Here is a 72,089-nt window from a genome sequence, read left to right as displayed (position 1 = left end):
TACTTTTTAATCTACCTTATACTTATACAACTTCTTATATATTAACAAATATTACTTATGATATAATTTTTCTTGGTTAACATAATAATTTTTTTATTATATTTAAAAATATTTTTCTAAAAAAACGGCTGTTAAAAATTTTAACCTATTATTAATGCCATTATGTGTGAAAAAGAGAAATATTGTATTAAGCCTTTAGTTCGAAATAGAGACCAACATGATAGCTATGCGCTGTCTTGTAAGTGATAGCATTAAAAGCTCAGTTATCCATGCTTGACTTGACCTAGAGAGACTTGAGAACTGTCACATAAAAGATCCGTTTAATTAATTGCATGTATTTGATTACCGAACGCATGACTTGACTTGAAAGTCTGTTGAATTTAGAACTTACGTTGACATTTGAACTGCTCTCCCTCTCTCACTGCTTCTCTTTTCATTCTCATAATGACACTATTCCAGTGTTGCCTGAATGTTTTCGTTTAACATTAAATATGTTAAAAGTCTAATCTTTAATATTTATAAATTTTCAAATAAAGAAAAAATAAGATAATTCAGAGGAAAATACCTTTTTCACAACAATTATTTTTTAATGTGTTTAATAAAAAAATCTTTTATTTTATTTATAACAAATCAAATCAAATAGGTACGATATAAGGGTAATTTTTGCAACAGAAACATAACTATTGCGAATCTCTGCAGGAATTTGTGGATCTGCTCAGAAAAAAAAATATTTTGCGAATTTATGTAATGAAAAATTTATTGTAAATGTTCAAATACAATTTGAATAAATTATTTATTCACCTATCATTTATACGCTTGGCTGGCTCCAATTTATTACATCTTCTAACAATTCTAAATACCGAAAAACTGAACTACGCGTGCACGTTTCTTTTGTGCTATTCTGTTCAAAGCTATATTCATATATTTATTAAAGAGTTTTCTTTCAAACAGGAAATTTTCACGTGTTCACAGATTTCCTAATAGTGTGATTTTTTTGTATACTAGTTTTAAAATCTTCAATCTTGGTGATATTTTAATTTAAAAAAAACTTAATTTTAAAGCTAAATCTGCACATTTGACAACTCTACCCAGAAACTATAATAATAACAGCTGAAGTTGAAGTTGTGTGAAGTATAACTGTATCTAAGTTTTCTAAGCCAAATTTTTCGAAGCTGTGTCAAGTCAAGCATCGGTAACTGGAGCTTAACATGGGAATGATCCATGTTTGAAAATGCCCAGTCAATTTGTGTACCCGCAGGTGTAGTTGAATATTCTACATTAAGCAGGGAACTAAAGTTTTTTTGTTGAAGAAGATTTCTTATGAAGACTCCATGAAGACTTTAGACAAATGTTAAAATCCCCAACAATTATCACATTTTGATTGCACAACTCATTAGTAAGGACTTCTTGTAGTTCTGCATTTAAATATCTGAGAGGAAAAGCTGAGTTTCTGTAAAGAACCATACAATTATTTTTGAAACATTTAAACAAAACTGCTTCTAAAACTTTGCGATCTGTATACACTTTCCTCATAACTTTTTGCTCTATAGAGCTAGCAATACTATATTTTGCATAAATTATAAGGCCCCGTTTATTTCGATTGCTTGTCGAAGTGCTATCTATCCCCAGCTCGTTTATTAGACTAAATCCTGGTATTTCAAAATATTCGCCAGGATAACTCCAAGTTTCTACGAAACATAAAATACCTGAAGAGCCTGACTTTTATGAATAGTTATTCCCTCAGCCGGAACAACTGGAAATTGATTTCTTTCAATTGCAATTTTTCGTTTCTTTTATATTGAAAAGATCTCATAACTTTTTCAATTGGTGTCCAGGAACTTTCAACAGGATGAGTCCTTTCTGATTGGGCTATCAAACCAACAGAAGGTTCCAAGAATTTAACCCAAATAATTGCTGGAAAATTACAATGGAAATCAATTTGCATAAGTTACCCAGTTGCTCCATTAACCAACCCATCACTTGTATTAATATTCACTGTTATCATATATTTAGCAGTGATTTTTAATGTCAATTCGTATGGCAGTCCCTGTGTTTCAGAAGTTTTGAAAATGTTTCCGTTATACACCACCTTCCTCGCACTTACCGTCTGATTGTATATTTCAAATTAAGGTCGAACACACGCTTATGTTTTTTCAATAATAATAACTCTAACAATTATTATATTATATTAATGTTCATACAAATTTTGAATTAAAAAAAAAATACAAAAGGTAAATTCAATTTCGAACGGGATGACTGCCAAAAACGTGAAAATTCGCCTAAGGGATTCGTGCGTCTCGGACCGATATCGTAGCGCAAGAGGCTGTCCGATCATGTCGTCTGTCCTTTTGTTCTTTTGGGTTGGCGTATAGTTTGCGCATTGGTGTGTGCTGCTCTCTTGAGTGGGTGGTATCATTGTGTGGGTGTTAGAACGTGGTGTAAAATGTGGTGTGGTGATGATGTCAGTGTTGTGTGTTAGATTAAAAAATGTGGTGTGATGGTGTGTCTGGTGTGTTGGCTGAGACTCATTTGGACATCCCGGCCCCCCTAGGCGAGTAATTAGCCTAGTAGTCGTTGCAACTGCTGTAAAGTGGCCACCACATTGCTGAGCCCAGTGGACCGGCGAGACGGCGACCTGTGTGGACGGCGGCGCGTGAATGGGCTATAGTGTGGGCGTCGACTGCGAGAATGCTGAGGTTGCCTACGTGCAACATGGTTCGTCTGCGAGCGTCGGTTTGTACCACGGTCATGGGGGGCAGGTTGTTGTCCGCCATCTCGATGTAGGAGGGTGTGATGCATCCGCATGCATATTTGGCACCCATAGCTGGAAGTACACTCCGGCGTGGAGTGGGTAGTCGCCAAGCAATTCAGGCAGTGGCCATGTGCCTGGGCGACCTGTTGTCGTAGCAGCGGTAGCATCTTCTTGAATATGCTGCAGTGTGGCAACCGATGTGGGCGCCGACAAAGGGGGCATCGGGTGCGCTGCGGACCTGCTGGTACCGGCGTCGGGTTCGTGCGTGATGCACGGGCAGCGGTTGGTGGCGCTATGGTCGCAGGGTTGCGAGGGGCTGGAGTGGGCCCCGGGCGTGTTACTTGGATTGTTGACCGCACGGCTGGCGTTGGTGTAGTGGGCATATCGCTATCCATATTTACCTGTCAAAATGGTATTTATATTATATGCATGTTGTAAATATTGATACGTTAGTTGGTGCTACGTTATGTAGTATGCGTTGGCCGTCATGTGGATCGACCATTTATAATTCGTTTTATAGTTTCATTAATTAATTAGGATTTATTATACGGGTTTTTCGGTTTATCGGTTTATTGTTTTCGTTTTAGGTTATTATTTTATCGGCTGTCGGCAAAAAGCATAGTTTAACGAGTGGCCTAGTTAGTGTTCCGTTTTGCGTACGGAGATCGACTACGCGAATATGACCGTCGGAGCCGTGATAAAGCTTCTCTATGCGGCCAAGGCGCCATTCGGTGGGGGGGAGACAATCGTCATTGATCAAAACGCAATCTCCAAGCTGAGGCGCTTTTTCTGGTGTTTTCCACCGGTACCTTCTGTGGAGGTCCTTTAAGTAATCTTCTTTCCATCGAAGACTGAATTCATGATGGAGAATTTTAATTCTTTCCCATCTGTTTAATAAGGAGAGCGACGCCACGTCTGGCTCAGGTGTGGCCAGTATGGGCGCTCCTTTAAGAAAATGCCCTGGTGTAAGGGCTGTAAAGTCTGATGGATCTTGCGAGAGGGTAGCGAGAGGCCGTGAGTTGAGGACGGCTTCAATTCTTGTTAACAATGTCGTAAACTCTTCATAATTAAATTTGTAAATGCCAGCTAGCTTCTTGAAATGAAATTTGAAGCTTTTTACGGCTGCTTCCCATAAACCACCCATGTGTGGAGCGCTTGGGGGGATAAACTGCCAATTGATGCCTTGGGGAGCATATTTTTGTACAATGTCAGGTGAGACTTGTTTTATGAAGTCCACAAACTGTTTTTCTGTGGCTCTTTGAGCTCCTATAAAAGTTTTGCCATTATCGCTCATGATTTTAGATGGAAAGCCACGTCGTCCGACGAAGCGAGCAAAAGCCGCGAGAAAAGCCTCCGTCGTCAGATTAGTACAGAGCTCAAGATGTACTGCCTTTGTCGTGAAACAGACAAAGACAGCCACGTAGCCTTTCATGAGGGTGGGAGACCTTAGCATGGACGCCTTTATTTGAAAAGGCCCAGCAAAATCGACACCTGTGGTGGTGAAAGGCAGAGCGAAATTACAGCGTTCAGGCGGAAGTGCTGCCATAATCTGCGTTCGCATTTTCTGCTTGTGCATGGTGCAGATTTTGCACATGAAAATGCACTTTTTTATTTGGGGCTTAAGACGAGGTATATAATACTCTTGGCGAACCATCTGTTGCATGAGGCGATGTTCGGCGTGTAGCATTAGGTGGTGGATGTAATTAATAAATAATGTGGCAAATGGGGACTTCTCAGGTATTATTATAGGATATCGTTCGTTATATGTTAAGCTTGAATTAGCAAGCCGACCATTCGCACGAAGCAGACCGTTCGTGTCTAGAAATGGATTTAGAACTAAGAGTGAACTCCTTTTATCAATAGGTTTCGATTCTCTTAATAATGATAGGTCGCGGCTGAAGTAGCGCGTTTGAGTCGATGCGATAAGAGCGACCTTTGCCTTTTGTAAGTGTGGGTGCGTCAATGTATCGCATTGGAGGCAAGTTGCTCCTTTAACATGAAGTTTGAGTCGTTCTATGAATTTGAGCATGTAGGCGACTACTCTGAGGGCTCGGGGGAACGATGAAAATCGTTCAAGGATGTCGGTATCATCCAGTGCTGTATGAAAGGTGACCATTTTCCGACATTCTGGGGCAACTATGTTACGCATGGGTGACTGTGGCCACGAATCGGAGGATTCGGTTAACCATCCGGGGCCGTTCCACCAAAGGGTGGTGGTGGCGAGGTGCAAAGGTTTGCACCCTCTTGTACCTAGGTCGGCGGGATTGTCTGCGCTAGCAACGTGTCGCCAAGTTGCTGATCCTACTAGGTCAAGTATTTGAGAAGTTCGATTAGAAATATAGGTTTTCCACGCGTGTGGTGGTTTTTCTAACCAGGCTAGAACTATTTCAGAATCGGACCAAAGATATAATTTACATTTTGCCATATTTAAGTGGGTCCGCACCATGGAAACTAGTTTTGCTAGTAGTAGTGCGCCACAGAGTTCAAGTCGTGGTAGACTTAACGTTTTAAGAGGTGCAACCTTTGCCTTTGCTACTAGTAGCTGGCTTGTAGTTGCCGTGTCGCTTTGCGCGCGCACATAGATAGTGGCACAATATGCCTTTTCAGAGGCGTCGCAGAAGCCGTGAAGTTCGACTTGGTATTCGGGGGAATAGTTTACCCACCGTGGTATTTGGATATGCGAAATATCATTCAAATTTGTAGCGAATTGGGACCATTTTTCTAAGCGAAGAGGTTTCACTTGTTCGTCCCAGTCGGTTCCGTCTAGCCATAATTCTTGAATCAGGATTTTCGCTTGTATCATAATTGGCGAAAGCCATCCTGCGGGGTCGAAAAGTTTTGCCACAGAGGATAAAATTTGTCTCTTCGTAATGGCAGATAATGCGGAGATTGACTCTGTAGTATATGAAAACTGGTCAGATATCGCATTCCATTGGATGCCTAGAGTTTTTGTTGTACTTTCCTTTTCGAATATAAGGAAATTAGTATCCAACAAATTGCTTTTTGGTATATTTTTTAAGATATTTGGGTGATTGGCTGTAATCTTTTTTAAGGGGAACCCTGCGGTGCTGAGCGCACTTATTACTTGTGATAAGGACTCGTATGCCTGTGGAAGGCCGTATGTACCCGTTTCCTATTATGTGTATATATATCTAAGTTTTTTTTTTTTTTTATGTATTTTTTATTTTACGGACTTATTGGTATGTCCTCGTGCGTACGTGATGGGATGGGTTAATACCCTTTGTACATAAATGTGTATGTGCTTATGTTCATGTACTTCTGCTTTCGTGTTATTTGCACTTCTCTTATTTTTGTTTTGCAAAGAGAGAGGGATTTTTTTTTTTTTTTTTTTTTTTGTGTGTATGTATGTCTACAAATTTTATTATTTATTATTTTGGCGGTACAAATAATCCGAAGAAGAGAGAAATTGCAGTGTGCAGGTAATTGATGTCTGCTCTATAAGTATATGTATATATATAATTGTAGTTATGTGTGTTAATGTATGTTAACAGTGATATTTATGTTATTGTATGTAATATGTATGTCTATATTTTCTCTGTTTCCTTCTTTCTCTAGAATTATGTATAGATATTTATTATGCGTCTATAGCTTACGGATTTTAAGCAATCCTGCTTACTGCTTTAAGTAGCAGAAGGTCTATTGCCGGAAATTTTACAGGTACATAAATACTAAATAACCTTTTTTTTTTTTTTTTTTTTTTTTAATTTCCTCAAACGAAGTTTTTACTGGTTTAATATGCAACCGTGGTTATATAAGCATACATACATATTTACATAAAAAATTATAACCAAAAATTGAAACGATACAACTCACTTTGATTTTCTTCAAGGATTTTTAGTTATACTATTCTGATGTGAGTGTGAGTTTGAGCGTGTGATTGTTATCCAATCTTGGATGCCAGCTGTTTATTCCACCTTGTATTATTTGGTTTTTTTTTTTTTTTTTTTTTTTTTTTTTTTTTTTACTTATTGATTGTTGTTAGAAATCGCGCCCGTATAATTTGTTGTAAATGTGTTTTTTTTTTGTTTTTGTTATTTTATTTGAATTCGCGCCCGTTTGGTTTATATATATATATTATTTCTTTTTTTTTTTTTTTTTGTTTTGTATTTATGAGGTGAGATATATTCTCTCTTTTGTGATTTTTGTATAACAAACACTATGTAATCTGCAGACACTTTTTACTTTCTCACTTATTGCTTTTGTTGTTTTGTGTATATGTATATATTTATTTTCTTGCACTTGTGCATACTTTTTCGTACATATGAGTATTTAAATATGTCAAGATGTAAAGTCACGGCCCACAGCACTGAACGTATTTTATTGGTTGGTATTTTAAATATTAATTTTTGTATTTTCACAACACTTTAATTATTATTCAATTATGTTTTAGTCACTGTTTCGAATATGTTTTTCGTTTTTTGTAAGTTAATTTCCGATAGTGCCTTTCTGTGAGGCTCGAAGGACCATGTTTCCGTTATACACCACCTTCCTCGCACTTACCGTCTGATTGTATATTTCAAATTAAGGTCGAACACACGCTTATGTTTTTTCAATAATAATAACTCTAACAATTATTATATTATATTAATGTTCATACAAATTTTGAATTAAAAAAAAAATACAAAAGGTAAATTCAATTTCGAACGGGATGACTGCCAAAAACGTGAAAATTCGCCTAAGGGATTCGTGCGTCTCGGACCGATATCGTAGCGCAAGAGGCTGTCCGATCATGTCGTCTGTCCTTTTGTTCTTTTGGGTTGGCGTATAGTTTGCGCATTGGTGTGTGCTGCTCTCTTGAGTGGGTGGTATCATTGTGTGGGTGTTAGAACGTGGTGTAAAATGTGGTGTGGTGATGATGTCAGTGTTGTGTGTTAGATTAAAAAATGTGGTGTGATGGTGTGTCTGGTGTGTTGGCTGAGACTCATTTGGACAGAAAAGTTTAACTCTTTCCAAAATATTCTCATTCTCACTTATACCAATTCCTTTAACTGAGTCTTTAGCAGTCTTTTAAGCACTGAGCTTAAGTGCATTGAAATTATTTGTCTCTTCGTTGGACCAAAATAGATTTTTTTTTTTTTTCAATATTTGTTTATTTATTGAATCTGCTCTTTGGAGCCTAACAATAAGTTATTAAATCTTAATTCTAATTAAAACTATACAAGCTCAACCAAGTGATTGAGTTGTTTTGGTGAAACGTTGCTCATCAGTGTGCTGGCATATCTCTTCTTTTTAGACGTGAGTGATTGCAAGAATGTACTAAAGCGTTAGCCAATGGGTTTGGGTGATCTCGGAGTTTGGATAAATATTTGTGTCTGCTGTTCTCCACTTCTTTCTTTACCATGAGAATACCAAGATCTTTATGGATATTTTCATTACGCATGTACCATGGTGAGCACGTGATTGTTCTAAGCATTTTTGATTGAAATCTCTGAATTATATCGATATTGGTTGCACAGGTCGTACCCCACAGTTGAATGCCGTACATCCAAATCGGTTTTATTATCGCGTTATATAACAGAACTTTGTTGTCTAGGCTAAGTTTTGATTTTTTGTTTAGAAGCCAATTTAAATTTGCAGCTCTTATCTTCATGCAGGTTATTTTGCTCGATATGTGTTTTCTCCACGTGAGCCTTCTATCTAAGTGAATACCAAGATATGTTACTTCAGTCGCTTGGGGCACTAAAATATTGTTCATTTTAACTGCCGGGCACGTTTTTGGTCTTAGGGAAAATGTAACATGCTTGCACTTTTGTTCGTTTACATTTATACGCCAGTTGGTTAGCCATTCTTCGACAAAAATCAAATGATCTTCTAGTACTCTTGATGCTATAATTGGGCATTTGTTTCGGCTCACTAAAGCTGTGTCATCCGCAAAAGTTGATGTCAAAACATTACTAGCTGTTGGAAGGTCAGCTGTATATATTATGTATAGAGTTGGCCCTAAAACACTGCCCTGAGGTACACCAGCTCTTATTGGTCGTTCTTCAGATATGAAGTCTCCTACTTTGACAGTAAACTTTCTATTTTTTAAATAAGACTCCAAGGTTTTATGCATTTCGAGAGGTAAGCTTTTTTTAATCTTATATAAAAGCCCGTCATGCCACACTTTATCGAACGCCTGAGCCACATCTAGAAATATAGCAGAACAGTACTCTCTATACTCGAACGCCCTTCTGATTTCGTTAGTAATTCTATGTACTTGTTCTACAGTGCTATGTTTTGCACGAAAACCGAATTGGTGCGTTGGTATTACATTATTTTCATGGAGGAAAGGAGACATCTTTGATAGTAACACTTTTTCAAATATTTTAGAAAGACAGGGACAGGGTCAGTCTTCTATGATTGGTCTGTATGAAGACGGCTGTGTCAAGTCTTTACCTGGTTTCTCTATCATGATTATCTGCGACTTTTTCCATGAAATTGGATAGTACCCGAAACTGAAAATAGCGTTAAAGAGCAAGGAGAGCACTGTTAAAGCAATATTTGGTAACTCAATTAGCATTTTTGGAGTAATTTTATCGTGTCCTGCCGACTTTTTTGGATTCAGCTCTTTTATGATTTTAATAATTTCAGAAGATGACGTTTCAATAGACCCAAGCGACTTGTTAGCGCTATTGGAGATGATTGGCAGCTTAAAGCTGTTCTTTGGGCAATTTGGTTGAAATACCTTTTCTAGGTGATTTGCAAAACAATTTGCCTTATCCTCGTCGCTTCGTGCCCAGTTTCCACCCAAGCCTCTTATAGGCAAATTGGAGTCGACTGGAGGCTTCATTGACTTTTGGGCTTTCCAAAGACAATTTCGTTTGTTTGAGTTTGGACACAGTTTATTTATATAATTGTGAGTGTGGTATTCTTCCTCACGTTTAAGCGCTGTTTTTAATTTTCGTACAGCATATTTTAGTTGAAGCTGAGTAGAAGGGGAGCGATTTAACTGCCATTCACGTCTAGCTCGCCTTTTTTCATTTACAAGCTTTTCTATTTCATTATTAGTGATTTTTCTTCGGCTAATTGGTTTATTATTTCTGTTTGGTGTTGCTATGACAGCTGCATTTGATATTACATCATTAAATTCTCGTATGCTTTCATCGATATCTCTTTCTGTATCTATTTTTAAATCAATATTAATGTGGCTACTCACATATTTTTTATATTTTAACCAGTTCGTTTTGTGAGATGTCAGACCCACTTTTGGCTCAACGAATATGGGTTGTTCACACAACTTTATTAGTACAGGTGAATGGTCAGAAGATAAGTCTGTACATGTATCAACTGTCACAAGCGATCTATCTATATTTTTGGTTACAGCGAAATCAATTAAATCTGGTAGTTTGTTGAGATCACTGGGCCAGTATGTGGGCTTGCCAGGAGATATTATATCAATGTTATTGTGGTTCATAATGGTTTGGTACAGCTGGCGTCCTTTCGGATTAATAAGACGTGAACCCCAGTACATGTGTTTTGCATTATAATCTCCACCTGCTAGAAATCTATGACCTAGCGTTCCAAAAAAGTCTTTAAATTCGCTATCTGTAATTTTAAAACGAGGTGGGCAGTATATAGCCGTTAGATTTAAATCAGAATTCCTATTTTTTAAGGATATTGTTGTAGCTTGTAACTGGGCTGTAGCATGAGATTCCCGAGCATAGTGGTTTAACCTATTTCTAACCAACACTGCCGTTCCACCGTGTGCTTTTCCATCCGGGTGATTTGTAACATACAGTCTAAATCCCGGTATTTTAAAATTGTTTTTGTTTGTCAGATGAGTCTCTGATATTTGCATTACATCTATATTTTTTTCAGACAGAAATTAAATAATCTCTAATTTATGTTGGTTAACACCGTTAGCATTCCATATACAGATATTTAGTACGCTCATTTTTTACTTAATAAAGTTTGCAGCATTTGGTTTTGTGATTTTATTAAATCTTGTATCATATTTTGCATAGTAGACATAAATTGTGTCATACATTGCGTTAGATTTATAATCATGGTTTCAATACCACCATTTGGTGGATTTTGTGGTAGTTGCATTTGTACAGTGTTGCCTTTTACAACATTGGCATAGCTCCCTTGTACATCAATTTTTTTAAGTATACCGGGTTTAGGAATATGGTCTGTGATATCTATGATTTCATTATGGGGAGTATGTAGCATTTGGTTACGTCGTGCTTGAATTCCCTGTGATAACTTCGATTTCAAATCTTTATAAACAGGACAACCCCTGTAATTGGCAGTGTGACTTCCTCCACAATTGCTGCATTTTTTGTTTAAATCCTCTTTCTTAAGGATACATTTTGAAGTGGGATGTAAATCACCACATACCACACAAACACTGCGTAGAGTGCAATATGATTTGGTATGCCCATACTCTTGGCAGTTGGTGCATTGCACCGGACCGTTTCTTTTATGTGGTTCTTCTACGGTTACTCTACGGTGCAGCAAATATTTTAAATTATATATTGGATGCACTTCGTTCTTTTTAAGCTGGTTAGAATTCGGCATCAATTCAATTCTAAACATGGGTTGCGGTACTTTATTTCTATTAAAGATGTTTACGACAGTTTTAACTTCAAAGCCACATTCTTCAATAGCTTCTTTGATTTCACTAGAGTCTACTGAAGACTCTATACATTTAATTACTACAGCTAGGCCCTTTGAGCTCTTCAGCTGATAGGAATAATAATTTTTATTTTTATCTGACAAAAACTTAACAACATCCATAAAACTTTTCTCAGTGTAAGTCTGTATTTTCGTTTCATCTATGTTGCCTTTTTTTAAAGGCACTATGTGAAAGTTTTTTGTACCTACAATTTCGCTTAATTTAGCAACAAGAGTATTTGAGCTACGCTCGCGCAAATATATTGGGGGCGGTTTGGCATAAGCGACTGTGGTGGTACCCTTCGCATTATCATCAGAATCATTGCTTAGTAAGGCAAATCTGTTGCCATTTAAAATTTCAGGCTTATTCTTGATTGGCGTGCCGCCTTGAAACTTTTTAGGATTGACCGCTGACCTCACAGGACTTAATTTCCTTTTAATATTGACGTAGCGGTCAATGCCAATCTGTACAGATGGACTCTTTTTGATTTGTACATTCTCACCTTGCGTTATGCTTTTCTTCACTGTTTGCTCGCTTGCAGGTACCTGCTTCGGTGCGTTCATGTTTATTGCTGGCCGTTGGTGACTGTCATTCTCTGCTACTTTTGTTGTTTCTAAGCTCTGCTTCGGGTGCTGCTCAGTTGATCGCTGTGATGACTCATCATTCTCGCCTTTGCCTTGTTTGTTGGTAGGAGCTGGTTTAGCAGGCTCGACAAAGCTAAAGTAGGCATTTAGAGAATGCCTACGGCCTTGTTGGTGAGGCTGCGCAGCGCTCATGTTATTGTTTATTTTGCTCACTTATAGTTTGTTATTTATTATTTGTTTATTGTTTGCACACTTTTATTTTTGTGTTTTTTTTTTGTTTTGCTTGACACTTTCAGCGTTATTGGCTAAAGCTTAGCTTAATGCACTTTATAAATTGTTTTGTATATTGTGTATTTTCTTTTTGCTTTAGATAATTATCACGGAGCGCATCAAAAACACGTCCGCATAGGTTGAAAATAGATGAACCGCATCATCGGGAACTTCTTCGGAAACAACTATTCGAGTTTCAGTTAGGGATATATCATCATTTGTCATACTACCGGATGCCATACGGTTTAATGCTATAGCAAAAGCCTGATCTTTTCTCTGTCTCATTATTTCGGATAATTCAAAATATTTGAATAACTCCCACAAAGGTTAACCAACTAAAGCGCTGTATGTATCATTGCTTTAAATCACCAAAAACTATAATCGGTATCCCACCGAAGGGACTCTCTGCTTTGAATATTTGTTTTAATCTGGCATCAACAGAGCTAAACATACGAGCGCCTACCATCGATATTTCATCAATTATAATTAATTTTAAATCGATGAGCCTGGAATACAGTGAATTAACTACGTCATTGCTAAGTGGCCTCAACTCTCTATTCAACTGATTAGGTAAAGAAAATATTGAGTGAAGCGTCAGTCCACGTATTCCGAAGGCTGCTTTACCTGTAGGTGCGCAAAGAAAAACTTTCAATGAGCTTGGATTGGATCTAGGTGTAGAATTAAAACGATGATTAAGTGCTTGATATATCGCAGATATCAAACGACTCTTTCCTATACCTGCTCCGCCCCAATGAACTCATAAAATGGTCGACTTGTTATAAGCTGGTGCATCAAATGAGTCAAGTATGTTTTTTGCTTAATGTTAAGACTCTGAACTAAAGAAAATAATTCCTCAACCGGAATTAAAGGGCATAGTTTAATAAGACTAATATTTTAATCAGATTCAGTACCATTGTTAGTTGAATCTGCAACAGGCAAATCTAGCAAATTGATATTAGGGTTTATTTCTGGAAGTGCTAACACGGGAAACTCATTTTTCACAACAGGTAGTTCATTTTGCACAGCTTCTTCTTAACTTTCTAGACTTTCTAAGACACTTTCCAGTTCTCTTTGTTCAAAAACATCATATTTTTTCGATTTTCCTCTATTAAAATACGATGTGTTATGCATGTTCGCTCATTATCATTTTCAGTAAGGTCTTGCAGTTCATTCCGCCATGGATAAAAGAGCATTACCAATTCGCGGAAATACTCAACTATGGCCACATCAGGACTAAATCTTCTGTACCGAATTATACACGGTTTGTTACGTTTTTTAACAAAACCGCTATGGTCTTTAAGGGGAATTGGTACTCCAGTATCTGGTAAGTTATCGTCTTCCCTCTCTTCTTCTTCATTATCACTGCCTCGAACTCCTCTACTGGATTTAACAAATTTATACGGTGATGCAAAATCTGCTAAGCAAACAGTTTCTAATTGATCGGGCCTCTGCACATAGCGGTCTAAAATACCAGCTACAAATATTTCAGTAGAATCTGAAGGAAGGTTCTGAAGTTCCGCTCTAGGTTTTACCATTCGAACACGTTTCTCCGGCCGTGAGGTATTGATAAATATTTCTGCATTACTAGCTTCCGAAAGATGGAGCCAAATGCAGCAATATACTGCTTTTGTGCAGATATTTCCGTTCTTGATATAAATTTATGACCTATATGTTGAAAATTTTGAAATATTCAAAATCATTTAAATTCGAAATGTCTTCTGTAGTCAGAGTTGAATTTCAAACATTTTGAATTCTAGAAAAGTTTTGCTTATGTCTTTCCAAGTCTTGGGTTGTGTCTGAAAAAAGAAGCAATATTTGTGTGGAAGGCATTGGTGGATATGGTATACCAAAACGACAAAATTGTTGTCCTCTTATTTCTTTCTAGTACACGAGCTACTGTGATTATGTTTTTGATAATCTAAATAATTTTCTAAATGGCTTACTGAACCATCTGTAGAAACATAATTGTCAATGAAATCAATGACTTCGGGGAATGTCTCAGGATTTTGAAAGTTGATCCTGGGAGCATTATTAAGCCAATATATGTCATGTGAATCTTTTGAATCAACAGTTTTCGAGAGAAGAACCAAGAGCTCAATCCACTGAGATTCAGCAGCCGATAGAGTTCTGAAGAAAGAGCCCAAATTGGCGAATCATTGCAATTGCTTTTTTTCTCTGCTTCCCAGTGAGCAGGTGAGGATCTGACACCTTTCAAAACTTTGTAACCGTCATCATGTTGAATTAAGTTTTCATTTAATACATTTTGAGCTGTAACACGGTTGCGACCAGAAAACTTCCGAAGGCAAATGGATGTACTATTCTTAATTTGCAGTAGTTCTAACTGTGTCACATGAGCATGATCAAATGACCGCGGTAGAGATGTCACAATACAGAAATGGGTATGTTTACAATGGCACCTTTAAGCGAACTTTGTACTTAATATCCCAGAGGACGGTGTACTTGACGTACTTGGTGTGAAAACCATAAACCCCCACAGCAAATGCATATTTCGGTAGGGCCTTTCCTTATATTAAGAAAATAAATGGTTCGAAAATCTGTCAAATTGGCACTATTTTCGGAACCATCAGTTTCTATAGCATTATTTGCTCTCGTTATTCTCATTCATTCAAACTGACTTTGGTTTTCAATTTGCCTATTGTCAATATTTTCTCTATGAAGGCAAATTTGTCTTTGACGATGACGTCTACGATTCAAAATTTCAACTCTTGCACCCCTCCTAATAAATTGTCGACGTTGTGTTTCTCTAAAACGTTCCTCCCTTCTATATTCAGAATTTCTTGCACAAAGTTCGCGGTGCATTACGGTATTATGAAACTGCTCAACCAATCGAATAGTAAGGTTTTGACGTCGAAGTGCTGGCTCCCTAGTATTTCTATTCTGCTCTTATGACCTAATTTCTTGATTGTCTCACCTAGTTCTATGCAAAATAGCATCTGTGATTCGTTCGGCGGACCGTACCTCAGGATTTTCACGACGGGTCCTACGTTCCCGAGTATTCCTACTTTGCCCTTCTGAGCGAATTTGAGGAACTTCTCGCCTGGTTCTGTGCTGAATAGCATCTGTGATTCGTTCGGCGGACCGTACCCCGGGATTTTCACGACGGGACCTACGTTCCCGAGTGTTCTTACTTTGCTCTTCGGAGCGAATTTGAGGAATATCTCGCCTGGTTCTGTGCTGAATAGCATCTGTAATTCGTTCGGCAGACCGTACCTCGGGATTTTCACGACGGGACCTACGTTCACGAGTGTTCCTATTTGCTCTTCAGACCGAATTTGAGGATTTTCCCGACGGGACCTACGCTCCGGATATTCCTATTTTGCTCTTCAGAGCGATTTTGAATATTTTGTCTCCTGATTCTATGTTGTACCATTTGTATTGCCATTTTGTTCGGAAAGACGTATTACGGGATCTAATCTGCGAATAGCATGGCTTTCCGTATTATGTGATTCAGTTGTTCGATAAAATCATTTTCTCTCATAATTTGCATGCGTCTTCTATTTTGAAGTCGGCTTAATATAATAGATCTTTTACTTCATCTAGGCATTACGAATTAATAATAAGCGGCTTACTAAAATATAATATGTAGTTAAAATAATTTTTTTATGACTTATAGTTTTATGAGCCCGTCCGTCCGAGAAATGTAAAATCCTAAGTTCCGATATACTTTCAGGGATATTGAATTGTTATGGTCCTGTCCTATTTACAGCTTCCTTGGATGTTTAAGCCAGTGTTTACATATATATATATTTGGCGTAGAAACCGCTTAAGCGATTATAGCCGAATCCACCAGAGCGCGCCACTCGTTCCTCCTTTTTGTTTTTTGGCGCCAACTGGAAACACCAAGTGAAGCCAGGTCACTTTGCACTTGGTCTTTCCACCGGAGCGGAGGTCGTCCTCTTCCGCGGCTTCCTCCAGCGTGTACTGCATCGAACACTTTCTGAGCTGGAGCGTTTTCGTCCATTCGGACAACATGACCTAGCCAGCGTAGCCGCAGTCTTTTTATTCGCTGAACTATGTCAATGTCGTCGTATAAAGCGTATAGCTCATCGTTTACTCGTCTGCGGTATTCGCCGTTGCCAATGTTCTGAGGTTTATAAATCTTGCGCAAAATTTTCCTCTCGAAAACTCCTAGTGTCGTCTCATCTGATGTTGACATCGTCCAAGCTTCTGCACCATAAAGCAGGACGGGAATGATAAGCGACTTGTAGAGTTTGATTTTGGTTCGTCGAGAGAGGACTTTACTGTTCAATTGCCTACTCAGTCCAAAGTAGCACCTGTTGGCAAGAGTGATTCTGCGCTGGATTTCGAGGCTGACATTGTTGGTGTTGTTGATACTGGTTCCCAGGTATACGAAATTATCTACAACTTTAAAGTTATGACTGTCAACACAATCAATCTTCTACAAGAGTGCACCTTCTCTATTTAGCTCTGCAGCTCATATTATTTTTTACAACATCAAGTTTTGGTGTTGCTCAACGTCAACTTACACAGCCGTGTTAGTTTTGCGGGAATACCAAATTCAGACATCGCGGCATAAAGGCAGCTCCTTTTCGTGCTATCGTAGGCAGCTTTAAAATCGACAAAAAGATGGTGAGTATCGATTCTTCTCTCTCGGGCCTTTTCCAAGATTTGGCGCATGGTGAATATCTGGTCCATTGTCGATTTTCCAGGTCTAAATCACCACTGATAAGGTCCAATCAGTTCGTTGACGGTGGGCTTTAGTCTTTCACATAATACGCTCGACAAAACCTTATATGCGATATTGAGGAGACTTATACCACGGTAGTTGGCGCAGATTGTGGGGTCTCCCTTCTTATGGATTGGGCAGAGCACACTAAGATTCCAATCGTCAGGCATGCTTTCTTCCGACCATATTCTACAAAGAAGCTGATGCATGCACCTTATCAGTTCTTCGCCGCCGTATTTGAATAGCTCGGCCGGTAATCCATCGGCCCCCGCCGCTTTGTTGTTCTTCAATCGGGTAATTGCTATTCGAATTTCTTCATGGTCGGGTAATGGAACATCTATTCCATCGTCATCGATTGGGGAATCGGGTTCGCCATCTCCTGGTGTTGTACTTTCACTGCCATTGAGCAGGTCGGAGAAGTGTTCCCTCCATAATCCCAGTGTGCTCTGGACATCCGTTACCAGATTACCTCCTCGGTCCCTACCTGATAATGCTCCGGTCTTGAAACCTTCTGTTAATCGCCTCATCTTTTCATAAAATTTTCGAGCATTACCCATGTCGGCCAGCTTTTCAAGCTTTTCATACTCACGCATTTCGGCCTCTTTCTTTTTACGTCTGCAAATGCGTCTCGCTTCCCTCTTCAGTTCTCGATATCTATCCCACCCCGAACGTGTTGTGGTCGATCGCAACGTTGCGAGGTAGGCAGTCTGTTTTCTCTCCACTGCGGAACGACAATTCTTATCGTACCAACTGGTTTTTTGGCGTTGCCGGAGACCAATTGTTTGGGCTGCTGCGGTATGCAATGAGTTTGAGATGCCGTTCCACAGCTCCCTTATATCGAGATGCTGATGACTGCTCTCAGAGAGCAGGAGTGCAAGTCGAGTAGAAAATCGCTCGGCTGTCGGTTGTGATTGCAGCTTTTCGACGTCGAACCTTCCTTGTGTTTGTTGACGGGCGTTCTTTGCTGCACAGAGGCGAGAGCGTATCTTTGCTGCTACTAGATAATGGTCCGAGTCAATATTAGGTCTTCGGAGCGTACGCACGTCTAAAACACAGGAGACATGTCTTCCGTCTATCACAACGTGATCGATTTGATTGCGCGTGTTTCGATCAGGGGATAGCCATGTTGCTTGATGAATTTTCTTATGCTGGAATCTGGTACTACAGACAACCATATTTTGGGCCCCAGCGAAGTCGATCAGCCTCCGTTTGGCAATGTTTCGTCATGGAGGCTGAATTTTCCGACTGTTGTGCCAAAGACACCTTATTTACCCACGCTGGCGTTAAAATCGCCAAGCATAATTTTGACATCGTGGCGGGGGCAGCGCTCATAGGTACGTTCTAGGTGCTCATAGAAAGCATCTTTGGTCACATCGTCTTTCTCTTCCGTTGGGGCGTGGGCGCAAATCCGCGACATGTTGAATAACCTCGCTTTGATGCGGATTGTGGCAAGACGTTTATCCACCGGGGTGCCAGGACTCGTCGACGGAGTCTCTCTCCCACCACAAATCCAACACCAAATTTGTGCTCCTTTATATGGCCGCTGCAGTAGATGTTACAAAGACCCACCTTCGTCCGTCCTTGTTCCATCCATCGTACTTCTTGGATTGCGGTGATGTCAGCTTTTAGTCCAGGTGCATGCCCTCAAATCGTGATCCTTAGAACGTTAGCAGGGGTCGTCATCAAAAGTGGGGTTTCTCTTCCTAGGCTCTGATTGTTTTTTCAGTGGGGAGGTTTTTTTATGTGGTGGGTCCCAAACCCCACGCACAACCGCAGAAGCGAGCTTCGCCTTCTCACTTTAGCTCGCCTTCAAACGGATGTCTGTTGGCTACCCAGGGGATACTTGGTCTAAAACCGGAAGTCGTGAGCTGCTTGAGTCATATGTAAAAGAATCGTTCCTGGCCACTCCCAAGTAAATGGCAATCAGAAACTTTCCTCACTTGCGTGAACTTCTACATATGACCCCATCCCCCAATACACATCAATTTTATACACAATATTACAGGAACTATTATATATATAGTTTTCAAATAAAACATAAATTCACAAGTTATTACTGCACTGCTGAAGTTATCTGATGTAACTCGTTGTAACATACACAGCTTGCTTATACTTGTGGTATACATTCGTATATACAAAACTATATATATTATTAAAATAGTATTTAGAATCTAAATTATATGTTTCTTAGTAGTTTGTAAATAATAAACATTTAAAGTGTTTTGAAATTAATTACCAGTATCAAAAAATATTAATTTAAATATATGAATATATATCCTCACACGTGAGGGAAACAAAATAATGTAAACAGAAACAGCTGATTTCTGTCCAATTATATGGATTTGAATTTAAATTTTTTGAATTATTCTATAAAATACGTTTTCGCATGCATTTCAATACTTGTTGCAAAATAGTTAATAATTTAACTTCAATTTCAGAATAAATCATTTGCTCTTGGTCTAGACGTGAAGTTTCTGAGAGCAGCAAATATACCTTGCTCAGAATATGGCCCTATTTTTCATGCAAAAGGTCGTTATTTGGATGAGTGTTTGTTTTAACCGAGCCTTCTTCATTGTGGCTTCGTAGATAAGTTTGGTTTGATTGACCGATTCACCGGTTATCAGCCTATCTATCCGATTCTGATGTCGAAATATCGACTGAAGCCTCCCAGACCTGATGCAAAGTATTTGGTATGATTTTACAACCCCATTTACTCTATATAGATGATAAGGTTATACCGCGCGTAAATGAGGTTGATTGATAATCGGATGGCAGGAGCTATTCGCGTTTCCATCCCAGATCCCCCAGGCTTTAGCTCCTCCGCAAAGCCATAGAATGCTACATAATATAATACATATAAATATGTACATATGTCCTTTATACTATATTTAAACTATTTGAAATGCAATTTGGATTTAGTTGGTTTTATGTTTAGCTTCAGAAAAGTTCCTTGGGAACTACGAAATCTAAACTTTGTTCATTATAGGCAAAAAATTGCTAAGCTATAATCGCATGCAATATATAGAAAACAATTTCCTCATTATCTTCAAAACAAAACAAAAAAGGGAAAAATAAATTTCTTAATATAAAAACGTCAATATAAACAATAACGCGAGCCATCAACATGCTCATATTTTTCTTCTTTGTATAAAAATAACGACAAAAGTAAAATATCTCTATTACAACAAATTTACTTTCACAACTATCCACAACGAGATATTTTTTTGTCAAGAGTACTTTTTAACAATTTATCAAGAAAAAAGCTTTTTATTTTAGACACAGAATACGAAATTAGAAATTTGTTGAATTTGTAAAGTGCACAGAATAGGACTGATAATATATTTTTATGATATTAACAAAACAATGGAATTTTTACCCACCAGAAAATCGTGAAAGGTTTAGGTAAATAACGTTATATAATCATTCTTTTGTGTCTAAAATATGTATCTACATATTCTGTATACATTCATACTTCTTCTTCTTAACTGGCGTAGAAACCGCTTACGCGGTTATAGCCGAGTCCACAACAGTGCGCCACGCATCTCTCCTTTTGGCGGTTTGGCGCCAATTGGTAATACCAAGTGAAGACAGGTCCTTCTCCACCTGGTCCTTCCACCGGAGTGGAGGTCTCCCTCTTCCTCGGCTTCCACCAGCGGGTACTGCATCGAAAACTTTCAGAGCTGGGGCACTTTCATCCATTCGAACAACATGACCCAGCCAGCGTAGCCGCTGTCTTTTTATTCGCTGGACTATGTCTATGTCGTCGAACAACACATACAGCTCATCATTCCATCTTCTGCGGTATTCGCCGTTGCCAATGTTTAAGGGACCGTAAATCTTCCGCAAAACCTTTCTCTCGAAAACTCCTAGTGCCGTCTCATCGGATGTTGACACCGTCCACGCTTCTGCACCATAAAGTAGGACGGGAATGATGAGGGACTTGTAGAGTTTAGTTTTTGTTCGTCGAGAGAGGACTTTACTTTTCAATTGCCTACTCAGTCCATAGTAGCACCTGTTGGCAAGAGTGATTCTGCGTTGGATTTCAAGGCTGACATTATTATCGGTGTTAATGTTGGTTCCTAGGTATACGAAATTATCTACAACTTCAAAGTTATGACTGTCAACAGTGACGTGGGAGCCAAGACGCGAATGCGCTGACTGTTTGTTTGATGACAGGAGATATTTCGTCTTGTCCTCGTTCACCACCAGACCCATTCGCTTCGCTTCCTTATCCAGGCGGGAAAAAGCAGAACTAACGGCGCGGGTGTTGTTTCCGATGATATCAATATCATCGGCGTACGCCAGGAGCTGTACACTCTTGTAGAAGATTGTACCTTCTCTATTTAGCTCTGCAGCTCTTATAATTTTTTCCAGCATCAAGTTAAAGAAGTCGCACGATAGCGAGTCACCTTGTCTGAAACCTCGTTTGGTATCGAACGGCTCGGAGAGGTCCTTCCCGATCCTGACGGAGCTTTTGGTGTTGCTCAACGTCAACTTACACAGCCGTATTAGTTTTGCGGGGATACCAAATTCAGACATCGCGGCATAAAGGCAGCTCCTTTTCGTGCTGTCGAAAGCAGCTTTAAAGTCGACAAATAGATGGTGTGTGTCGATCCTTTTTTCACGGGTCTTCTCCAAGATTTGGCGCATGGTGAATATCTGGTCAGTTGTTGATTTTCCAGGTCTAAAGCCACACTGATAAGGTCCAATCAGTTTGTTGACGGTGGGCTTTAGTCTTTCACACAGTACGCTCGATAGAACCTTATAAGCGATGTTAAGGAGGCTTATCCCACGATAGTTGGCGCAGATTGTGGGGTCTCCCTTTTTGTGGATTGGGCAGAGTACACTCAGATTCCAATCGTCGGGCATGCTTTCTTCCGACCATATTTCGCAAAGAAGCTGATGCATGCACCTTATCAGCTCTTCGCCGCCGTATTTGAATAGCTCGGCCGGCAATCCATCGGCCCCCGCCGCCTTGTTGTTCTTCAAGCGGGTAATTGCTATTCTAATTTCTTCACGGTCGGGCAATGGAACATCTGTTCCATCGTCGTCGATTGGGGAATCGGGTTCGCCATCTCCTGGTGTTGTACTTTCACTGCCATTCAGCAGGCTGGAGAAGTGTTCCCTCCACAAACACAGTATACTCTGGTCATCAACCACTAGATCACCGCTGGGGGTCCTACAGGAGTGTGCTCCGGTCTTGAAACCTTCAGTTAGTCGCCGGATCTTTTCGTAAAATTTACGAGCATTACCCCTGTCGGCCAGCTTGTCAAGCTCTTCATACTCACGCATTTCTGCCTCTTTCTTTCTTTTTCTGCAAATGCGTCTCGCTTCCCTCTTCAGCTCTCGGTATCTTTCCCATCCCGCTCGTGTTGCGGTCGATCGCAACATTGCGAGGTAGGCAGTCTGTTTTCTCTCCACTGCGAGACGACAATCCTCATCATACCAGCTGTTTTTTTGGCTTTTCCGAAAGCCAATGGTTTCGGTTGCAGCTGTACGTAAGGAGTTTGATATGACGTCCCACAGCTCCCTTATACCGAGATGCTGATGACTGCTCTCAGAGAGCAGGAGTGCAAGTCGAGTAGAAAATCGTTCGGCTGTCGGTTGTGATTGCAGCTTCTCGATGTCGAACCTTCCTTGTGTTTGTTGACGTGTGCGCTTTTCTACACAGAGGCGGGTGCGTATCTTAGCTGCTACAAGATAGTGGTCCGAGTCGATGTTGGGACCACGAAGCGTACGCACATCAAAAACACTGGAGACATCTATCACAACATGATCGATCTGGTTGCGAGTGATTCGATCCGGGGACAGCCAAGTAGCTTGATGGATTTTCTTATGCTGGAATCTAGTGCTACAGATGACCATATTTCGGGCCCCGGCGAAGTCGATCAGCCTCAGACCGTTTGGTTATGTTTCGTCATGGAGGCTGAATTTTCCGACTGTTGTGCCAAAGACACCTTCTTTACCCACCCTAGCGTTGAAATCGCCAAGCACGATTTTGACATCGTGGCGGGGGCAGCGCTCATAGGTACGTTCTAGGCGCTCATAGAAGGTATCTTTGGTCACATCGTCCTTCTCTTCCGTCGGGGCGTGGGCGCAAATCAGCGATATGTTGAAGAACCTCGCTTTGATGCGGATTGTGGCGAGACGTTCATCCACCGGAGTGAATGCCAGGACTCGACGACGGAATCTCTCTCCCACCACGAATCCCACACCGAATTTGCGCTCCTTTATATGGCCGCTGTAGTAGATGTCACAAGGACCCACCTTCTTCCGTCCTTGTCCCGTCCATCGCATTTCTTGGATTGCGGTGATGTCAGCCTTTACTCTTACGAGGACATCAACCAGCTGGGCAGAGGCACCTTCCCAATTAAGGGTCCGGACATTCCAGGTGCATGCCCTTAAATCATAGTCCTTTATACGTTTGCCGTGGTCGTCATCAAAAGGGGGGTTTCTCATCCGAGGCCTGTGTTTCTTATTCACTGGTTATTCGTTTTTATGTGGTGGGTCCCAAGCCCTACGCACAACCGCATAAGCGGGATTCGCCTTCTCACTTTAGCTCGCTTCCAGACGGATGTCTGTTGGCTACCCAGAGGATACTTGGTCTAAGACCGGAAGTTGTGAGCTGCTTGAGCCACATGTAAAAGAATCGTTCCTGGCCACTCCCAAGTGAATGGCAGTCAGAAACTTTCCTCACTTACGTGAACTTCTACATATGACTCCATCCTCCTACATATGTATATGCGTTGGGTAAAACCCATTTTTTTCGAAAAACCATCAAAAAGTTGTATCTCTATCTATTTAAAGATGTTGATATGCAGGTACATAATTTATAAAATAAAAAATTAAGGAAGGGTAAAGTTCGGGTGTAACCGGACGTTTTAAACATATTATAAGAACACGCTATTCGGCATAAAGTCCGATAGAATAGCGAAAATCATCATATATAGTACATGATCAGAAAGGGTACCACTGCAGCAATGAATGCCAAACCTCCTCCAATCTATTTGCGTGAGCGTAGCTCAAATGCGCTTGTCTCCAAATTAAGTAATTTAATAGGCACAAACAACTTTCATATAGTGCCTTTAAAAAAAGGTAACATAGATGAAACAAAAATTCAGACGTACACTGAAAAAAGTTTCATGGATGTAGTAAAATACTTATCAAATAATAATAAGAATTATTACTCGTACCAATTGAGGAGCTCTAAAGGCCTAGTGGTAGTCATAAAAGGTGTAGAGTCTTCGGTAGACTCTAACGAAGTTAAAGAAGCTCTGGAAGAAGGTGGTTTTAGAATTAAATCAGCAGTAAATATTTTTAACAAAAATAAAGTCACACAACCAATGTTCAAAATAGAAATGAACAACTAAAGAAAAATGAAACGCATCCAATTTACAAGTTAAAATATTTGCTCCATCGCAGAATTACCGTCGAGGAACCACATAAAAGAAATGGTCCGGTACAATGCACCAACTGCCAAGAGTATGGGCACACGAAAGCATATTGCACTCTACGCAGTGTCTGTGTGGTGTGTGGTGATCTGCATCCTACATCAAAATGTACTCGTAAAAAAGAGGATTTAAATAAAAAATGTAGTAATTGTGGTGGAAATCACACTGCAAACTATAGGGGTTGCCGGTATACAAAGACTTAAAAACGAAATTGTCTGTTGCAATTCAAACACGCCGTAATCAAATGATAAATATTCCTTCTAACGAAATTATTGAAAACCCTGTCCATATTTCAAATCAATGTATTCTTAAAAATAATGCTACACAAGGGAGCTATGCAAATGTGGTGAAAGGCAACACAACGCAAATGCAAATGCCCCAAAACCAACCAAATGGAAGCATTGAAACAATGATTTTAAACCTTACCCAATGTATGGCACAATTTATGTCTACTATGCAAAATATGATCCAAGAGGTAATCAAAGCACCAAATCAAATGTTGCAAACTTTTTTAAGTAAAAAATAAGCGTACTCAACATTTGTATATGGAATGCTGGAATGAAAATAATATAGATGTAATGCTAGTGTCAGAAACCCATCTTACGAATAAAAACAATTTCTTTATACCGGGGTATAGACTCTATGTTACAAATCACCCAGATGGAAAGGCACATGGTGGAACAGCAGTGTTGTTAGAAAACGACTAAGCCACCACGCATTAGAATCTCATGCTACAGCGCAGTTACAAGCTACAACAATATCTATAAAAAATCGTTGCGGATACTTAAACCTGACAAGTATATATTGTCCACCTCGTTTTAAAATTACAGAGAGCGAATTTAAAGACTTTTTTGGAACGCTAGGTCATAGATTTCTAGCAGGTGGAGATTACAATGCAAAACATATGTATTGGGGCTCACGACTTATTAATCCGAAAGGACGACAGCTGTATCAAACTATTATAAATAGACGCAATAACCTTGAAATAATATCTCCGTGTAAGCCAACATATTGGCCTAGTGATCGTAAAAAAATACCAGATTTAATTGATTTTGCAGTGATCAAAAATATAGATAAATCGCACATAACAGTAGATACAAGTACTGACCTATCTTCTGATCACTCTCCTATACTAATAAAGTTATGTGAACAACCCATATTTGTTGAAAAGAAAGTGGGGCTAACATCTCACAAAACGAGCTGGTTAAAATACAAAAAATACGAGAAAAATACAAAAAAAATATAGAATTCAACAATGAAATATATATAAAGAAGCTGTGTCCAAACTCAAGCAAGCAAAATTCACTATGGAAAGCCCAAAAGTCCATGAAGCCACCAGTCGACTCCAACATGCCTATACGAGACTTGGGTGGAAATTGGGCTCGAAGTGATGAGGAAAAGGCTACTTGTTTTGCAAATCACCTAGAAAAGGTATTTCAACCAAATTGCCCAAAGAATAACTTTAAGTTGTCAATCTTACCTAACACAGCAAATGAGTCGCCCGAGTCCTTTAAGACTTCACCTTCTGAAATTATTAGCATCATAAAAGAACTTAATCCAAAAAAGTCGCCAGGACATGATAATATCACTCCAAAATTGCTAATTGAGTTACCAAATATTGCTGTAGAGGTGCTCTCTTTGCTCTTCAATGCAATTCTAAGTTTTGGATACTATCCAATTTCGTGGAAAAAGTCGCAGATTATCCTGATAGATAAACCTGGGAAAGACTTGACACAGCTGTCTTCATACAGACCAATCAGTCTTCTACCCTGCCTTTCTAAAATATTTGAAAAGGTGCTCCTATCAAAGATGTCTCCTTTCCTCCACGAAAATAATGTAATACCAACGCACCAATTCGGGTTTCGTGCAAAACATAGTACAATAGAACAAGTAAATAGAATAACTAACGAAATAAGAAAAGCATTCGAGCACAGAGAGTACTGTTCAACTATATTTGTAGACGTGGCTCAGGCGTTTGATAAAGTGTGGCATGAAGGCCTTTTATATAAGATTAAAAAGATTCTACCTTTAGAATTGTATAAAATATTGGAGTCTTATCTAAAAAATAGACAATTTATGGTTAAAGTAGGAGATTTCATATCTGATGAACGACAGATAAGGGCTGGAGTACCACAGGGCAGTGTTTTAGGCCCAACTCTATACATTATATATACAGCTGATCTTCCAACTGCTAATAATGTCTTGACATCAACTTTTGCGGATGACACAGCTTTAGTGAGTCGTAACAAATGCCCCATTATAGCATCAAGAATATTAGCGAAGCACTTAAGTTCTGTCGAAGAATGGCTAGCAAACTGGCGTATAAATGTAAATGAACAAAAGTGCAAGCATGTTACATTTTCCCTAAGACCAAAAATGTGCCCGGCAGTAAAAATGAACAATATTCTAGTGCCTCAAGCGAATGAAGTTACCTATCTTGGTATTTACCTGGATAGAAGGCTTACGTGGAGAAAACATATATCTAGTAAATTAACGTGCATGAAGATAAGAGCTGCAAATTTAAATTGGCTTTTAAATAAAAACTCTAAACTTAGCCTAGACAACAAAGTACTTTTATACAATGCGGTCAGAAAGCCGATTTGGATGTATGGCATTCAACTGTGGGGTACGACCTGTGCAACTAATATTGATATAATACAAAGGTTCCAATCGAAAATGCTTAGAACAATCACGTGCTCACCATGGTACATTCCCAATGAAAATATGCATAAAGTTCTTGGTATCCCTATGGTAAAGAAAGCAGTAGAGGACAGCAGATTGAAATATATATCTAAACTCCGTGATCACCCAAACCCATTGGCTAATGCTTAAGTACATTCCTGCGATCAAACACGCCTCAAAAGAAGGGATATGCCTGCGTACTAAAGAGCAATGTTTCAACAATACAGCTCAATCACTCGTTTGAGCTGGTCTAGTTTTTAAATAGATTTAAGATTTTATAACTTATTGTTAGGCTTAAAAACAAGCAGATTCAATAAATAACGAAATATTAAAAAAAAACAGCTGGTATGATCTACCTTTAATACTCGAAAATTTTACGAAAAGATCCGGCGACTAACTGAAGGTTTCAAGACCGGAGTGCACTCCTGTAGGACCCCCAGAGGTGATCTAGTTATTGATGACCAGAGTATACTGAGTTTGTGGAGGGAACACTTCTCCAGCCTGCTGAATGGCAGTGAAAGTACAACACCAGGAGATGGCGAACCCGATTCCCCAATCGACGACGATGGAGCAGATGTTCCACTGCCCGACCGTGAAGAAATTCGAATAGCAATTACCCGCTTGAAGAACAGTAAGGCGGCGGGGGCCGATGGATTACCGACCGAGCTATTCAAATACGGCGGCGAAGAGCTGATAAGGTGCTTGCATCAGCTTCTTTGCAGAATATGGTCGGAAGAAAGCATGCCTGACGATTGGAATCTCAGTGTACTCTGCCCAATACACAAAAAGGGAGACCCCACAATTTGCGCCAATTACCGTGGGATAAGCCTCCTCAACATCTCGTATAAGGTTCTGTCGAGCGTATTGTGTGAAAGACTAAAGCCCACCGTCAACAAACTGATTGGACCTTATCAGTGTGGCTTTAGACCTGGAAAATCAACAACAGACCAGATATTCACCATGCGCCAAATTTTGGAGAAGACCCGTGAAAACAGGATCAGCACGAAAAGGAGCTGCCTTTATGCCGCGATGAGCTAAATAGAGAAGGTACAATCTTCTATAAGAGTGTACAGCTACGGGATATCGATATCATCGGAAACAACACCCGCGCCGTTAGTTCTGCTTTTTCCAGACTGGATAAGGAAGCGAAGCTTATGGGTCTGGTGGTGAACGAGGACAAGACGAAATATCTCCTGTCATCAAGCAAGCAGTCGGCGCATTCGCGTCTTGGCTCCCACGTCACTGTTGACAGTCATAACTTTGAAGTTGTAGATAATTTCGTCTGCCTGGGAACCAGCATTAACAGCAATAACAATGTCAGCCTGGAAATCCAACGCATAATCACTCTTGCCAACAGGTGCTACTATGGACTAAGTAGGCAATTGAAAAGTAAAGTCCTCTTTCGACGAACAAAAACCAAACTCTACGAGTCCCTCATCATTCCCGTCCTACTTTACGGTGCAGAAGCGTGGACGATGTCAACATCCGATGAGACGGCACTAAGAGTTTTCGAGAGAAAGGTTTTCCGGAAGATTTATGGTCCCTTAAGAATTGGCAACGGCGAATACCGCAGACGATGAAACGATGAGCTGTATGTGTTATTTGACGACATAGACATAGTCCAGCGAATAAAAAAACAGCGGCTACGCTGGCTAGGTCATGTTGTTCGAATGGATGAAAGTGCTCCAGCTCTGAAAGTATTCGATGCAGTACCCGCTGGTGGAAGCAGATGAAGAGGGAGACCGCCACTCCGATGGAAGGACCAGGTGGAGAGGGACCTGGCTTCGCTTGGAATAACCAATTGGCGCCAAACCCGCCTTCTGGCAGATACGTGGCGCGCTGTTTTGGACTCGGCTATAACCGCGTAAGCGGTGTCTACGCCAGTCAAGAAGAAGAAAAAAAAGATATCTTCACTAGTGCTTACTTTATATTTTGTAATGTAAACGATTCAGATCATCTTCTAAGTTCTGGGATATTGGAAGTAGGCGTGGTTGTGAAGCGATTTGGCCAATTTTCACAACATATTATTGGGAGGTAAGGCAACTATTACATATGAGATATGGTTTTTGACCCATAAGTGGGCGACGCCACGCCCATTTTCCATTTTGTAAAAAAATCTCAGTGCAGCTTCCTTCGGCCATTTCTTATGTAAAATTTGGTGTTTCTAACGTTTCTCGTTAGTGAGTTAGCACACTTTTAGTCATTTAGTCAACCTAACCTTTGTATGGGAGGTGGGCGTGGTTATTATCCGATTTCTTTTATTTAGAATAATTGGACTGTATAAGGAAACGGTTAAAAGAAACGACTGCCGAAAGTTTGGTTTATATAGCTTTATTGGTTTGCAAGATATATACAAAAAACCTATTTGGGGCGGGGTCACGCCCACTTTTCCAAAAAAATTACATTCAAATGTGCCCCTCCCTAATGCGATCCTATGTTCCAAATTTTATTTTCATAACTTTATTTATGGCTTAGTTATAGCTCTTTATGTGTTTTTGGTTATCGCCATTTTGTGGGCGTGGTAGTGGTCCGATTCCGCCAAAACTTAACCTTCTTATGGTGCCAAGGGTGTTGTTCCAAGTTTCATTAAGATATCTCAATTTTTACTCAAGTTATCGCTTGCACGGACAGACGGACAGACATCCGGATTTCAAATCCACTCGTCATCCTGATCATTTATATATGTATAACCCCATATCTAACTCTTATATTTCTTGGTGACACAAACAACCGTTATGTGAACAAAACTATAAAACTCTGTGCAACAGGTTGCGAGAGTATAAAAACGTACTTTTCGCATTATGTACAAAACGATGCCAGCCTAACAATATGTTTTTGGAGATTATTATAGAGATAGGTTGTCGTGTAAATTGGAGTTACGTGATTTTAGTTCAGTGGTCGGCACTGCTTGGCACAAGTGTGGCGACTCAGATCACACGTACGCTTACGCTCTATTGTTCAGTCGTGGCTGTGACACTATGCATAAGTGCCCTGTGCGAAATGCCTCACTGTTTTGAATGACGTTTGATGTTATGTATTGTATTTATGGATTTAGGCTGTTTAAAGACAGTAAGACAGTTTAAAGCCACCACCTGACCCTAGCGCAGCACCAACATGGATTCCGTTAAGTGCGCAGTACCTTATTTGTTTTAATAATAAAATAACTAAAATGAATAAACGAGTACGAAAATTCATGTTTTATGAAAAAATGGAAAACATTCTGAAAATGGAAGGATACAGAGTTCTCACTGGGTGTTCTTTTTTTCGTGCTCACCTACACAGGCACAATTCCTCACGTTCCGACCACTGTCTTAGTTTTACCATCTCATACGCTGCGCAGCTACATGATCAGGCATGGGTAAAGGCTTATATATATATATATATTTGGCGTAGGAACCGCTTTAAGCGATTATAGCCGAATCCACCAGAGCGCGCCACTCATGCCTCCTTTTTGCTTTTTGGCGCCAACTGGAAACACCAAGTGAAGCCAGGTCACTTTGCACTTGGTCTTTCCACCGGAGTGGAGGTCGTCCTCTTCCGCGGCTTCCTCCAGCGAGTACTGCATCGAATACTTTCAGAGCTGGAGTGTTTTCTTCCAACCGTACAACATGACCTAGCCAGCGTAGCCGCTGTCTTTTTATTCGCTGAACTATGTCAATGTCGTCGTATAAATCGTACAGCTCATCGTTCCATCGTCTGCGGTATTCGCCGTTCAAGGCTGACATTGTTGGTGTTGTTAATGCTGGTTCCCAGATAAACGAAATTATCTACAACTTCAAAGTTATGACTGTCAACAGTGACGTGGGAGCCAAGACGCGAGTGCGCTGACTGTTTGTTTGATGACAGGAGATATTTCGTCTTGTCCTCATTCACCACCAGACCCATACGCTTCGCTTCTTTATCTAGTCTGGAAAACGCAGAACAAACGGCGCGGTTGTTGCTTCCGATGATATCAATATCATCGGCATACGCCAGGAGCTGTACACTCTTGTAGAAGATTGTACCCTCTCTATTTAGTTCTGCAGCTCGTATTATTTTTTCCAGCAATAGATTGAAGAAGTCGCACGATAGTGAGTCACCCTGTCTGAAGCCTCGTTTGGTATCGAACGGCTCGGAGAGGTCCTTCCCGATCCTGACGGAGGTTTTGGTGTTGATCAACGTCAGCTTACATAGCCGTATTAGTTTTGCAGGGATGCAGGGATAAAGGCTTAGCATGAGCTAAAAAAGAGTTTTTTTTTATTGCCGGAGGGCAATTGGGAGGGCAGATACTGCTACTTCGCAGTTACAGCATGCACGATTCGTACTGCCCGCTGTAGGTGCACCTTATTCGGGACCACGCCCAGCCAATATTACATACTGTTCTGGACTTGCGAAACGGTACGCCTACGTACTAAACCCTAACTCCGTCTCATGTGGCTTTGCCTAGGCCCTGTGGGACCGCCGTTAGACATTTCATCGCAGGGCAAGCTTAGCCTGTGGGCTCACGTCGTTACTTCACTATTAGCTGCTCATTTATATATTTCCGACAGTGGAAAAATATGTGTTCTGCGTACTCGTTTATGTATCTACAGAAAGAGCAAACTCCTTCATCATGACCGTACTTATGCAAATACACCCTGAAACATCCATGTCCGGTTAGGAACCGAGTCATGTAATAATCAATTTCGCCGTGTTTTCGTTCCACCCATGCTTGTATGTTTCGTATTAAACGATATGTCCATTTCGAGTTTTGAACTCGAGTTTTGAACTCGTTAGCCACTGCTTTGTTTTTAGTGCGGTATCGCTACATATACTTTGGATTTGGTAGAGTTCCTTAGCTACTATTGTCACCGCAATATCATCTGCATCTATCACTTCCTTCGTTAGAGGAAGACGCAATATTCCATCATATAAAGTATTCCATAGGATCGGCCCTAACACAGAGCATTGTGGCACACCCCTGTTACTCTATACTTTTTGGTCCTTCGTCAGTGTCGTAGAGCAGGATCCTATCGGACAAATAGCTCTGATGTACAGCAAGTAATTCGGTGTTTTTTTAGCTCTAATGCTCGCATTATATGAGGCCAATGGGCCGAGTTAAACGCATTTTTCACGTCAAAGGTGACGACCACAGAGTATTCTTTTTTTCCGTACATCCACCTATCTCCTTGATTGCATCAAGAGTTGAGCGGTTTCAACGAAAGCCGTATTGGTTTCTCGATAGACCACCAGTTTCTCCTTCCAGCTGATCTTCTAGACGGGTACAGATTATCCGTTCCAAGATTTTGTCCATTGTATCGATCATGCAGAGTGGTCGATAGGAGTTCGGTTCATCTGCTGGTTTATTTGGTTTCTGCAAGAGTACAAGCCATTGCACTTTTCCACTTTTTGGAAATACACCTTCTCGAAGGCAACGCGTGTACAAGTCCGAAAATGGTTTTGTATCGCACTTGATTGCCATTTTGAGAGCCCTATTCGGGATACCATCTAACCCTGGTGTTTTGCTGTTTTCAAAGCGCTCAGCAGCTTGTGCAACTTCCAGATCGGCAATTATCGGCGCATCTACGACTTCTTCTACGTATAAGTTCCCTACGTCTTGATTTTGTTGCGGGAATAGCGTTTCGACAACATTTTGAAGTAATGAGGGGCAGGTAGGCGGTTGTCGTTTGCTATCTTTAATCCTTGACATTATGTACAATCTTATACGCTGCACCCCACGGATTTTCGTCCACTTTTTCGCATAATTTGCTCCTTTTTATCGCCTTCTTTAACTAGTTGCGTTTTTTCTTCAATGCAACTCGTAGAGTGTCACATTCTACGCTACCTATGCTTCGTTGAAAGCGGCGTCTTATGCATGACTATCACTTCTTAGTGATTCGATTTCGTGGTTCCACCAATAGGCTGGCTTTCTCTGAGCGGTTAACCTCTTTTTATTCATAGCAGCACCACAGGCTTTGCTGGTGTGTTGTATGTTGGGGCATTTCCGGCTTCATATCTGATGGTCTGCATTCGTTCACTGCACACACCCACTGACTTTACACACCTTGCAGGAGGGTTTGTTAACACAGTCTTTCGTAAAGTGACCCTCCTCTCCGCATTTAATACAGCACTTGCTCTTGTCTTCCACATTGCTGCATGCCTTCGCCACATGTCCATATTCTAGACACCTGAAATATTTCTTTAATTGTATATTTTCTCGGATTCTACAAATTGTCCAACCGATCTTAATCTTCTGTGTAATCAGAAGGTGCTTTGCTTCCTGCGCATGTAGACTTATCATTGCCGTTTGTGTGCCGGCATATGCCGGTCTTATACATTATTCTTTATAGAGTCTTCGTTGAAAAGGCGAAGCTCTTTGATTTCTGTACGAATCGCTTGAAGTATATCCTCTTTTGTGGTAATATCGTCCAGATCACGCACCTCAACTGTATCCCTCCGTACTTCCTATTTGAGCTTCTAACTGGATTTCTCCTTTCGCTGTCCTTTTTACTCTTGAGACATTCTCCCCAAGCTCTTGCAAATTTTCATTTTTTTTAACAGCCCGAAGTATGTCTGCGTAGGACATGTTTCCGGTTTTTGCGATAACGATTGCTTCTGGTCGTATGCGTGGTACGGTGTTTACCTTTTTCTTGTTGTTATGTTTTTGCGAGATACTTTGTATTGTGATCCAATTTTCTTCCCTTATCGAATCCTTTTCTCTACCCCCGCGATTTATGATTTCTTCTGCTCTCACTATTGGTCCGTCCTGGAATGTGTTGGTCCTTTTTGGTGGGGTCCTTCGAAGCATGTGCTTGCTATCCCGTGGTATTTTTGGAGTAATTTCCAGATTCGTTTGCTCGGTTGCTACGGTTCTACCGGTATGAGAATTTCGTTGTCTATTGTGTTCCTCTTGTGCAAATGCATAAAGCTTCGATATTGTGCTAAGCAGTTCCCTAATGGTATCGTTGATAGAGTGCTGTGGGGAACGCATAATTTCCGTTAGCTTTTGGATAATCTCTCCTAATTTATATATATGGTCGCGTTGGGGCTTTTGTTCTTTCACTATCGGTGTGTTCTCCTGTATAGCTGGATAGTCTTCACAGACGACCTAACCAAACGCGAAGCCTTTTTAAAGGGGTCAGCTTCCGAACTAGAAAATACAGGGCTGTACACAGTGGCATCGTTAGGTTTTCTGAGCGAGGTATTCTCCGATTCCTTATCACCAATTTCAGCGTGATGACACCGCTATATCTGTTATTGTTATTTTTTTCATAATTTTCCTCCATTAATCAGTCTCCATGACGAAACATCGCCAAACGGCCTGAGGCTGATCGACTTCGCTGGGGCCCGAAATATGGTTGTCTGTAGTACCAGATTCCAGCATAAAAAATTTCATCAAGCAACGTGGCTGTCCCCTGATCGAAACACGCGCAATCAAATCGATCACGTTGTGATAGACGGAAGACATGTCTCCAGTGTTTTAGACGTGCGTACGCTCCGAGGACCAAACATTGACTCGGACCATTATCTAGTAGCAGCAAAGATACGCACTCGCCTCTGTGCAGCAAAGAACGCCCGTCAACAAACACAAGGAAGGTTCGACGTCGAAAAGCTGCAATCACAACCGACAGCCGAACGATTTTCTACTCGACTTGCACTCCTGCTCTCTGAGAGCACTCATCAGCATCTCGATATAAGGGAGCTGTGGAACGGCATCTCAAACTCATTGCATACCGCAGCAGCCGAAACAATTGGTCTCCGGCAACGCCAAAAAACCAGTTGGTACGATAAGAATTGTCGTTCCGCAGTGGAGAGAAAACAGACTGCCTACCTCGCAACGTTGCGATCGACCACAACACGTTCGGGGTGGGATAGATATCGAGAACTGAAGAGGGAAGCGAGACGCATTTGCAGACGTAAAAAGAAAGAGGCCGAAATGCGTGAGTATGAAAAGCTTGAAAAGCTGGCCGACATGGGTAATGCTCGAAAATTTTATGAAAAGATGAGGCGATTAACAGAAGGTTTCAAGACCGGAGCATTATCAGGTAGGGACCGAGGAGGTAATCTGGTAACGGATGTCCAGAGCACACTGGGATTATGGAGGGAACACTTCTCCGACCTGCTCAATGGCAGTGAAAGTACAACACCAGGAGATGGCGAACCCGATTCCCCAATCGATGACGATGGAATAGATGTTCCATTACCCGACCATGAAGAAATTCGAATAGCAATTACCCGATTGAAGAACAACAAAGCGGCGGGGGCCGATGGATTACCGGCCGAGCTATTCAAATACGGCGGCGAAGAACTGATAAGGTGCATGCATCAGCTTCTTTGTAGAATATGGTCGGAAGAAAGCATGCCTGACGATTGGAATCTTAGTGTGCTCTGCCCAATCCATAAGAAGGGAGACCCCACAATCTGCGCCAACTACCGTGGTATAAGTCTCCTCAATATCGCATATAAGGTTTTGTCGAGCGTATTGTGTGAAAGACTAAAGCCCACCGTCAACGAACTGATTGGACCTTATCAGTGTGGCTTTAGACCTGGAAAATCCACAATGGACCAGATATTCACCATGCGCCAAATCTTGGAAAAGACCCGAGAGAGAAGAATCGATACTCACAACCTTTTATCGATTTTAAAGCTGCCTTCGATAGCACGAACAGGAGCTGCCTTTATGCCGCGATGTCTGAATTTGGTATCCCTGCAAAACTAATACGGCTATGTAAGCTGACGTTGAGCAACACCAAAAGCTCCGTTAGGATCGGGAAGGACCTCTCCGAGCCGTTCGATACCAAACGAGGCTTCAGACAGGGTGACTCACTATCGTGCGACTTCTTCAATCTATTGCTGGAAAAAATAATACGAGCTGCAGAACTAAATAGAGAGGGTACAATCTTCTACAAGAGTGTACAGCTCCTGGCGTATGCCGATGATATTGATATCATCGGAAGCAACAACCGCGCCGTTTGTTCTGCGTTTTCCAGACTAGATAAAGAAGCGAAGCGTATGGGTCTGGTGGTGAATGAGGACAAGACGAAATATCTCCTGTCATCAAACAAACAGTCAGCGCACTCGCGTCTTGGCTCCCACGTCACTGTTGACAGTCATAACTTTGAAGTTGTAGATAATTTCGTTTATCTGGGAACCAGCATTAACAACACCAACAATGTCAGCCTTGAAATCCAACGCAGAATCACTCTTGCCAACAGGTGCTACTTTGGACTGAGTAGGCAATTAAAAAGTAAAGTCCTCTCTCGACGAACCAAAATAAAACTCTATAAGTCGCTCATTATTCCCGTCCTGATGTATGGCACTGAAGCGTGGACGATGACAACATCCGATGAGACGACTCTTGGGGTTTTCGAGAGAAAGGTTTTGCGCAAGATTTATGGTCCTCTAAACATTGGCAACGGCGAATACCGCAGACGATGGAACGATGAGCTGTACGATTTATACGACGACATTGACATAGTTCAGCGAATAAAAAGACAGCGGCTACGCTGGCTAGGCTGGCTACGCTTGTACGGATGGAAGAAAACACTCCAGCTCTGAAAGTATTCGATGCAGTACCCGCTGGAGGAAGCCGCGGAAGAGGACGACCTCCACTCCGGTGGAAAGACCAAGTGCAAAGTGACCTGGCTTCACTTGGTGTTTCCAGTTGGCGCCAAAAAGCAAAAAGGAGGAATGAGTGGCGCGCTCTGGTGGATTCGGCTAAAATCGCTTAAAGCGGTTCCTACGCCAAATATATATATATATAAAATCAGTCTTACCAGCGCATCGTGTGCAGGGGGCGGTCCGAAACAGACAGGAACGGGTGTAACCTCGGGTACGATGCCCCTACCCCAGTTCCCTGAGGCCTGTATGGACCGGTCTCATTTACAGCCGACCTGACACGGTGAACAGACGCTGACCAGGAAGTCGCTCATTTTGAGTCCGTCGCTCCTGGATTTTAATGGTCACCTATATTAGAGAGGTGGTAACGACTCGCCTCTGTCGCAGGAGTTTCGTCGAATTAGCTGGCTTTTCTACCGCAGCCTCCACTCCTGCCGCTCCTCGTCGGGGATTGCTTATTCGTTGTAACTTATTTCGCAACTAACCTGCTAAAGAACGTAAAACGAGCACCTACGATGGGACAATACGATAAATAAACGACGATAAAATCAATCTGCAATCAGCAGTTGACTGAACAGAGTGATGCGGACGAAGTTATATATTTTGTGTATGAAATGAAAAAAAAAATGCATTATAAAATAGCACAAAAATACGAATGACTCTTAATCTCATAATATGTGGTTCATTTCGTGACAGGTTTTGACCTAACAAATTATTTTTAAATAGAAATACATACAGTAATTGGATAAAAATCTGTTGTCATTTATTTATAGAAGTTGCTCGCTAAGATGAGTATTTTTTTTACCTCTTTATAACGAATTGTATACTACCCTAACCTCAACCTAACCCTGCAAGACGCATAGAGTTACTTATCTTATGGAACGGTGGTTACCAGTAAAAAAAGTCCGTAATTTTGTGGCCACTCTTGTTCTAGTATCAGGAAAAAGGTTACCACTTCTCCTCCTTTACAACATGTCAGTGTGATTATCTTGCTCGCTCTATCTCATTGATTTTGGTGCAAATGCTGCATATGTCTTTCTGCTCTAATTTTTCTATTGTTTTCGATGTGGTTAGCAGAGCCATCTGAAGTCGTTTGTTTGCTTCATCATTATTATGGTCACCCCTTAGTCACAGAAAGTGGACATTTGGTCACCGCCTCGTTACTAAAATTTGGTTCAGTAGTCAACTTGTTCATGCTACCGGTTACCTTTTATTTCGTTTAGAAATAAAAAAAGAAGTTTATATTTTTATACTCACGCAACAAAGTTGCTAAAGAGAGTATCATAGTTTTGTTCACATAACGGTTGTTTGTGTACCAAGAAATAAAAGAGTTAGATATGGGGTTATACATAAATATATGACCAGGATGACGAGTGGAGTTGAAATGCAGATGTTTGTCCGTCCGTCTGTCAGTGCAAGCGATACTTGAGTAAAAATTGAGATATCTTAATGAAACTTGGAACACATATTCCTTGGTATTGAAAATGGCGCATGGTGAATATCTGGTCCGTTGTGGATTTTCCAGGTCTAAAGCCACACTGATAAGGTCCAATCAGTTGGTTGACGGTGGACTTTAGTCTTTCACACAATACGCTCGATAGAACCTTATATGCGATATTTAGGAGGCTTATCCCACGGTAGTTGGCACAGATTTTGGGATCTCCCTTTTTATGGATTGGGCATAGCACAGTGAGATTCCAATCGTCGGGCATGCTTTCTTCCGACCATATTCTACAAAGAAGCTGATGCATGCACCTTATCAGTTCTTCGCCGCCGTATTTGAATAGCTCGGCCGGTAGACCATCGGCCCCCGCCGCTTTGTTGTTCTTCAAGCGGGTAATTGCTATTCGAATTTCTTCATGGTCGGGTAATGGAATATCTATTCCATCGTCATCGATTGGGGAATCGGGTTCGCCATCTCCTGGTGTTGTACTTTCACTGCCATTCAGCAGGTCGAAGAAGTGTTCCCTCCATAATCCCAGTATGCCCTGGACATCGGTTACCAGATTACCACCTTGATTACATGAGGATGCTCCGGTCTTGAAATTGGGCGAAATCGGACCAATGCCACGCTCACAAAATCGCCGAAAATGAAAACCGAAAACCTAGAAAGTGTCATAACTAAGCCATAAATAAAGTTATGAAAAAAATTGGTACAGAGGATCACATTAGGGAGGGGCACATTTGGATGCAATTTTTTTTAAGTGGTCGTGACCCCGCCCCCAAATAGGTTATTTGAATATATCTCGCAAACCAAAAAAACTGTATAAATCAAACATTCTGCAGTCGTTTCTTTTAGCCATTTCCTTATACAGTCCAAAAATGAAAGAAATCGGATAATAACCACGCCCACCTCCCATACAAAAGTTATGTTGAAAATTACTAAAAGCGCGTTAACTCACTAATGAAAAACGCCAGAAACACTAAATTTTACATAAGAAATGGGAAATGGGCGTGGCTTATGAGTCAAAACCCATATCTCAGGAACTACTCGACCGATTTCAATAAAATTCGGTATATAACACTATCTTACACCCTGATGACACGGACGGAATCGAAATCGCATATCTTCCCATATCCTCAAATTTGAATTCCATCTGATTTGTTCACTTTATAATATATACATTAGGAGCCAATAAAGATAGCGGAATAAAACTTTACACAAATTTTACTTTGAGCTGTGACATCACTTGTGGAAAAATTGTCAAAACCGGACCATGACTTTTCAAGGCCCATGATATCGAGCCCCCCCCCCCCCCCCCATCAAGGTGTGACGTAATTTATGAATGGCCCCTAAGCATGGGAAGTAATAATACCAACTCTGTTAAATAATAAGAATATAAATATTAATGTTTTGTTTTAGTTTTGCAATTAAATTCATTTCAATAATACCTGTTGTTGTAGAATATTTTGTGTTGTATTTTTAGATTGATGATACTTCTTCCATCATACGGCGAAATCTAGTTCGAATTTCTATTGTACGATTGATGAGAGATTGCATTGTATGTGTTGAAAAACTGTTGGTAGGATTCAACGCACCCATACCAAGTATAGCTACCTTCGTATATGAGAGTAATACTTTATTTCCGTTGTTGTTCCGAATTCTGTTTATTGTTATCATTCATTACGTTGTTATAATTGCAATGTTTGTGTATATTAATGCAATCTAATCTGTTTCTATGAGTCCTCTGCCTGGAGTCGCTATTGTTGTACCATCGTTGTGTCGCTATTGAAAGCACTGGCCAATGAGGTATCCATCATAAGCTTAAGTTTTTCTTCGGATGCTTGCAAATATCTGAAATAAAAAGAATCTTGATAGAAAAAGAATGACAAAAAGAAAAAAGTAAGCTTTATATAAGAGTATATTCTAACAAAAGATTTTATGTTAAAGTATATAAGGTTTGATATTATGAACTCACCCATCTGCCTCCAGTGGCATAATCCTTGTCCATAAATTTGCCGCTTTTATTTAGGGATGACGCATCGACGTTAACGCTGAGCGGTAAAAAACGTTCCGCCAACGCTTTTATTTTGGGAAGGCAGTTAAACATACAAAAATTAGGGTTAATGAATGTTGCCACTCTAACTACCGAAATTGCCACTTATCTACAAAAAGTTGTTATTGTGTATGTGTTGGTCAAAACTGAAAAATTTTGCATGTGTAGGGGTGTATGAGTTAGCTCCGTCCGCTCAAACCGACAGTACTTATTACTGAATTATTCGATATTACTTCTTCCCTCCGATTGGTTATATCGAGGTTGCATTGTATTTCGCTTCTTGAAATACGTTTTTTTTTTATTTTTGTGACTTTGAACTTATCTTGTACTACTATTGCATACATACAAGGTGTGTTAAAATAAGTATAAATTCTTTCACCATTGGAAAGCTACATTCACCCCGAGTAACCTAGGCTATAATTATTACTAGAATCTCAACTTTCTGAAAATAGTTCCCAGGTGAGGGTATCAGAAAGACTCCGTGATGAAGGGACGTGCTTGGGAGACGAGTACGGAGGGTGTGCAGCGGCTTGAAGAAAAAGTATTAGAAATATACAAGCTAGCACGAGGACGTCGAACCCTGAGCGTTCCCAACGCCTTCATAATAAGAGAGAACGACAACGGAAACCAAACCAGAGGTCGTAATCAAGTTTTAGCTCATTGAAAATAAAATATAATTTCATGTTCGAATTTTCATCATTTTACTTTTATAAAATGAACACACGCAAGAAATGGGAAAGTACATACATATGTGTGGGAGAGCGTGTAGAAACATATAACTTTAGAAATGTTTGTTTAAACCCGTGCGAAGTTGGAGTCGCCTTTAAAATAGTCCACATTCGATATTATGCACTTATGTCAGCGCTTCTTTCAAACTTCTCCAACTACATTTTGGAATAGTCCTTAGCCCCAGTCAGCACTGCTACAAAGAAAATTCAGAATTGATTAAAGTGCTAAATAACGTAGTGCAGCAGAAAGGCCAATTAATATATATAATTTATTGCCACTAAGCTTCTGTACAGGGTCAAAACATAATCAAAGGTTTTCGACATTTAAATAATCGTGGAGATTAAGGGAAAATTTAGCTAAATATTAACCAGCAGTGATCTTCAATTAGCAAAGTCAAGGAAACTTTCTAGAGTCGTTTCTTTTAGATACTACCTTATACAGTCCAAAAATGGAGGAAATCGGATTGTAACCACGCCCACCTCCCATACAAAGGTTATGTTGAAAACTACTAAAAGTGGGTTAACTCAATAACGAGAAACGCCAGAAACACTAAATTTCACATAAGAAATGGCAGATGGAAGCTGCACTTAGATTTTTTTTACAAAATGGAAATTGCGATGGCATCGCCCACTTACGGGTCAAAAACCATATCTCAGAAACTACTCTATCGATTTCAATGAAACTTGGTTTGTAACAGTTTCTTTACATCCCAATAATATGTTGTGAAAATAGGCCAAATCGCTTCACAGCCACGCCTACTTCCTATATACCAGAACTTTGAAGACGATCTGAGTTGTTTACTTTAAAATATATAAAGTAAGCTCTAGTGAAGATATCGGTGCAGAACTGTACAAATACTACGATTATAGTGTGGCAGCCCCATTCTAAAAATCGCCGAAATCGGACCATAGGTTTTCAAGGCCCCATATATCGAACATGAGGACCTCGGTGCTTCTAACCTAATATTAGGGTTTCCAACTTTCAATGGACTTTATACAATATATAACGGGTGATTTTTTTGAGGTTAGGATTTTCATGCATTAGTATTTGACAGATCACGTGGGATTTCAGACATGGTGTCAAAGAGAAAGATGCTCAGTATGCTTTGACATTTCATCATGAATAGACTTACTAACGAGCAACGCTTGCAAATCATTGAATTTTATTACCCAAATCAGTGGCAGAAAATCCGCTTTTTTATCGACAAATTTTGTTCAGCGATGAGGCTCATTTCTGGTTGAATGGCTACGTAAATAAGCAAAATTGCCGCATTTGGGGTGAAGAGCAACCAGAAGCCGTTCGAGAACTGCCCATGCATCCCGAAAAATGCACTGTTTGGTGTGGTTTGTACGCTGGTGGAATCATTGGACCGTATTTTTTCAAAGATGCTGTTGGACGCAACGTTACGGTGAATGGCGATCGCTATCGTTCGATGCTAACAAACTTTTTGTTGCCAAAAATGGAAGAACTGAACTTGGTTGACATGTGGTTTCAACAAGATGGCGCTACATGCCACACAGCTCGCGATTCTATGGCCATTTTGAAGGAAAACTTCGGAGAACAATTCATCTCAAGAAATGGACCCGTAAGTTGGCCACCAAGATCATGCGATTTAACGCCTTTAGACTATTTTTTGTGGGGCTACGTCAAGTCTAAAGTCTACAGAAATAAGCCAGCAACTATTCCAGCTTTGGAAGACAACATTTCCGAAGAAATTCGGGCTATTCCGGCCGAAATGCTCGAAAAAGTTGCCCAAAATTGGACTTTCCGAATGGACCACCTAAGACGCAGCCGCGGTCAACATTTAAATGAAATTATCTCCAAAAAGTAAATGTCATGAACCAATCTAACGTTTCAAATAAAGAACCGATGAGATTTTGCAAATTTTATGCGTTTTTTATCAAGCTCTTAAAAAATCACCCGTTATGACGAATATGTGGGACAAATTGTGTATTATATAATATTAATATAGTTAAATAAATAAATTGCGAGAGTATAAAATGTTCGGTTACACCCGAACTTAGCCCTTCCTTACTTGTTTCTAATAGTGTTCTGTTAAAAAATGATTAAAATTGGGTCATAACATCTCCATATACCTAATTATTGGTTTTTCAAAAATACGGTGGGCTTTATTCCGCATATATGCATTGGTTAATATTAGAATTACCTCAGCCCTCATATAGTATATATTACGATTTTCGTTATTCTATTAAACTTTATGCCGAATTTATGGGTAATGTATATTTTGTATGTTTGTAAGTTTCTTCAATAAATTGCGAGAGTATAAAATGTTCGGTTGCACCCGAACTTAGCCTTTCCTTACTTGTTATATTACAATATGATGATAGATCGTAATAGTATTGTTCTTATAACGATAGTTTGTAACATGTATACCAAAGTGGTCAGGGTGACGAGTAAAGTTTAATTCCGGATTCTGTTCGTCCGTGCAAGTGATAATTTCAGTAAAAATTAGATATCTCAGTGAATACTAACATTCGTACCCGTATAGAAGGAGTATATTTTCATGACCTACTACCAATGCTATATAAACCATATGAAAATGTAGAAATCGGATCATAATCACGCTCCCTCCCCATACAAAGGTTATGTTGAAATTATTACTAAACTATTTTCGTTATTTTAAGGGATTTTATCCCGAATAAATAGGCCAAATAGTGCTTTATGTTAAATAAAAAACTCGTGGAAACACGATCTCCAGTAATGAACTTCTTCTAGCTTAAATATACATGATATACTTAAAAAATAGGTCTAGGCGTTTGCATTCCCCCTCTTATAGAAATTTTCGTCCATCTGGTTGACTTTTAGCTATTACGAGATGGAGTTTACATGACATACGTACATATGTGTATCTGAATAGAAGAAGTTTAGTGATTTGTGTAAGTTAAATTTATTTTAATATGTTATATATTAATAAATATAATAATAAATTATTAAGTTTTTTCCAACATTTTTTGATATGAACCTATTTCCACACCTTTAAGCCTTGCAAATTTCGAGTGTATAAAATGATCGGTTACATCCTGATTTTTGATGAAAACACAATATTCAAAAGAAGCCTGCCGTTCATCAGCCGCTTTTATACTGATCTGCAAATATAAGGAAACAAATTACAAATAAAAAACCAGTACAAGGCGAACAATTTAAGTTTTAGTATGATTTACTTATTAAATATAGCAAATAAACTACACAAATTAACTAACTATACTTTAATAGTTAAATCAACAAAAATTTTCAGCTATCAAATATATGAATTACGTGCACACAGTCGACCGATTTCAATATGGGAAACATTTTCCGATTTATAGCACATCCTAAATCATTGCGATCTGATGTTCGAAAACGGAAAATAAAAATTCAAACTGAATACTAAAATTCAGCACATGACATCACATTTTCTACAACAATTTCTTGCAAAAATTTTTTGCTGCACATGCCTGTACATCCTTATCGCTAACCTCACCTTATTCTATACGAAATTGTTTAAAACATTTCAAAATTTTTAAAATACGTAAATGCTACTTTAATAGATATACATATGTGTATCCTCATTTAAAGAATCATATAAGTGAAATCTTAAAACAATAATGTTAATGCATATATAATTATGTAGCAGCTTAAATTGTAAATATGTATGTATACATGTACATGGGTATGACTTGATTTAATCTAAGCTAAGTTTATGTGAATACATGTATGTTATCAACACTTGACATTAGTAGTCATACAAAAATAGTTTTTCTTGGTGTTATATCTCTTAAACATACATACATACATCATTAAGTAAATATATAAATTCAATTATCAAGAATCAAAAACAACGTCCGAACCAGTATGTATATACATATGTTGCTATGTCAACACTATATAGATGATACTATACTATTGTAGACATAAGTATTAAAGAATACAATTTCTTATTTCTAATAAATAAATTATCACTTGATCTTTGGACATTCCTCCATGCAAAATGGTATATAAAGTGATATGTTTAATATTTTTGAGTAGTTCCGTTTTGATTATTGGAAAAGCAACTTACACCGACATGTATTTCAAATCACTATTTTTTTTAAGTGTCATATTTTTTGCGGTAAGGATGCTATTTCTAGTAACAAAAAAATTATAATTATTAGGTAAGCGTACTTAAATAAATACTAAATATTTTAGAGTGTCAGTGCACGCACAGTACGCGAGATTGCATCCAATCAAGAGGCTCCATCGCTTTTAAATTTATTTGAAACTATTAACGAGAATTTTAAGAAGTTTGGAGATTCGGTTTCAAAATCCTTTAACTCACAAAAGTTTGAAGAAAGTGGACGAGATGTTGCTAAACAATTAGATGAGTGGGGTGCGAATATCAAGAAAGAGGTGAATTAGTTAGTAAGTCAATATTCATTTTAGACTAATTGCTATGTATTTTAGACTGAAAACCTGAAAGATAACGAGGCTGTCAAGAGCTTAAGGGAATCTGTAGATAAGGCATTGGAAGAATTCAAACAATCACCTGATGTAAAAGTCGTTATTGAAAAATATCAAACTGGGGCAGATGCGTTTGTAGCCAAACTTAACAAAATAAAGGAGACTGAGGAACCAAAGTTGCAGGGTCTTTCCCAGAAGATTTTGGAACAAACCACTACTACACTACAGGATATTGCAAATATTTTTCAACAAAATGTAAAACAATAAATTTGTATCCAAATATACATATATGCTAGAACAAAATATAAGTAGTGCACACATTCATAAAAAGTGAATATGAAATGAGAATATTTACAACGGTGACCGCCTTTAGATTAATTATTGCTTAATCTGTTTTTTTCTGATTTAGTATGTACAAGCTAGTTCTAAGCAGTTTTTAAATATATGTACGAGTAGAATTCCTCAATAGGATTACCTAATTTCTGGCTGACCAAAGAATGGAGCGTAGCTCAAACAATACTTTATACTACTTGATTGTGGTTGATTCAAATTGTGCAGAAGAATAATAAGAAACCCAATCTTCAATCGAATATTCCTCTCCTCTATATATATATTTGGGGTATTAACCGCTTTAAGCGATTATAGCCGAATCCAGCAGAGCGCGGCACTCATTCCTCCTTTTTGCTTTTTGGCGCCAACTGGGAACACCAAGTGACGCCAGGACACTTTCCACTTGGTCTTTCCATCGGAGTGGAGGTCGTCCTCTTCCGGGGCTTCCATGGAACACTTTCAGAGCTGGAGTGTTTTCATCCATTCGTACAACATGACCTAGTCAGCGTAGGCGCTGTATTTTTATTCGCTGAACTATGTCAATGTCGTCGTATAAATCGTACAGCTCATCGTTCCATCGTCTGCGGTAATCGTCGTTGCCAAAAGTTAAGAAGACTATAAATCGTGCGCAGAACCTTTCCCTCGAAAACCCCAAGAGTCGTCTCATCGGATGTTGTCATTGTCCAAGCTTCAGCGCCATACATCAGGACGGGAATAATAAGCGACTTATAGAGTTTGATTTTGGTTCGTCGAGAGAGGACTTTACTTTTCAATTGCCTACTTAGTCCAAAGTAGCACCTGTTGGCAAGAGAGATTCTGCGTTTGATTTCGAGAAGATTAAAAAAAAATTTAAGCACTTATGAATCAAGTAATTATTTTGTATGCTCGGGAAAATACTAATTAATTATTTAGTGAACAATAGGTCCGTATTTTGTTGCAGTTCTATTCTACAGTTTCCAATATCTAGCGGGTTTTGGAAATATTTGTGCTGATGGATCATTTAGAAGATGTCAGCGTATGTTAAGTATAAAAAATATTAAGTATAATAACCATAATTGGCTGAGTGAACGAGCAATATTGGTGGCAAAAAACAAAGATGTCGATGATCTCAATGCGACAATTCAATTTTGAAATCATTGGAATTGCTTGGACTATATCCATTCAATTTGAAATTAAAAGTAGGATTAGTTGTCATCAAGCTGCGTAACATAAATCAACCTCAACATTGCAATGGAACAAGACAGTCTGTAAAGAAGCAAATGCATATCGTCATCGAAGACATGATCATCATAGGAACGTCTAACGGACTTGCCATTCAAATTAAGCGTTTACAATTTCCCGTGCATCTGGCTTTTGAATGGCCATCAATAAAACGCAAGGGCAGTCCTTTCAAGTTTGTATAACCAAATACTTTTGTCCAATTTGATGATAACTGTAATGTATTTAATATAGACACAAATATTTTATTACTTTTTAATGTTATTAATTGAAATTGTGCGATGTTTATAATATTAAGTGTTACATATCATCAACTAACAACTTTGTAATTTACTCATTTGTTATATACTTTAAGAATCCCGTTTAAGTGAACAGTTATTTCAATTACAGGAATCACGCTTAATTTGACCACCAGGTGAATTAAGAGACCACCTGGTGGGTTTCAAAACATGCATTTTTTTGTCTTATTAAATAGTACAATATTAAAATATTATCCAAATTATCAAATTGATCCGTGTAAAATTTCAAGACATAGACCATTTGGAAGATCTGTCCAGGTCAGTAAGTGTGAATGTAATACTTTAAACGGGTTTATCACAAAACTCAAATTTTGAAGTCAGTGGACACGAAATGTTATGAAGCAATTCTGTTAAAATGTTTTTTTTTTTGAGTCAGTATATGGTGAAAATTTGTGTTTTTTTAATAAAGCGTAAAGGCAGCTCCTTTTCGTGCTGTCGAAAGCAGCATTAAAATCAACAAAAAGGTGGTGTGTGTCGATCCTCCTTTCACGGTTCTTCTCCAAGATTTGGCGCATGGTGAATATCTGGTCCATGGTGGACTTTCCAGGTCTAAAGCCACACTGATAAGGTTCAATCAGTCTTTCACACAGTACGCTCGATAGAACCTTATAGGCGATATTTAGGAGGCTTATCCCACGGTAATTGGCACAGTTTGTGGGATCTCCCTTTTTATGGATTGGGCAGAGCACACTAAGATCCAATCGTCAGGCATGCTTTCTTCCGACCATATTTTGCAAAGAAGCAAAATAACACAAAATATGTCTTTCTTTCAAATCAAAAATCGTGTTTTTTGAGTTATGACACTATTCATGTAAATTAGCGATATGCCCATTTAAGTTTTTCAAATATTTGAACATAAGTATGTATATGTATTTCAACATATGTATTTGTGTTTCTAATTTATTATTAAACAAGTAAGGAAGGGCTAAGTTCGGGTGTAACCGAACATTTTATACTCTCGCAATTTATTTATTTAAATTTATTAAAGCATAAAGTTCAATAGAATAATGAAAATCACCATAAATAGTATATGGGGACTGAGGAAATTCCTAAACCGATTTCACTCGTTTTCACCACCAAGATACAATGTATCGAAGACTATACGCTTAGGGATGGCAAAAAAATTTTTTTAATCGATTAAATAATCAAATGATTAATTGCAGGATATAAAAAAATAATTGCAATTAATTGCAATTAATGTAAAAAAATCGATTAATCGATTAATTCCAATGTTTTCAAATAATACTAAATTGCATAAAGACCACCACCAGTTTCAGCGCCGAATCTTCTATTATAATGCTCTATCACAGAGTCCCAGACATATCCAAAAAGAGAAAATGGCCTACATTTGAAGTTAAGTAGCACAATGACATTAAATTTTTCAAAATATGCACAGCAATCTTAAAGTAAAATAATTGCCTCTTGCTTGAAATACTATGTTTTGCAACTTTGCGTAAAAATAAAACTAATAAAATATAGGAGACTATATTCTTATTTCAGACATTCAAATTGTGTTGGTATATACACAAAAACAAAAACGGAAATAAAATTAAAATATCGTATTAAAAATTCATTTGTCTTAGTGTAAATGAAAATATATTTATTGAAGTCAAGAAAATGTATTCTCTGTTCAACCAAGTTTGAAGAAAAAGCAATTTCGATAAACGTTTTGTTGTCAAACGATTGCGTTTTTCGGTCGCAGTTGCACCCGATTTTGAGAAAAGCCGCTCAGCTGGTACTGAGGTACCAAGTAGATGACAATATTTTTTTGAAAGTCCGTATGGTTTTCATATCTTCCCAAGCATCAATAGTGTTTCGAAGCAGAAGGGCTTTCATTAATTGGTTTGCTGCTGCAACTCGGCATTTCAATCATGGTGTCAGTGTCATCATCACTTATGGGAACATTGTCGTTACTCCTAGATTTCAGAGTCTAATTTGTACACATACATTTATATATAACTAGAAGAAATTTAAAATGTAATACCGATTGCTCCAACTTACCACAATTTGCAGGCTACTGTTGCATGCTTTAATTTTAAATACTGCAACATATTTGATGTGTTATTAGAAAATTTTAAATTTTTGCAGTAAAGTTGACATTTAACGTAGTTATTGCTATTTTATTAAAAAAATGTCCACACTTCGCTTTTAACTGGCGCCATTGCTCTTCAAACAACTGAACGTAAAATGCCTTTGACTTAACTGTAAATGCAGTGTTACCAGACATTCATTTATTGATATTAAACTACGTTGACATATTAGAATTTAACTATGTTTACACCGTTTCCAGTCATTAATGACTGATGCGACCAATTTCGACCCTTGTACGCTAACTTAGATGAACATAAAATGTATTAAATTTCAAAATGCTGTTTGCGATTATTTTGCAATTACTCGAGTAATAGTCGAGTAATTAGAAAAGGTGTTTCGATGCAATTAAATCGTAAATTGAATGAAAATAATCGATTAATTTAATCAAATGATTAATCGTTGCCATCCCTATATACGCTCACTTAATTTAATATTACTTATAATTAGGTATATGGGATCTGGGGGAAGTTATGACCCGATTTTTACCATTTCAGGTACAGAAAGAAACTGTTATAAGCAAAAATTCATAGGGAATGAATTATATTAAAATATCTGAGGGATTTACCTATATTTTCGGTGAAAAATTACCCTTAGGGACTGAGTTCTTCATGTTCGATATCAGGGGCCTTGTAAAGTCATGGTCCGATTTTGACAATTTTTCCACAAGTGATGTCACAGCTCAAATACAGTATTTGCGTAAAGTTTTATTCCGCTATCTTCATTTGTTCCTAATGTATATATGTATTATAAAGAGAACGAATCAAAAGAATTCAAAATTGAGTTATATGGGAAGTAGACGTAGTTGTAAACCGATTTCGCCCATATTCCACCCGTGTCATCAGGGTTTCAAGAAAATATTATATATCGAATTTCATTGAAATCGGTCGAATAGTTCTTGAGATATGGTTTTTGACCCATAAGTGGGCGACGCCACGCCCATTTTCCATTTTGTAAAAAAATCTCAGTGCAGCTTCTTTCTGCCATTTTTTATGCAAAATTTGGTGTTTCTGACGTTTTTCGTTAGTGAGTTAACGCACTTTTAGTAATTTTCAACCTAACCTTTGTATGGGAGGTGGGCGTGGTTATTATCCGATTTCTTTCATTTTTGGACTGTATAAGGAAATGGCTAAAATAAACGACTGCAGAAAGTTTGATTTCTATAGCTTTATTGGTTTGTGAGTTATATACAAAAAACTTATTTGGGGGCGGGTTCACGCCCACTTTTCAAAAACAATTACATCCAACTGTGCCCTTCCCTAATGCAATCCTATGTTCCAAATTTCATTTTCATAACTTTATTTATGGCTTTGTTACGACACTGTATAGGTTTTCGGTTTCCGCCATTTTGTGGGCGTGGCAGTGGATCGATTTTGCCCATTTTCGAAAGCAACCTCCTCAGAGTGCCAAGGAATATGTGTTCCAAGTTTCATTAAGATATCTTAATTTTTACTCAAGTTATCGCTTGCACGGACAGACGGACAGACATCCGGATTTCAAATCCACTCGTCATCCTGATCATTTATATATATATAACCCCATATCTAACTCTTATATTTCTTAGTGACACAAACAACCATTATGTGAACAAAACTATTATACTCTGTGCAACAGGTTGCGAGAGTATAAAAAGTAAACAGTGTTGCAAAAAATATTACGATTACTTTTTTAACAGTATTATTTGGTTGAATTAACCGCGGAAGATAAAATGAAAATTTTATGACAAATTAAAAATAAAGACAATGCCGTTTGTTTGAATACCAAAATGATTCAGTTCTTTATTTCGAATCTTAAATTTAACATAACTTAATTCTATGTTGAATGCTCGCGTCTCTGTCGCAGCTATTCCACGAACCGTTTCTATTCTGTTTATGTAGTTTATGATTTCTTTATTTATTAGCCTCATATTTTAATTCTGATATTTGTTTTATATTTTCAATTTGATCACAATGGAGTTCTTCCATTGTTATATTTTATACTCTCGCTACATGTTGCACAGAGTATTATAGTTTTGTTCACATAACGGTTGTTATATATATATAAATGATTGGGAGTGAAGTTGAAATCCGGATGTCTGTCCGTCCATCTGACCGTGCAAGCGATAACTTAAGTAAAAATTGAGATATCTTAATGAAACTTGGATCACATATTCTTTGGCACCCTGAGAAGAGGCAGAATCGGTCCACTCCCACTAAATGGCGAAAACCGAAAACACACAAAGTGTCATAACTAAGCCATAAATAAAGTTATGAAAATAAAATTTAGTACAAAGGATGGTGGGGAAAATGAATGAAATCGGTTTAAGAATTACATCAACCCTCATATACCACATATGACGATTTTCGTTATTCTATTGGACTTTATGCCGAATATATGGGTCAAATTGTGCGTTATCTTAAAAAAATTACATCATTAAATCGCGAGAGTATAAAATAATCGGTCGCACCCGAACTTAGCCTTACCTTACTTGTTCATTATTGTTACATTAATACGCTTGACGGGATTTGGTAAAATTTTAATTGACATAGGTTTATTATGTTAATACAATTTTCCCATTACTTTAATATTGCAATTGTCAAATCGAAACAAATAATTACCATCTATGGTAAAGTTATTTGAATCACAATTGGGATTAACTGATTCGTTTATAGCAGTGGTCGGCAAACTTATACAATCAAACAATTTATTTTGTGAGAGTGTATGCGTGTTGAGAGCTACTCAACTGACCAAGAGTTCTGTTCTACTGGTCCCGTACTTTTTTAGAACTGGTGTAATTAGAACCAATACTGGTTTCCTAACAATAATTTTTATAGTGTACGTTAGCTTAACACATACAATCAATTGTTTTTACTGTGTAGAAATGTGTATAAAAACATTATAAAGCAGTAAACTTTATGTAAATTACATTTTTTGCAAAACAAAAATCGATTGTACTTGGAAAATTAATCGTCAACTGACTTGCAAAAATAATAAAAAAAAATTAATAATCTAAATAGAAATATAATAATATATACAAAAGCATTGTCTTTTGTGTTCATACATGCGTGCGTATAATCCACCATGCGTCCTGCTCGCTGTGAAGTCAGCAAGCAACTGACCTGACATCGCGTCTATGGTGTAAAAATGATTGCAAGTACGTGTGTTTCACACGTACACTCAGTGTGCGCTCAGAGAGCGCTCCGCGGGCAATGGGCTTCCGATCACTGGTTTATAGCGTTGATTATGTATATATGATTTGAATCTAATTAATAACATTGGTTTTATGGTTTTTTACATAGTTACAATACATTTTTCCTTTACAAATATTTTCAATATATTATCTTTATATTGTTGTAAATCTTCTTTAAATTTTTATACACTAACTACACACCACCACACATGCCAAATTTTTCAGTTTTTACCAACACATACACAATAATAACTTTTTGTAGTGAAGTGCAATCTCGGGAGTCAGAGTGACAAATTTCATTAAAGTGCTGAACACAAAGACGACGACACGACACGACGTAGCGACGGCTAATCACAAATGTCGCTTTGAAGCCAGCGTCTTGTACATTTTGAAGACGGCAGCGACATATCAAACAGCAATTTCATTGTTGCCGTACTAACATCTTTCACTTCAATAAAATTTACATATTTAATTTAAAGTGAAATTATTTACGCAAAAAATGTAAAAATGGTACTTGTGAGAACTTTGAATAATTTTACATTTCACATGTTAGTGGCAGCTCTACAGCGGCCATTGTCGTCGGCAAAATTAGAAACATTTCTAATTTGGCGACAACGACAACTACAAGCCTGTTGTCGCGTAGTCGTGCTGTTGTCAAAAAATTTGTGCCCATAAGAACGCGTGTATTTTAATATTTGACAGATGTCGCTTGTCGCTTGTCGTCTTCTATGTGTTCAGCACATAACCCTAATTTTTGTATGTATATAGCTCCAGTTACCCATACTTGACTTGACTCAGCTTCGAAAAATTTGACTTGGAAAACTTAGATGCAGTTATACTAAACACAACGCGTAGAAATCAGCTGTTTTTGAATGTTGAGAGAGCACACAAATGGGACATTTTAATTGATTTGTGAAGTTTGTGAAAATTTAATAAATAATAAAACAAATTGTTTTGCCGAATACCTTAATAATAATAATAAATTTTAATAATGGATAGTGATTTATTCCAAGAACTTGTTTATTTAAATATTCTTCGCCTTCAAAGAAGAAAAGTTTTGAGAAGACGTAAACGCCGTTGGTCCGTTCATCCAGCTAATCGGGATAAAAACCCAAATGGTTTCTTCTGGAAGAACTTTTTAAAATTAAAAGAAGACGACCAAAAACTATTTCTTTTAACACGGATGAATCGGACAGTGTACAATATTCTTTTAAATATAATTAGTCCGTTTTTAAAAAAAACCAAAACAACAAGTTGGCGTCGAGGAGCGAGTGGTTATAACATTAATGTAAGTTAAACAATCCTTGAAACATATTCATTTATTGTATTCTCATATATTTTTTAGGTACCTCGCTTATGGAACACCTTTTGAGGTCATAGCCTCGATGCATAAGTTAGGCAAAACAACAGTGCGGAATATCGTACTTGAAACGTGTGAAATACTTTGGTTACATCTGTCCCCGATATACCTTAGCGAGCCAAGTACCGCACAATATAAAGATATTGTTGCAGATTTTTTAAAACTGTGGAATATACCCAACTGTGTCGGAGCAATTGACGGGAAGCATATAGCTATTGTTCGTCCACAAAATTCAGGCTCGTTATTTTATAACTATAAAAAGTTTTATAGTATAGTTTTAATGGCATCCTGCGACGCTAGGTATACGTTTACCTCTGCCAGCATTGGTAGCTATGGAGGACAAAGTGACGGAGGTACATTAAAAGATTTGCAATATATAGATATTTACTTATTTTTATTTTATTTCAAGGTGTCTTTCAGCAATCTAAATTTGGTAAAGCGCTCTTGGAAAACAAATTGCCACTACCACCAAGAGCTCCATTATGGAATGAATCCTCAACAGATTTTCCACATTTTTTTGTGGCCGACGCAGCGTTTCCGTTGAAGGAAAACTTAATGCGACCTTACCCCGGTGCACAGCTGCCACGAAACAAAGCAATTTTCAATTACCGGTTATCGCGAGCTCGTAGGGTAATCGAAAATAGCTTTGGTATTTTAACCGCTCGATGGCGTGTTTTACGAAAGGTCATAGACTTTAGCCCAAAGAACTGCGAAACAATTGTGTTAACCTGCTTGGTTCTTCACAATTTTGTAATGTTGAATGACCATGATCGTTGGTATTGTCCAGATACATTTGTAGACACAGACACCGCAGACCATGAAATATTGGAGGGAGAATGGCGTGAAGATTTAGAGAGTGTTGGAGGTGCATTACATTCAATAAGTTCAACTCGACGCAATGCATCTTGTATCGCATTCCGTGTAAGTGATTTTTTGGCAGAATATTTTATTAACCAGGGAGCAGTTTCATTTCAAGAAGATCGTATTTAGTGTATATTTATTTTATTTATATTTATATTTATTTATATTTATATTTATTTATATCGTATTTAATGTGTAAAATTGTAATCCAAGTATGAAGTACTATACTTTTTGTTACGTTAACTTTTTTATGATATTTTATTAAACCATATGTTTACATGACTTAGTAACATATTTTTCCGCGCTTTGTATGTGTGTGGTGAATCTTAGTAACCCTCATTAATTTTATTAAACTTGTAACAAACCAATTGTATTTCATCAAAGAGAATTTCCATTTAATAAACCTAATAATAATTTTTATAACGTTTTACAAATATCGTGTGTTTGCCCCTTTCACATACTGGTTATAATTCCGCACGTAAGTATACCTGTGTCATACGTATACACCATAGATATATCTATAAATATTGTTTTATTTACTGAAAAAGATGGTAATTATCTGTATTAGGAAGATTACACAGGCATATGGCAAATGAATTCTGTATAATAAAGTTTATTACGAAAATATATGTATATATTTTATTTACCGACAAAATCATAATTATGACGGTATCTAATTAGTAAATAAGACATAGGCTGTATAATCAAATAAATGTACATACAAAATACGATTATTTTTCCCTATCAAAATCACTACCAACATAACTACATAACACACAAAAAATAAAAGACAAAGACACAAAATTAAAGAGTTATAAAAACAAATTGTTTTATTTTTTTTTTCAAATACATTCTTAAAACTATTTTTGAAAATTGAGGTACATTATTGTTTCTTACGTATTTTAAACATTTTTACATATTAATTCAATATAAGTATAAAACGTCAAGCGTTTTAAACATTTTAAAACTATTTTTGAAAAATGAGGTACATTGTTGTTTCTTACGTCTAGGTAACAAGCGTTTTAAACATTTTAAAACTATTTTTGAAAAATGAGATACATCGTTGTTTCTTACGTCTAGGTAACAAGCCTTTTAAACATTTTTACATATTAATTCAATATATGTATAAAACATCAAACAAATGATTTAAAAATTAAAAAAAAATTATTCGGGTTCCGATTTAATAGCAAATAATGAATTTGTTAAAACTTGTATTGCTTTCATTTGTTTTACCTCGCTCATATCGTTCATGATAGAGGTCAACATAACACCAAACGACCTCACCGCCTCGCTGCCTTTGCTCCTCTCTGCACACATGCTTTTGTATAGCTCGCACGCTTCTTTGAAGCAGCCGTCGTCATCGCTGTTTGTTTTCTTTACTCTTTTCCGGATCGGAGTTGAAAACGACAACTCCGAAGGCGACGATAAATTAGTCTGAGAACATTCAAAACTAATTGGCTCCAACAGCTCCTGCGAAAACATATCATCTAAAATGTTTGTGGTGCAACGATTTCTGTAAAAGGGAAATAAATATTTAATACGTATAAAATATTAAAAAAATATTAACTTACGGTCTGGGCCGTATATATAGTTTTAAAAAGCTCATATTATCGAACAATGGCCAGGTTTCGGCGTTACTCGCCCCACTTCCTGATGGTGCCTCCATTTTCCTTACCACCCTACTGAATTTTTCCCTTAGAGTCAGCCACCTCTTCGAGCACTGCTCTTCTGTAAAATAAACACAACTTAAACTATTAACATCTACACATATATATATACAAAATATATTACAATCTAATAAATAAATTGTTAATAACAATTACTTACCAGTAGCACCTAGCTCCTTCGCCACGCTTACCCACGCTTCCCTCTTCTGGCTCGGCACTCGGTAGCCTACGCAGGCCTTGTTATATAAAATTTCACGCGCCCGCACTTCTTCTATTAATTTTTCATCAATCATTGTGTTTATTCGGATTATTTATCAAATGGCAAATTAAATATAGAAAATTAAATGAGATTATGAAAATGAAATGAAGCGTGCTATCAAAAAAGCGCGCGAAATAACTGAGCTGTCACTCTCTGAAATGTCAAAATAAAGGGAGAGAGCAAAGATGCCACTCTCTGAAATGTCAACTTAACCTGAAATTCTAAATTCAACAGACTTTCAAGTCAAGTCATGCGTTCGGTAATCAAATACATGCAAGGCCCATTAAACGGATCTTTTATGTGACAGTTATCAAGTCTCTCTAGGTCAAGTCAAGTATGGGTAACTGGAGCTTATGAGAAAGATCCACGTACTATAATGAACCGTTCAAAAATCGCCGCCATGGCCGCCATCCATTTGAAAAGTAAATTTGAAGTGAGTGGATGTAAGTGCGTATTAATAATTTGTTACTGATATTATTTTATATTTATAGTAAATTTTCTTTTTACAGAGCGATACTATGTTTGAATGGGTGCTGCAGAGTGTATTAAGGAAATATAATTGCAGAAAATGGTTCTTGGAAGGCAAATCGAACTGCAACGCACATCTGGTGCGTACATGCAAAACCAAAAATAGAAGCAGAACAAGGGATTAAGCCCCTGGAGGCAGATGGATGAGTTGAAAATAGCAAAGCTTACTATAAATACTAAATACTATAACATAAAACCTGTTGTTAGAATATACATTCATGTAAAGCCATTTATCTTTTTATTACTCTTTTCAGATATTTGCAAGCTTCGGAAGAAAAACATAAGCTTATGATGGATACCTCCTTAGGCAGTACTTTCAATAATGACACAACAATATACAACGACTCCAGGCAGAGGACATATAAAATCAGATTAGATTGGATAATATACACCAACATTACAATAATAACAACGGAATGAATGATAACAATAGACATAATTCGGAACAACAAAGCGGAAATAAAGTATTACTCCCATATAGGAAGGTAGCTATACTTTGTTCTTCAACAAATACAATGGCAATCGCTCATCAATCGTACAATACAAATTCGAACTAGATTTCGCCGTATGATGGAAGAAGCACTCGTAGTCCTTTGTGTCATGAAGTAACAATAATCATGAACCTAAAAATACAACACAAAATATTCTACAACAGCAGATATTATTGAAATGAATTTAATTGCAAAACTAATACAAAACAATAATTTTTATATTCTTATTATTTAACAGAGTTGGTATTATTACTTCCCATGCTTATAATCGCCAAGTGGTGTAACAAGTGTATGTCTTCAACCAGCAAGTAATCACTACTCAGACAAAAACACCGGCAGTAGCAGCAACATTTAATACATATTCAAACAATATTGAGGCGTCGAAGTTGTTCCTCTGACTTCTGATTTGACTATGTAAGAATTATTAAGCTGAACTTACAATTTATCATTTTTGATTGTTAGTTTATAAATTTTGAACGTTCGCAATAGCACTAAATTTATTACATTAATTGTAAAATATTGTTAAATTAGCATCTATATACAAATGAATTTACGAATATTTGTAACAATCTTAATAGTAGTGAAATGTAATATGTATTGTATAACAACACAAAACTCAATAATTAATTTTTTTGAGGAATTGTAAATTATAAAAATTTAATAATTAATACTAACTTTATATGTAAAATATGTAAATTTTGTCAATGTATAAATGATAGTCACAAAAATGTTTGTAAAAATTAAAGTATACTTTTTACTGAAATGCTAATATTTTAAAATTAATCTATAATAATTATTAATAATGTAAAATACCATACTAATTTATAAATGTAAATACCTCATACAATTAAATAAATAACAAGTAAGTAACCGAACATTTTATACTCTCGCAATTTATTGAAGTAATTTTATAAAGATAACACAATTCGACCCATATATTCGGCATAAAGTCCAATAGAATAACGAAAATCATCATTAATAGTATATGGGGACTGAGGTAATCCCTGAACCGATTTCACTCGTTTTCACCATCAAGATACAATATATCGTAGACTATACGTTCACTTAATTTTATATTAGCTATAATTAGGTATATGGGACCTAGGGAAAGTTATGACCCGATTTTAATGATTTTTGGTACAGGTAAACTGTTATAAGAAAAAAATTCCCTCTGAATTACATTAAAATATCTGAGAGATTTACCTATATTGTTGGTGAAAAATTACCCTTAGGCAATGAGTTCTTCATGTTCGATATCATGGCCTTGAAAAGTCATGGTCTGATTTTGACAATTTTTCCACAAGTGATGTCATCATAAATAGTATATGGGGACGGAGGTAATTCCTGGACCGATTTCACTCGTTTTCACCACCAAGATACAATATATCGTAGCCTATACGCTCACTTAATTTTATATTAGCTATAATTAGGTATATGGGATCTAGGGCAAGTTATAACCCGATTTTAACGATTTTTGGTACAGAGACAAACTGTTATAAGAAAAAAATTCCCTCTGAATTACATTAAAATATCTGAGAGATTTACCTATATTTTCGGTGAGAAATTACCCTTAGGCACTGAGTTCTTCATGCTCGATATCAGGGGCCTTGAAAAGTCATGGTCCGATTTTGACAAGTTTTCCATAAGTGTTGTCATAGCTCAAAGTAAAGTTTGTGTACAGTTTTATTCCGCAAACTTCATTGGTTCCTAATGTATATATTATAAAGTGAACGAATCAAATTTAATTCAAAGTTGAGTTTTATGGGAAGTAGATGTGGCTGTGAACCGATTTCGATTCCGTCCGTGTCATAGTGTTATATACCGAATTTCATTGAAATCGGTCGAGTAGTTCCTGAGATATGGTTTTTGACCGATAAGTGGGCGACGCCACGCCCATTTCCCACTTTATAAAAAAATCTGAGTGCAGCTTTCATCTGCCATTTCTTATGTAAAATTTAGTGTTTCTGGCGTTTTTCGTTAGTGAGTTAACGCGCTTTTAGTCATTTTCAACATAACCTTTGTATGGGATGTGGGCGTTGTTATTATCCGATATCTTTCATTTTAGGACTGTATAAGGAAATGGCTAGGAGAAACGACTGCAGAAAGTTTGGTTTATACCGTTATTTTGGTTTGCAAGATAACCAAAATCTATTTGGGGGCTGGGTCACGCCCACTAAAAAAAAATTACTATTTATTTAACTTTATATATGGCTTAGTTATGACATGGATGGGGTCATATGTAGATGTTTCCTCAAGTGATTTGCCATTCTCTTGGGAGTGGCCAGGAACGATTCTTTTGCAAATAAATCAAGCAACTCATCCAGACATCCGGATTTGAACTTTACTCGTCACCCTGATCCCTTTGGTATATATAACCCTATATCTAACTCGTTTAGTTTTAGGACTTACAAACAACCGTTATGTGGACAAAACTATAATACTCTCTTTAGCAACTTTTGTTGCGAGAGTATAAGTAAACACCTCAGTTCATACGTTAATATGAAGTTGTTTTTTTTTTTTTTAATTAAGGGGCACACCTAGTGTAATGGCCTAAAAAAGGTGATTTTTGCGAATTTTTATTAAAAAAACAACTTTATCAATTATTTCAAAATTTTAAGAATATATTTATACATGTTTCAAGAATATACAGTGACATTTTTGAAAAAAAAATTAAATATTTTTTAAGTTATAGTCGATCTCCAACAGCGCGAAAAAAAGGTCCTTCACTGCTACAGTGATTCCGGGCTTCTCCGTTGATGAAATCTAAAAAAAAATTCTCCTTAAACTAGATAATATTGTCTGTACAATGACCTACGTTCAAAAAATCAAAAATTGACAATATGGCGGCTTTTTAAATAAAATAGTCGAATTTTACCCAAAATTTTGGTCGTTTTTGGCCTGCCAAAATTCGATTTTTTGATCAGATCAAAAATTGATAGGTCATTGTACGGAGAACTATATAAAGAACATGTAAAAGAACTCGATAGTGATCGGATCATTTGTTTTTGAATAATCACTGCAGCAAATTCGGAAAATGATGTTTCGAGAAAAACGCGTTTAAAGATAAAATGATCGTATTCACTGTTACCGAGCGGCTGCTCTTTAAATTGCTATAACTCAAAAACTATTTGAGATGTATGTATGTGATTGGCGTTGCAACCGTTTAGCCGGTTATAGCCGAATCGACGATAGTGCGCCACCTGTCTCTCTCCTTGTGTAACCAGGTCGCTCTCCACCTGGTCCCTCCAACGGAGTGGAGGCCTTCCCCTTCCTCGGCTTCCTCCGACGGGTACTGCATCGAACACTTTCAGGGCTGGAGTGTTTTCGTCCATTCGGACAACATGACCTAGCCAGCGTAGCCGCTGTCTTTTTATTCGCTGAACTATGTCAATGTCGTCGTATAACTCGTACAGCTCATCGTTCCATCGTCTGCGGTATTCGCCGTTGCCAATGTTCTTAGGACCATAAATCTTACGCAAAATTTTCCTCTCGAAAACTCCTAGTGTCGTCTCATCTGATGTTGACATCGTCCAAGCTTCTGCACCGTAAAGCAGGACGGGAATGATAAGCGACTTGTAGAGCTTGATTTTGGTTCGTCGAGAGAGGACTTTACTGTTCAATTGCCTACTCAGTCCAAAGTAGCACCTGTTGGCAAGAGTTATTCTGCGCTGGATTTCGAGGCTGACATTGTTCGTGTTGTTGATGCTGGTTCCCAGGTATACGAAATTATCTACGACCTCGAAGTTATGACTGTCAACAGTGACGTGGGAGCCAAGACGCGAATGCGCCGACTGTTTGTTTGATGACAGGGGATATTTCGTCTTGTCCTCATTCACCTCCAGACCCATTCGCTTCGCCTCCTTATCCATGCGGGAAAAAGCAGAACAAACGGCGCGGTTGTTGCTTCCGATGATATCAATATCATCGGCGTACGCCAGGAGCTGTACACTCTTGTAGAAGATTGTACCTTCTCGGTTTAGCTCTGCAGCTCTTATAATTTTTTCCAGCATCAGGTTAAAGAAGTCGCACGATAGTGAGTCACCTTGTCTGAAACCTCGTTTGGTATCGAACGGCTCGGAGAGGTCCTTCCCAATCATGACGGAGCTTTTGGTGTTGCTCAACGTCAATTTACACAGCCGTATTAGTTTTGCGGGGATACCAAATTCAGACATCGCGGCGTAAAGGCAACTCCTTTTCGTGCTGTCGAAAGCAGCTTTAAAATCGACAAAAAGGTGGTGTGTGTCGATCTTCTTTTCTCGGGTCTTTTCCAAGATTTGGCGCATGGTGAATATCTGGTCAGTTGTCGATTTTCCAGGTCTAAAGCCACACTGATAAGGTCCAATCAGTTTGTTGACGGTGGGCTTTAGTCTTTCACACAATATGCTCGATAGAACCTTGTATGCGATATTTAGGAGGCTTATCCCACGGTAATTGGCGCAGATTGTGGGATCTCCCTTTTTATGGATTGGGCAGAGCACACTGAGATTCCAATCGTCAGGCATGCTTTCTTCCGACCATATTCTGCAAAGAAGCTGATGCATGCACCTTATCAGTTCTTCGCCGCCGTATTTGAATAGTTCTGCCGGTAATCTATCGGCCCCCGCTGCTTTGTTGTTCTTCAAGCGGGTAATTGCTATTCGAATTTCTTCATGGTCGGGTAATGGAACATCTGTTCCATCGTCATCGATTGGGGGATCGGGTTCGCCATCTCCTGGTGTTGTACTCTCACTGCCATTCAGCAGGTCGGAGAAGTGTTCCCTCCATAATCCCAGTATGCCCTGGACATCGGTTACCAGATTACCACCTTGGTCTCTACATGAGGATGCTCCGGTCTTGAAACCTTCGTTAAGTCGCTTCATTTTTTCATAAAATTTTCGAGCATTCCCTCTGTCTGCCAGCTTCTCAAGCTCTTCGTACTCACGCATTTCGGCCTCTTTCTTTTTTTGTCTGCAAATGCGTCTCGCTTCCCTCTTCAGCTCTCGGTATCTATCCCATCCCGCACGTGTTGTGGTCGTTTGCAATGTTGCGAGGTAGGCAGTCTGTTTTCTCTCCGCTGCGAGACGGCACTCCTCATCGTACCAGCTTGTTTTTTGTCGTTGCCGAAAACCAATTGTTTCGGCTGCAGCGGTACGCAGTGAGTTTGAGATGCCGTTCCACAGTTCCCTTATACCGAGATGCTGATGAGTGCTCTCAGAGAGCAGGAGTGCAATGCGAGTAGAGTATTTCGTGGCTGTCTGTTGCGATTGCAGCTTTTCGACGTCGAACCTTCCTTGTGTTTGTTGACGGGCATTCTTTGCTGCACAGAGGCGGGTGCGTCCGAGTCTATATTTGGTCCTCGGAGCGTACGCACGTCTAAAACACAGGAGACATGTCTTCCGTCTATCACAACGTGATCGATTTGGTTCCGCGTGTTTCGATCAGGAGACAGCCAAGTAGCTTGATGTATTTTCTTATGCTGGAATCTGGTACTACAGACGACCATATTTCGGGCCCCAGCGAAGTCGATCAGCCTCAGGCCGTTTGGCGATGTTTCGTCATGGAGGCTGAATTTTCCGACTGTTGTGCCATAGACACCTTCTTTACCCACCCTGGCGTTAAAATCATCTACTATTTGAGATATTGATTTGAAATTTTAACATGTTATTTTTAAAGGTGTAATCCGAAATATGAACACACTAGGTGTGCCCTTTAATATTCAAAACGATATATGTTGAAAAAAGATATATGTTGATAGAAAAAATAAGTTATTCGCGTTTTCTCAAAGCGAATCAGCAATATAGATTTATTCCTTTAAGAACAAATATGAGCATTAAGGCCGAATTTGAAAATAGTAGGTCTAGTAAAAAGAATCCGTTATTTTCAAAGAGATGACTTTTGTCATTTATATCTCGCATTGTGAATGGCGTCACATATTGATAGTTACTCGCTAGAAACTTCGGAAGCTTGTTTGGGAGACTCTTTTGCATGCGTCTTATAGTCCAGGCCAGCACCAGCACTTTTAAAATAGACTCTCCTAGTTACGAATGCTTCTAACGGGTGATTTTTTTGAGGTTAGGATTTTCATGCATTAGTATTTGACAGATCACGTGGGATTTCAGACATGGTGTCAAAGAGAAAGATGCTCAGTATGCTTTGACATTTCATCATGAATAGACTTACTAACGAGCAACGCTTGCAAATCATTGAATTTTATTACCAAAATCAGTGTTCGGTTCGAAATGTGAAATCCGCTTTTTTATCGACAAATTTTGTTCAGCGATGAGGCTCATTTCTGGTTGAATGGCTACGTAAATAAGCAAAATTGCCGCATTTGGGGTGAAGAGCAACCAGAAGCCGTTCAAGAACTGCCCATGCATCCCGAAAAATGCACTGTTTGGTGTGGTTTGTACGCTGGTGGAATCATTGGACCGTATTTTTTCAAAGATGCTGTTGGACGCAACGTTACGGTGAATGGCGATCGCTATCGTTCGATGCTAACAAACTTTTTGTTGCCAAAAATGGAAGAACTGAACTTGGTTGACATGTGGTTTCAACAAGATGGCGCTACATGCCACACAGCTCGCGATTCTATGGCCATTTTGAGGGAAAACTTCGGAGAACAATTCATCTCAAGAAATGGACCCGTAAGTTGGCCACCAAGATCATGCGATTTAACGCCTTTAGACTATTTTTTGTGGGGCTACGTCAAGTCTAAAGTCTACAGAAATAAGCCAGCAACTATTCCAGCTTTGGAAGACAACATTTCCGAAGAAATTCGGGCTATTCCGGCCGAAATGCTCGAAAAAGTTGCCCAAAATTGGACTTTCCGAATGGACCACCTAAGACGCAGCCGCGGTCAACATTTAAATGAAATTATCTTCAAAAAGTAAATGTCATGAACCAATCTAACGTTTCAAATAAAGAACCGATGAGATTTTGCAAATTTTATGCGTTTTTTTTTAAAAAAAGTTATCAAGCTCTTAAAAAATCACCCTTTATAATAATGGCTTTATGACATTATTTCAAAATCTCAATAAGATGTTAAACAAAACTGTTAATATTTGACATACTGCATTACCGACCAAACGACAGGTTGCTAACACCCCAACATGAGGTGACGCCGAGAAATAGTCTAAGCACGTTTAGAGTGAATACAATTAAAGAGTCACAAAAGGCTAACTCTCTTGTAAATGAAAGGCACAAAATCTTAGAAGCGATGTGTAATCAATTACACAAAGATAATATAGCACTAAAAAAAGAAAATGAAGAACTGAAAGCCAGTATAGGCAAGCCTGCTAGTACAACACCAAAACCATGAAATGTAAGTGTTGATGAAGTATACAATACGGATGAAGATGAACTAGCTAAAGAAACTGAGTGGATACTCAAAAAGAAGCGATCTTCAAAAAAACGTAAAGCAGATAGTTCCCCAACAATTAATAGCCCTTTGGAAAATAAAAATAATGAAAATGCGGCCATTAATGATACGAAAATTCATCGACCACCACCAATTATAATAAACGATGTTAAAGATTTTAACAAATTACATTCGAATATTACCGCTCTAATAAAACACATATTTTTAATATAGCTGTTGAGTAACCGTGCCTACAAACTAAATACATTTGATGCTACTGACTATCGAACAACAACAAAATTCTTGTCAAACGAAAATATACCTTGGTTTAGCTACTAGAGCAAACATAACAGGCCAGTAAAGGTAATGATAAAAAATTTACACCACTCATGTGATACTCAATCCATCTTGAACCACCTTTAATGTGTTAAATGCCATTAACAAACTTAAGTGGAAGACTAAAGAACCGCTAGATATGTTTTTAGTAGTATTCGATGCTACCGAGGACATAAAGAAAGTTTATCAGATCAAAAACAGGCTTAATACCGTTTTCAAGGTTGAGCCTATCAAAGTCTCTTAATTAATTCCTCAGTGCAAAAACTGTCAAGATTTTGGACATACAAAAAACTTCTGCGATAAGCCATCGAGATGTGTGAAATGTGGAGGCAAACATCCTACAACTGAATGCACCAAAGCCGAAAAAGATCCCGCCAAGCTACCGTGGTTGTGTCGTTGCAAAAGAACTACAAAAAATTAGAGACAAAAAAAATAGTAATACAGTTGAGGAGAATGTCAATGCTCAGGCGAAAAACTCCGTTGCGGACAAAGGAAGGAATGAAGTAAGACCCCTCCCATCATCTTTTAAACTTACATTTGCGCAAATGGATAGGCAAGGTCAGACAAATACAGTTCAAAAAAGTAGTCCGTTATCCCAAATTCTGTATAAACTAAACGAACAAGAAAAATTATTCAAGTCCATAAATGAGCGGCTCAGCGCTCTTGAATACCATATACAATTTATTGATGAACATTAACTCTTTGAAAATAATGCTATGGAACGCCAATGGTCTTTCCAAAAGTAAAAATGAATTGGAAGTTATTCTAAACGACAGAAATATAGATGTATGTTTGTTGTCCGAAACACATTTTACGAACCATACATTTTTAAAATTCAAAAATTATGACTTATACCATACTCCGCACCCGGCAAACTCAGCACGAGGAGGAAGCGCGGTTTTAATCAAAAGTATTATTAAACATTTTGAAGAAGCTCAGATTAAGACTGAAGAAATTCAAGCTACAGCAATTTCAGTAAAAATGCTCAGTCAATCATTATACATACTTAATTGCTCTATATATTCCGGCCAGGCATAATATCAAAACTGATACTTATACGAGTTTATTAAAAAATATGACGGAAGGTACATCATGGGTCACCACCCACCACCACTTTAATGCAAAACACACTCATTGGGGATCACGTTTAACTACAACCAAAGGTGGAGAGCTTCTGAAAGCTATACAAGTTATTGGATGCAGATAGTAGGAAATTACTTGACTTTTTTGTCATCAACAAAGTATCGAAAATCAATTTACGTATTGAAGATAGCTCCGATTTAAGCTCTGATCATTCACCAGTGTTACTAACTTTATGTGAAAAAACAGTAATTTCGTCTGGCACGTGTTCTTTATCTAATGAACATACTGATTGGTATAAATTTAAGACTATACTGAATAAAGTCGATTTTAAGCTAAAGCGCATATCGACAGATGCTGACTTAGATTGTGAAGTTGAATCTTTCACAAAAGTAATTCAAAATGCTGCGTGGAACAGTATACCGAATATTCGCGTGAATCTAAGTGGAAACAAATTCCCAAAATACATCATAGATGGTATCCATAAAAAACGCAAACTTCGACGAAGATGGCAGCAAACTAGGTCGGCTGCTCTCAAAACAGAGCTTAATAGATGTACAGCGGAACTAAGAACAAAAATTAGACAGTTTAAAAACTATTCATTCAAAACGTATTTGTCCAAACTCACTGTTGATAAAACTACTGATTATTCGCTCTGGAAAGCTGCAAGGAATATTAAGAAACAAATAAAACATGTCGCACCAATAAAATTAAACGAAACTGAATGGGCCAAAACGAAAGCACAAAAAGCTGCAGTATTTGCAAATCCTTTGAGAAACACATTTACACCTAACGATGGAGATGAGCTAAACTGTGAAAATAGTTGGTTGGATCCACTCGTCAATATTTCTCCAGTTAATTGTAAAGAAATTAAAAGTCTTATCAGGAACGCAAGGCTCAAAAAAGCTCCTGGGTTTGATTTAATAACCGGAGAGGTATTACGCAATCTACCAAAGAATTGTATACAAAAAATTGTAAACATTATAAACAGTGTATTATACATAAGATACATAAGATAAGATCGAAAGTCTTCGAGAATGTTCTCATAAAGAGGTTCAAATCAATAATAGATCGAAAACACCTTATACCACTACATCAGTTCAGCTTTCGTGATCATCATTCAACTATTGCCCAGGTGCACCGAATCGTTAATTTCGTTGAAAATGCCTTCTTAGACGTGTCTCATGCTTTTGATAGAGTTTGGCATTCGGGTCTACTGCTGAAACTGAAATGCATGTTACCCAAACAATATTGCGAAATAATTGCTTCCTACCTAAAAGACAGATGTATGTATGTGATTGGCGTTGCAACCGTTTAGCCGGTTATAGCCGAATCGACGATAGTGCGCCACCTCTCTCTCTCCTTCGCAGTTCGGCGCCAGTTGGAGATCCCAAGTGTAACCAGGTCGCTCTCCACCTGGTCCCTCCAACGGAGTGGAGGTCTTCCCCTTCCTCGGCTTCCTCCGGCGGGTACTGCATCGAACACTTTCAGGGCTGGAGTGTTTTCGTCCACTCGGACAACATGACCTAGCCAGCGTAGCCGCTGTCTTTTTATTCGCTGAACTATGTCAATGTCGTCGTATAACTCGTACAGCTCATCGTTCCATCGTCTGCGGTATTCGCCGTTGCCAATGTTCTGAGGACCATACTTGCGCAAAATTTTCCTCTCGAAAACTCCTAGTGTCGTCTCATCTGATGTTGACATCGTCCAAGCTTCTGCACCGTATAGCAGGACGGGAATGATAAGCGACTTGTAGAGCTTGATTTTGGTTCGTCGAGAGAGGACTTTACTGTTCAATTGCCTACTCAATCCAAAGTAGCACCTGTTGGCAAGAGTTATTCTGCGCTGGATTTCGAGGCTGACATTGTTCGCGTTGTTGATGCTGGTTCCCAGGTAGACTAAATTATCTACGACCTCGAAGTTATGACTGTCAACAGTGACGTGGGAGCCAAGACGCGAATGCGCCGACTGTTTGCTTGATGACAGGAGATATTTCGTCTTGTCCTCATTCACCTCCAGACCCATTCGCTTCGCCTCCTTATCCATGCGGGAAAAAGCAGAACAAACGGCGCGGTTGTTGCTTCCGATGATATCAATATCATCGGCGTACGCCAGGAGCTGTACACTCTTGTAGAAGATTGTACCTTCTCGGTTTAGCTCTGCAGCTCTTATAATTTTTTCCAGCATCAGGTTAAAGAAGTCGCACGATAGTGAGTCACCTTGTCTGAAACCTCGTTTGGTATCGAACGGCTCGGAGAGGTCCTTCCCAATCATGACGAAGCTTTTGGTGTTGCTCAACGTCAATTTACACAGCCGTATTAGTTTTGCGGGGATACCAAATTCAGACGTCGCGGCGTAAAGGCAGCTCCTTTTCGTGCTGTCGAAAGCAGCTTTAAAAACGACAAAAAGGTGGTGTGTGTCGATCCTCTTTTCACGAGTCTTCTCCAAAATTTGACGCATGGTGAATATCTGGTCAGTTGTCGATTTTCCAGGTCTAAAGCCACACTGATAAGGTCCAATCAGTTTGTTGACGGTGGGCTTTAGTCTTTCACACAGTACGCTCGATAGAACCTTGTATGCGACATTTAGGAGGCTGATCCCACGGTAATTGGCGCAGATTGTGGGATCTCCCTTTTTATGGATTGGGCAGAGCACACTGAGATTCCAATCGTCAGGCATGCTTTCTTCCGACCATATTCTGCAAAGAAGCTGATGCATGCACCATCGGTTACCAGATTACCACCTTGGTCTCTACATGAGGATGCTCCGGTCTTGAAACCTTCGTTAAGTCGCTTCATTTTTTCATAAAATTTTCGAGCATTACCTCTGTCTGCCAGCTTCTCACGCATTTCGGCCTCTTTTGTTTTTTGTCTGCAGATGCGTCTCGCTTCCCTCTTCAGCTCTCGATATCTATCCCATCCCGCACGTGTTGTTGTCGTTTGCAACGTTGCGAGGTTGGCAGTCTGTTTTCTCACCGCTGCGAGACGGCACTCCTCATCGTACCAGCTTGTTTTTTGTCGTTGCCGAAAACCAATTGTTTCGGCAGCAGGGGTACGCAATGAGTTTGAGATGCCGTTCCACAGTTCCCTTATACCGAGATGCTGATGAGTGCTCTCAGAGAGCAGGAGTGCAAGTCGAGTAGAGTATTTCGTGGCTGTCTGTTGCGATTGCAGCTTTTCGACGTCGAACCTTCCGAAAAGATAATGGTCCGAGTCTATATTTGGTCCTCGGAGCGTACGCTCGTCTAAAACACAGGAGAAATGTCTTCCGTATATCACAACGTGATCGATTTGGTTCCGCGTGTTTCGATCAGGAGACAGCCAAGTAGCGTGATGTATTTTCCTATGCTGGAATCTGGTACTACAGACGACCATATTTCGGGCCCCAGCGAAGTCGATCAGCCTCAGGCCGTTTGGCGATGTTTCGTCATGGAGGCTGAATTTTCCGACTGTTGTGCCAAAGACACCTTCCTTGCCCACCCTGGCGTTAAAATCGCCAAGCACGACTTTAACATCGTGGCGGGGGCAGCGCTCATAGAAAGCATCTTTGGTCACATCGTCCTTCTCTTCCGTTGGGGAGTGGGCGCAAATCAGCGATATGTTGAAGAACCTCGCTTTGATGCGGATTGTGGCTAGACGTTCATCCACCGGGGTGAATGCCAGGACTCTGCGACGGAGTCTCTCTCCCACCACAAATCCAACACCAAATTTGCGCTCCTTTATATGGCCGTTGTAGTAGATGTCACAAGGACCCACCTTTTTCCGTCCTTGTCCCGTCCATCGCACTTCTTGGATGGCGGTGATGTCAGCCTTTAGTCGTATGAGGACATCAACTAGCTGGGCAGAGGCACCTTCCCAATTAAGGGTCCGGACATTCCAAGTGCATGCCCTTAAATCATTATCCTTAAAACGTTTGCAGGGGTCGTCATCAAAAGGGGGGTGTCTCATCCGAGGCTTTCGGAGATTTTTCATTGGTACCTCGTTTTTATGTGGTGGGTCGCAAGCCCTACGCACAACCGTATAAGCGGACTTCGCCTTCTCACTTTAGCTCGCCTTCAAACGGATGTCTGTTGGCTACCCAGAGGATACTTGGTCTAAAACCGGAAGTCGTGAGCTGCTTGAACCATGTGGAGAAGAATCGTTTCTGGCCACTTCCAAGTGAATGACAATCAAAAACTTTCCTCACTTGCGTGAACTTCTACACATGATCCCATCCTCCAAGTTAGTATTTAATCATTGTATACTAGGTACAATTGTAAAAAAAAAACAAGTCAGGAAAGGCTAAGTTCGGGTGCAACCGAACATTTTATACTGACGCATTTTATTTAAAGATCTACCTATATTTCCGTTGAAAAATTACCCTTAGGCACTGAGTTTTTCATGTTTGATATCAGGGGCCTTGAAAAGTCATGGTTCGATTTTGACAATTTTTCCACAAGTGATGTCACAGCTCAAATACAGTATTTGTGTAAAGTTTTATTTCGCTATCTTTATCGGTTCCTTATGTATACATTATAAAGTGAACGAATCAGAAGGATTCAAAATTGAATTATATGGGAAGTAGGCGTAGTTGTGAACCGATTTCGCCCATATTCCACCAGTGTCATCAGGGTATCAAGAAAATATTATATACCCTAGTTCATTGAAATCTGTCGAGTAGTTCTTGAGATATGGTTTTTGACCCATAAGTAGGCGATGCCACGCCCATTTTCCATTTTGTAAAAAAATCTCAGTGCAGCTTCCTTCGGCCATTTCTTATGTAAAATTTGGTGTTTCTAACGTTTCTCGTTAGTGAGTTAGCACACTTTTAGTCATTTAGTCAACCTAACCTTTGTATGGGAGGTGGGCGTGGTTATTATCCGATTTCTTTTATTTAGAATAATTGGACTGTATAAGGAAACGGTTAAAAGAAACGACTGCCGAAAGTTTGGTTTATATAGCTTTATTGATTTGCAAGATATATACAAAAAACCTATTTGGGGCGGGGTCACGCCCACTTTTCCAAAAAAATTACATTCAAATGTGCCCCTCCCTAATGCGATCCTATGTTCCAAATTTTATTTTCATAACTTTATTTATGGCTTAGTTATAGCTCTTTATGTGTTTTTGGTTATCGCCATTTTGTGGGCGTGGTAGTGGTCCGATTCCGCCAAAACTTTACCTTCTTATGGTGCCAAGGGTGTTGTTCCAAGTTTCATTAAGATATCTCAATTTTTACTCAAGTTATCGCTTGCACGGACAGACGGACAGACATCCGGATTTCAAATCCACTCGTCATCCTGATCATTTATATATGTATATATCCATATCTAACTCTTATATTTCTTGGTGACACAAACAACCGTTATGTGAACAAAACTATAAAACTCTGTGCAACAGGTTGCGAAAGTATAAAAACGTACTTTTCGCATTATGTACAAAACGATGCCAGCCTAACAATATGTTTTTGGAGATTATTATAGAGATAGGTTGTCGTGTAGATTGGAGTTACGTGATTTTAGTTCAGTGGTCGGCACTGCTTGGCACAAGTGTGGCGACTCAGATCACACGTACGCTTACGCTCTATTGTTCAGTCGCTGTCGAACCAAAATGGCTGTGACACTATGCATAAGTGCCCTGTGCGAAATGCCTCACTGTTTTGAATGACGTTTGATGTTATGTATTGTATTTATGGATTTAGGCTGTTTAAAGACAGTAAGACAGTTTAAAGCCACCACCTGACCCTAGCGCAGCACCAACATGGATTCCGTTAAGTGCGCAGT

At 38.7% G+C, this 72,089-nt stretch overlaps 4 protein-coding genes across 5 annotated transcripts; 2 read left to right on the top strand and 2 right to left on the bottom strand.

Moving 5' to 3' along the window:
- Positions 1-2,077: 2,077 nt before the first annotated feature.
- On the bottom strand, positions 2,078-7,500 carry LOC128922078 (uncharacterized). Its single transcript, XM_054231537.1, has 2 exons — positions 7,274-7,500; positions 2,078-3,153 (listed from the first exon to the last, which is right to left on the bottom strand). The coding sequence occupies exon 2, from the start codon at positions 3,145-3,147 to the stop codon at positions 2,560-2,562; it is 588 nt and encodes a 195-aa protein (XP_054087512.1). The 5' UTR covers positions 3,148-3,153; positions 7,274-7,500; the 3' UTR covers positions 2,078-2,559.
- Positions 7,501-44,816: 37,316 nt separating this feature from the next.
- LOC105220308 (uncharacterized) lies at positions 44,817-45,641 on the top strand. Of its 2 annotated transcripts, none has more exons than XM_011196751.3 (3): positions 44,817-44,977; positions 45,055-45,255; positions 45,310-45,641. In XM_011196751.3, the coding sequence occupies exons 1-3, from the start codon at positions 44,858-44,860 to the stop codon at positions 45,571-45,573; spliced, it is 585 nt and encodes a 194-aa protein (XP_011195053.2). In that variant the 5' UTR covers positions 44,817-44,857; the 3' UTR covers positions 45,574-45,641. The 2 variants fall into 2 exon arrangements, with proteins under 2 accessions (XP_011195053.2, XP_054087303.1); XM_054231328.1 differs by having other exon boundaries at positions 44,969-44,995.
- A 6,897-nt stretch (positions 45,642-52,538) lies between these two features.
- Positions 52,539-54,778, top strand: LOC105219559 (putative nuclease HARBI1). Its single transcript, XM_054231327.1, has 3 exons — positions 52,539-53,698; positions 53,756-54,123; positions 54,180-54,778. Coding segments are annotated over exons 1-3 (951 nt in total). The 5' UTR covers positions 52,539-53,696; the 3' UTR covers positions 54,761-54,778.
- An 843-nt stretch (positions 54,779-55,621) lies between these two features.
- LOC128922026 (uncharacterized) lies at positions 55,622-56,749 on the bottom strand. The gene is made up of 3 exons (XM_054231326.1): positions 56,459-56,749; positions 56,203-56,359; positions 55,622-56,144 (listed from the first exon to the last, which is right to left on the bottom strand). Exons 1-3 carry the CDS (start codon positions 56,589-56,591, stop codon positions 55,796-55,798), a joined length of 639 nt encoding a protein of 212 aa, XP_054087301.1. The 5' UTR covers positions 56,592-56,749; the 3' UTR covers positions 55,622-55,795.
- Between the last annotated feature and the right edge of the window lie 15,340 nt (positions 56,750-72,089).

This window comes from Zeugodacus cucurbitae, chromosome 5, assembly GCF_028554725.1.
Source record: "Zeugodacus cucurbitae isolate PBARC_wt_2022May chromosome 5, idZeuCucr1.2, whole genome shotgun sequence".
Lineage (NCBI taxonomy): Eukaryota > Metazoa > Arthropoda > Insecta > Diptera > Tephritidae > Zeugodacus > Zeugodacus cucurbitae.
This window is presented reverse-complemented; position numbering and strand designations above follow the sequence as displayed.

What these genes read in the sequence shown, in the direction of transcription:
- LOC128922078 (XM_054231537.1), bottom strand. Translation starts at nt 3,147, where the DNA reads ATGGATAGCGATATGCCCACTACACCAACGCCAGCCGTGCGGTCAACA.
- LOC105220308 (XM_011196751.3), top strand. Translation starts at nt 44,858, where the DNA reads ATGGTATATAAAGTGATATGTTTAATATTTTTGAGTAGTTCCGTTTTG. An exon ending in TAAGTGTCATATTTTTTGCG is followed by an intron (nt 44,978 to 45,054) that starts GTAAGGATGCTA and finishes TAAATATTTTAG; the next exon opens with AGTGTCAGTGCACGCACAGT. An exon ending in GTGCGAATATCAAGAAAGAG is followed by an intron (nt 45,256 to 45,309) that starts GTGAATTAGTTA and finishes TATGTATTTTAG; the next exon opens with ACTGAAAACCTGAAAGATAA.
- LOC105219559 (XM_054231327.1), top strand. An exon ending in TGGAGGACAAAGTGACGGAG is followed by an intron (nt 54,124 to 54,179) that starts GTACATTAAAAG and finishes TTTTATTTCAAG; the next exon opens with GTGTCTTTCAGCAATCTAAA.
- LOC128922026 (XM_054231326.1), bottom strand. Translation starts at nt 56,591, where the DNA reads ATGATTGATGAAAAATTAATAGAAGAAGTGCGGGCGCGTGAAATTTTA. An exon ending in GAAGGAGCTAGGTGCTACTG is followed by an intron (nt 56,360 to 56,458) that starts GTAAGTAATTGT and finishes TTTATTTTACAG; the next exon opens with AAGAGCAGTGCTCGAAGAGG. An exon ending in CTATATATACGGCCCAGACC is followed by an intron (nt 56,145 to 56,202) that starts GTAAGTTAATAT and finishes TCCCTTTTACAG; the next exon opens with AAATCGTTGCACCACAAACA.